Raw genomic sequence first — 72,089 nt, 5'->3', positions numbered from 1 at the left:
TTATTAAAAAGGCTCATTTCAGCAACTTAGGCTTATTAAATAGCCTTATTTCAGCAACGTAGACTTATTAAATAGGCTTATTCAGCAACTTAGGCATATTAAATAGCCTTATTAAATAGGCATATTTTAGCAACTTAGGCTTATTAAATAGGCTTATTTCAGCAAATTAGACTTATTAAAAAGCCTTATTTCAGCAACTTAGGCTTATTAAATATGCTTATTTCAGCAACTTAGGCGTATTAAATAGCATTATTAAATAGGTTTATTTCTGCAACTTAGACTTATTAAATAGACTTATTAAATAGGCTTATTAAATAGGCTTATTAAATAGGCTTATTAAATAGGCTTATTAAATAGACTTATTAAATAGCCTCATTGAATAGGCTTATTTTAGCAACTTAGGCTTATTAAATAGGCTTATTTCAGCAACTTAGACTTATTAAATAGCCTTATTTCAGCAACTTAGGCTTATTAAATATGCTCATTTCAGCAACTTAAGCTTATTAAATAGCCTTATTTTAGCAACTTAGACTTATTAAATAGGCTTATTTCAGCAACTTACGCTGATTAAATAGGCTCATTTCAGCAACTTAGACTTATTAAATAGCCTTATTTCAGCAAATTAGACTTATTAAATAGGCTTATTTCAGCAACTTATGCTTATTAAATATACTTATTTCAGCAACTTAGGCTTATTAAATAGGCTTATTTCAGCAACTTAGACTTATTAAATAGCCTTATTTCAGCAACTTAGGCTTATTAGATAGGCTTATCTCAGCAACTTAGGCTTATTAAATAGCGTTATTTCAGCAACTTAGACTTATTAAATAGGCTTATTTCAGCAACTTACGCTGATTAAATAGGCTCATTTCAGCAACTTAGACTTATTAAATAGGCTTATTAAATAGGCTTATTTCAGCAACTTAGGCTTATTAAATAGGCTTATTCAGCAACTTAGGCTTATTAAATAGGCTCATTAAATACTTATTAAATAGGCTCATTAAACAGGCTTATTAAATAGACTTATTAAATAGGCTCAATAAATAGGCTTATTAAATAGGCTCATTAAATATGCTTAATAAATAGGCTTATCAACTAGGCTCATTAAATAGGCTCATTAAATAGGCTTATTAAATAGACTTATTAAATAGGCTTATTAAATAGGCTTATTAAATAGGCTTAATAAATAGGCTTATTAAATAGGCTCAATAAATAGGCTTATTAAATAGGCTCATTAAATACTTATTAAATAGGCGTATTAAATAGACTTATTAAATAGACTTATTAAATAGGCATATTAAATAGGCTTATTAAATAGGCTTATTAAATAGGCTTATTAAATAGACTTATTAAATAGCCTCATTAATTAGACTTATTTTAGCAACTTAGGCTTATTAAATAGGCTTATTTCAGCAACTTAGACTTATTAAATAGCCTTATTTCAGCAACTTAGGCTTATTAAAAAAGCTCATTTCAGCAACTTAGGCTTATTAAATAGCCTTATTTCAGCAACTTAGACTTATTAAATAGGCTTATTCAGCAACTTAGGCTTATCAAATAGCCTTATTAAATAGACTTATTTTAGTAACTTAGGCTTATTAAATAGGCTTATTTCAGCAACTTAGACTTATTAAAAAGCCTTATTTCAGCAACTTAGTCTTATGAAATAGGCTTATTTCAGCAACTTAGGCTTATTAAACAGCCTTATTAAATAGGCTTATTTCAGCAACTTGGGCTTAATAAATAGGCTTATTTCAGCAACGTAGACTTATTAAATAGGCTTTTTAAATAGGCTTATTAAATAGACTTATTAAATAGGCGTATGAAATGGGCTCAATAAATAGGCTTATTAAATAGGCTCAATAAATAGGCTTATTAAATAGGCTCAATAAATAGGCTCATTAAATAGGCTCAATAAATAGGCTTATTAAATAGGCGCATTAAATACTTATTAAATAGGCTTATTAATTAGACTTATTAAATAGACTTATTAAATAGGCTTATTAAATAGACTTATTAAATAGGCTTATTAAAAAGGCTTATTAAATAGACTTATTAAATAGGCTCATTAAATACTTATTAAATAGGTTTATTAAATAGGCGTATTAAATAGGCTCATTAAATAGGATTATAAAATAGGCTTATTAAATAGGCTTATTAAATAAACTTATTAAATAGCCTCATTAAATAGGCTTATTTTAGCAACTTAGGCTTATTAAATAGGCTTAATTCAGCAACTTATGCTTATTAAATAGCCTTATTATATAGGCTTATTTCAGCAACTTAGGCTTATTAAATAAGCTTATTTCAGCAACTTAGACTTATTAAATAGGCCTATTAAATAGGCTTATTAAATAGACTTATTAAATAGGCTGATTAAATACTTATTAAATAGGCTTATTAAATAGGCTTATTAAATAGGCTTATTAAATAGGCTTATTAAATAGGCTTATTAAATAGGCTCAATAAATAGGCTTACTAAATAGGCTCAATAAATAGGCTTATTAAATAGGTTCAATAAATAGGCTTATTAAATAGGCTCAATAAATAGGCTTATTAAATAGGCTCATTGAATACTTATTAAATAGGCTTATTAAATAGACTTATTAAATAGACTTATTAAATAGGCTTATTAAATAGACGTTATTAAATAGGCTTATTAATAAGGCTTATTAAATAGAATTAATAAATAGGCTCATTAAATACTTATTAAATAGGTTTATTAAATAGGCGTATTAAATAGGCTTATTAAATAGGCGTATTAAATAGGCTTATTAAATAGGCTTATTAAATGGACTTATTAAATAGCCTCATTAAATAGGCTTATTTTAGCAACTTAGGCTTATTAAATAGGTTTATTTCAGCAACTTAGACTTATTAAATAGGCTTATTAAATAGGCTTATTAAATAGACTTATTAAATAGCCTCATTAAATAGACTTATTTTAGCAACTTAGGCTTATTAAATAGGCTTATTTCAGCAACTTAGACTTATTAAATAGCCTTATTTCAGCAACTTAGGCTTATTAAAAAAGCTCATTTCAGCAACTTAGGCTTATTAAATAGCCTTATTTCAGCAACTTAGACTTATTAAATAGGCTTATTCAGCAACTTAGGCTTATCAAATAGCCTTATTAAATAGACTTATTTTAGTAACTTAGGCTTATTAAATAGGCTTATTTCAGCAACTAGTTTTAGTTGACTTAATTTAATCACAAGCCCTCTGATGTTGACATGTAGAACACCAACACCTTTCCTGCCAGAAAAATCTACAGAATTATACGGGCTCTTTTCATTTGGGCCAGGATGAAGCTCAATACCACCCAGGAATAAGAAAAGTAGAATTAACAGTTTGCATAAGTATTTTCTGTGAAAGGATGAAGAGCGGCGAACCTTGGACGAATAGCAGCAGCTCGCAGATGGTGTTATTTTTAAGAGCAGAATGAAGTTTGGAAGGAGTGCTGGTGAAGTAATGGGACAAAGATAGGGTTTAAAAGGATACAATGATGGAGTGTAGAAGTGTTTATGAGCTGTTTCATTTGCAGGTGTAGTGGCAAATCGAGCAACAAGTATTGACGCAAAATAACGAGGGTAGCCGTTTGTAGAGTTGAGTGTGGCACTAGATATGGCCGGGATGGACAGCAGTAGGACACACAGCAGGAGAATTGCCATCTCTAAAATATCCGGGGTATACACAGATTTACACACAAGTGGAATAGAAAAATATATATACTTGTAGGCCGCGCGTGAGAAAAACGTCTTGCCGCACTCGTCACACATGCACGGCTTCTCGCCCATGTGCTAGGGTTTAACAGCGCCCACCCCCCTCTCCCAGACAGCAGATTCTTGGCTGTTGTGGGCTCGGCTGAACCGCTTGCACCGCCTCCTTTCCCCGCCGCAGGATGGTACTCGAGCTAGCCCTTCTTGAGCTCAGCCCACGACTGCAATGTCGTTTCTTGGCCTGCTCCACGTGAATGAGTTAGCTGCGGGGTTTGCCACGGTGTGACACATCAGCTGAGCGTCAGCACGCTCCAGGTACCACTGTCAGCGGCAGGTGGGTAGGCCTCCCAGCAGGTGGGTAGGCCTCCCAGCGGCAGGTGGGTAGGTCTCCCAGCAGGTAGGTAGACCTCCCAGCAGGTGGGTAGGGCTCTCCAGCGGCAGGTGGGTAGGCCTCCCAGCGGCAGGTGGGTAGGTCTCCCAGCGGTAGGTGGGTAGGCCTCCCAGCAGGTGGGTAGGCCTCCCAGCGGTAGGTGGGTAGGCCTCCCAGCAGGTGGGTAGGTCTCCCAGCGGCAGGTAGGTAGGCCTCCCAGCGGCAGGTGGGTAGGCCTCCCAGCGGCAGGTGGGTAGGCCTCTCCAGCAGGTGGGTAGGCCTCCCAGCGGCAGGTGGGTAGGCCTCTCCGGGGCACAGTGTGGTGAGCAGTGTGTGTGAACAGTGTGTGTGAACAGTGTGGTGAGCAGTGTGTGTGAACAGTGTGTGTGAACAGAGTGGTGAGCGTTTGTGGTGAGTGTGGTGAGTGTGTGGTGTGGTGAGTGTGTGGTGAGTGTAGTGTGGTGTTTGTGAGTGTGGTGTGTGTGTGGTGAGTGTGTGGTGAGCGTTTGTCGTGAGAGTGTGGTGTGTGTGGTGTGTGTTTGTGATGAATGTGGTGTGTGTGTGTGGTGAGTGTGGTGTGTGGTGTGTGTGTGGTGAGTGTGGTGTGTGTGGTGAGCGTGGTGAGCGTGGTGAGTGTGGTGAGCGTGTGTGTGGTGAGTGTGGTGGTGGTGTGTGGTAGTGGTGGTGTGGGGTGTGGTGGTTTGGGGTGTGGGGTGTAGGGGAGGTGGTGTGGTGTGGTGGTGTGGGGTGTAGGGGAGGTGGTGTGGTGGGGTGTGGTGGTGTGGTAGTGGTGGTGGTGTGGGGTGTGGTGGTGTGGGATGTGGTGGTGGTGTGGTGGTGATGGTGTGGTGGGGTGTGGTGGTGGTGGTGGTGTGGGGTGTGGTGGTGGTGGTAGTGGTGTGGGGTGTGGTGGTGGTGGTGGTGTGGTGGGGTGTGGGGTGTGGTAGTGGTGGTGGTGGTGTGGTGGTGGTGGTGTGGGGTGTGGTGGTGGTGGTGGTGTGGGGTATGGTGGTGTGGTGGTGGTGTGGGGTGTGGTAGTGGTGGTGTGGTGGTGTGGGGTGTGGTGGTGGTGGTGGTGTGGGGTGTGGTGGTGGTGTGGGGTGTGGTGGTGGTGGTGTGGGGTGTGGTGGTGGTGGTGTGGTGGTGGTGGTGTGCAGTGTATGGGTGGTGGTGTTCTTTGTGTTTGAGCGGGGAATGTTTTCTCGTGCCAGGACGTACTTCTGTGGACCGCCGTTCGCTTCGTTGGGATTTCGATTAGACGATTCTGGTGTTTTGGTTGTGGTGGTGGTGAGTTTGAATGGTTTTAAGATCGCTAACTTGGTTGAACACAGGCACATAGTGTAGAATTGTTGTTGGTAGATTGTTGAATGTGCGTAAAGTGTGTTTTGGTGTTACCTCGGGATACTCATAATGAATGGTCATTCAGTCCATGCTTATTTAATCCATTTAGAATGCAGTTAGACTGCAATAGTTATGTTGCATCATGGATATGTTGGTTAATATCTGATTCGGAAAGTGACTGATGGATACAGCAGACTCGGCCAAATTTGTGGATTCACCGCGAATTCTCAGATTTTGACGTGAATTAGCAACTCGTTGATTTTCGCCTCCTCGGCCAAAATGTGTAAATCTAACAACAGTGAAACCAACATTGGCGTTCTTGAAAATCCACGTGGCCGCCCCTACAGTGGAGCAATTGCATTTGTTTTACTGATTGTCCGTGTCGGGCGGTGGTGGTGGTGGTGGAGGGTTACGACACATTAACAATAACGCGAACTAACCCCCAAAAACATTAACGAATAATGCTGCTCGCGAAAAGCCTACGCGTTACACGAGTTGCATTTGTTTACAATGTGTGGGCAGAGTTTGATGCCGGTGGGGCGTGGCTCTGCTATCCACGTCGTGGGCCTGGTCTTCTGCGGCGTTCAGCAGGAATTGTCATCACCGATTTGGTCGTTTAGTGCTACACGTTTTAGTTTTTTCGTTTGCAAACTCGAGCGAACTCTGCAGAGACCCCGAGTTGGATTTCCTTGCTCACGGCCCAAAAACCGGTGTGACAATTATACTCTTTGGTTCTATTCGGTAAAAGTCACGTAGGTAAAAAAAGAAAAACAACAAAAAATCTAGAAGTGTGACAATTATCTGAACCGGTCGTGGGCCTCCCCGAGATCGACTCCGCCTAAAAGTAGTACCTTGTGTGACCTGTAAAACATCACTGCTGGGGAGACAAAGGGGTGCCGGGCGTGGTTTCTGGCCACCCACCCCCCTCGTGTGCCACAGTGCCGGTAACCTTCGCAGGTGCTGCTGCTCGCCACTAACAGCGCTTGCCCCCGACAGCCTGTTCGAGGCTACACGGGGGATCTTTGTCTTTGGCGGCGACGGCGCAGGAGGTGCGCGCAGGAGGCCGAACGGCGTCCGGAGGAGCGAGGAGACGCGACCCGCGGAGAGCTTCCATGGAGAGAGGCGGGAGCGGGGCGAGAGAGAGAGGGGGCCAAGGAACGGGGCGAGGGAGGCCTGAGGGAGAGCATCGAAGGGGGGCGGACGAACGGCAGCGAGGGACCGGGGCTCGCTTCGAGGGGCACAGGAACTTGGCGGAACCGGGGAGCGGGAGGGGAAGAGGGGAGAGAGAGACGGGGCGGCAGGAGTCGAGGGGCGGAGACGTGGCGAGCGGGAGGCAGCGAGACCTGACGGCGTGGGGGACGCAGCGAGAGAGAGAGAGAGAGAGATCGCCATCAGAGGAATTTCATGCAACGATTTTTAAGGGAGAGGTTAGGGGCGCACAGTTCGGAAGGAGCGAGAGAGACGATGGGGCTGGAAGAGTCGAGGGGCAAAGACGTGGCGAGAGAGAGGCAAAGAGATGGGGAGGCGAGGGCACAGCAGGAAGAGAGAGAGAGACATCAGAGGGCGCCTCACCTTCAGCGACTTGTAAGCGAGAGGTTAGGGGGGTTCAGTTGGGAAGGAGGGAGAGAGACGGGGGGACAGGGAGGGAGAGAGACGGGGGGGCAGGGAGGGAGAGAGATGGGGGGCAGGGAGGGAGAGAGATGGGGGGGCAGGGAGGGAGAGAGCGAGGTGTGGAGGGGGGCTTCGATCTACGACCCTTGAGGGAGAGTTTACCCCAAGTGGGTGAAGAGAGAGGGGGGAAGGGAGACAGTAAGTAGTGGGAGAGTAGCGTGGGGGCGTGGGGAGCAGGATGGAAGAGAAATGATTATCTGAACCTGTCCTGGGTCTCCCCTATGTCGATTCAGCCTCAAATGAGTACCTGGTGCAATGTTTAAACATCATCACTGGGGAGACAAAGGCGGACGGGCGTGGTGTTGGCCACCCACCCCCTCGTGTGCCACAGTGCCGGCCTTCATAGGTGCTCGCTGACAGCGCTTGCCCCGACAGTCTGTGTAGGTTCCGTGGTGGGGGGGGGGGGGGTCTTTGTCTTTGTTACCGTATTATTAAAATTTTCTGAAGTAAAGCTTTTGATCAGAAGCAACCTGGCCACAAATGACAGCTTAACGAAGTGACCCATCGTAACGTGAAACTTTATGGCAGCCAGATAGTCTGAAAGCGTGACGTTGATCTAGAATTCGGAGGGAGGAAAAACAGAGAACCCAGATAAAAATCCACGCAATGACGGGGAGAGAGACAGGCGAACTCCGAATGTGCAGCAGGCGTTTTGGAACAAACTCACGACCTCCTCTATAACCAGGTGAAGTAGTCCACGTCTTTTCAGACACCGTTGTGTCATTTACGTTTTTAATTTCTCAGCGTTTCCGTTCCTTCATTCTCGCGAGTCACGTACGGTTGCGTTGGAACGTTCGCCAGCCGTTGATTGCGCTACGTAACACAATCTTTCTTGTTTCCTGGATCGTCGGTGTTACTGCCTAATCGCTTATGCCTAAAAAGTTTACAAATATATACGAAGGTGACATCGTCACAGCGGAGACGCGCTTCGCCGCTCCTGACGCCGTTGTCCGACTTGACCACCCGAGTGTGACATTGTGGCCGTTGCCCTGCGTCTACATCAGCAGCCGTGCGGCAAGAACAAGCACGTGACACGTGGACACGCTGCACGATGGCCACTCCAGCAAGGTCTTTATCAGGGTAGATGTAATTTTTTTGTGGGTAATCGACAAATCAACTGAAATTAAAATATATCAGTGGTCTGAAGATAGCGACAACAGCAATTGTAAATCCGCTGCCAGCAGCGGACATTGGAAGATTTGCGGACATTGGAAGATTTGCGGATAATATGCCGACGGTTTCTAGCTTACGCAGTGCTGTTGTTAGACAGCACAACTCGCATTTGGGTGGGTTAAAAGTTAAAATCCTTGGTCAGGAATGAAGTCAGCTCATGGTCTCTCTGGTGATTGATAACGCGTCACTTTCTTAGCCAGGTCACTCGCGGTTATGCTCCATATAATCCAATCCTGGCCATATGAATGTGGAATGTCCACCTGTAACTCAGATCCACCAACAAAGTTGAGCACCAACCCAATTTTGATTTAAAGCTTTCGTGACTGCAGTGATTCATATTCTTGGTTCTTTCGGTAAAGTCACGTTGAAGGGAAACAATAAAATAATAAAATATATATAAACAATAAAATTATCATGACGTTTCGACTGTAACACAAACAGTCATCATCAGGTGTGAAAAAATCAACGGCAAGATGATGATTTACAAACACAGACACAATTTCAACCGAGAGGATGGTTTCAAATTAAGCAACCATTGGAAAGATGTTCCAAATCGAACTAAACATTAAACTAATTTCAATGGTACAGTATATTTTTCGAGTAGTGGTACCCCAAACTTTCGCAGCTCTTATAAATTCCCATTTTCACACCATCAATAGGTAAACTCCCCCTCCCCCCTTTCCCCCCCCACGCCAAACTGCAAGTCCACTGGCACGTACACCACCTCTTTCCTAAAATCAACCAATCAAATGCTAATTTTTATGCTAATTTCTTTGTCAGAACACCTTGTTTGCTCGCACACAGGTCCGATGTCTGAGCGTGGTTGTGTTTCGCTAAATTCTCCTGTTTGATGAGTACTAGGTGCCTCGGTGAATGTATATACTCTAACTTTAACATAGCTATTTCTGTGACCAGTTACTAGCTAATCACTCAGCTATTTCAATGCTAAATTCGATGCTAATTCCTTTGTCAAGGTGCTTGGTCTTCTTTATCTTCTCACACAGCTTAAAGGTCGTGATCTAAGCGTGGCTTCTTCCACTCCAGCGCTGTCCTCCAGACAGGCTCGTCCCTTCACCTGATGAAGGCCGCTTGTGTTGTGGCCGAAACGTCGTGATTTTTTGTTATTTTATTTTCACCTACGTGACTTTACCCAATAGAACCAAAGAGTATGGACTGTGTTACAGTTGAAACGTCGTGAGAATTGTTTTATATATTTTATTATTTTATTGTTTCCCTTCAACGTGGCTTTACCGAAAGAACCAAGAATATCAGCAACCCAATGTCAATGTCGAGCAGGGGGACACTTGCTTACATTTCAGATGACTGAGTTTCACTCTGGTGTTACGTGTTTAGTGTCGGCCGTACGTTCATGCACAGGGTAATTGTGCAAACACATGGGGAAGTACTGTGCTCATTTTACATTAAAACACAACTGGAAACAGCAGATTAATGCTCACCTGGGACAGCTTTTTTAGATGGACCAGAATAAAAATATTTACGTAAAAAGGTAGATGTGAGCAAGTTGGAGTTTAGAACGCTGAACTTGAAAATTCAACACTTAGGCTTTCGTGACCAATATCCATAAGTTTTTTTTATATATACGGAAACAGGAGGATTTCTCCATAGCTCTGGCTGCTGCTGCCTGATGAGGCTGGCTGTAATTACTGGCAAAACATCACAGTACTCGAATTGTAAATGTTGTGTGGGGGTTTATTATCCAACACACAACCAACCGGTGTGCTGAATTGGCATGAATTCTAGATTTGAAGCTTTCGTGACTGCAAGGATCCATACTCTTTGGTTCTATTCGGTAAAGTCACGTAGGTAAAAAAATAAAACGTCGTGATTTTTGTTTAATGTTTTACCTACGTGACTTTACCGAATAGAACCAAAGAGTATGAATTGGCATGCTTTGTTTACATGACAAACCTTGCTGATTGGCTGTGTTGCGAGGTGGTGGTGGATGTAACGACACATTTACGTGAGCTAACCCAAAAAAAAAACCTCATGGCTGATAAATAAAGGTAACATAGCAACGTGGCCTGAAGACTAAAATGTTGAATTGGTGCGTACTGCCTGCTGTGATATACGGTTTAGAGACACAGCCATCAACCGACAATAAAACTGAACGAAAACTGGAAATAACGTAAATAGGCTTGTCGAGACGCACATTTGGAAATTGCGCCGAGAGACAGGAAGAAGAACACGTGGATCAGAAAACAAGCAGGTTGATGAAAACATTCAAAAGTGAGCGGGCTTGGGCAGGACACATCACTGGAAGGGTTTCATGACCAACATTCAAGGACACTCGATGGAGTGGAAGCCAAGAAACGAGATGCCTCCGAGTGGAGCCGAAGTGATGAAATCATTCGTAATAAAGGTGATGAAATCACTTTAACATAGCTACTTCTGTGACCAGTCACAAGCTAATCCCTCAACTGTTTCAATGCTAAATTCTCCTGTTTGATAAGTAAACCCCTTTGTCAAGGTGCCTCACTTCTCTCAACCGGCTTCAAAGACGCTGCGAATCTCAGCAGTGTTCATTGTAGCTCTGTCGTCCAGACAGGTTTGTTCCTTTCACCTGAAGAAGGCCACTTGTGTTGTGGCCGAAACGTCGTGAGAATTTTATTATTTTATTCTCATTCTACGTGACTTTACCGAAAGAACCAAAGAAGGTGATGAAATCAGCTCACGTGCTGTGGGTTGATCGTTGCATCGGCACAATCGTGAGAAGTGGCGGCGGTGGCGGTGGCTTGAGGCCTTCATCCAGCAGTGAATTTGATCGTTGATTTATTTATGATGTTTAAATTTAATCGCAGGCCAATCTTACGCGTAACGGGGTCACCCCCGTTGGAGCCTTTCAGCTGCGGCCGGTGTAAGTCGTGAACTGCCTCCACCTTCGGCGAAGACCGCAGAGAATTTATCATGAAACTCTGGCATCACTCTGGGGAAGCTGCGTATACGCCGCTACGCTCAACTGATTATATTTTAAATCACTAAGCAACTGGAAAGTATGTCAATTGTACGTGTGGTATAAGCCGCGCTTTGCATATTCACAGTGTGGTGCCTGTAATTTATGGAAACATTTTCTGTTTGTAAAAAGGGCTTAAGGCCATCCTCTTAAAACGCCTAACTTGGCGATCTTGGTATTGTGGATATCGGGAGGTGATTCGCCCTGAACTGCCCGTTTTAAATAGCGTTGTGCTTGTGCCCGTATGTATGCCGGCCTAAAAAAAGAAAAAATTCACCTGACAGGTGTCCTGTTGAAGAATTTACCCGTCGTACAACAGCAGTATCCTGCCTTGCTAAATGCAGAAAATGTGTTACATAATAATAACAAGCCTTCGCCGTGCACATGGGCGGTTCAGGGCAACTCACCTCCAGATGTCCACAATACCACGATCGCCAAGTTAGGCGTTTTAAGAGGATGGCCTTAAGCTCTTTTTTTTTATCCGAACCGGGACCTGGGGAATGCACAGGTTCCCGGTTCGGATAATAATAATGTTTTATTTTATGTTATTTTATTTTTTACCTACGTGACTTTACCGAATATAACCAAAGAGTATGGATCCTTGCAGTCACGAAAGCTTCAAATCTAGAATAAAAAAATTATAATATTCACTGGCATTGGCCGCGAGCGGGAATCGAACTCGGGTTGGCAGGTTCGTAGCGCAGCGCGCTGACGGCTACACCACCGCTCCCCTTCGCCAGGAGCACGGCGACGTCACTGCCCCCCCCCAACCACAGCCGCACAATCAACAACAACCGCACAACAACAACCGCACAATCAACAACAACGCTCGTGAATGCCTCGGCGGGGCGCGTTGTGGCGGCGCCCTCTTTGCGAGGTTTTCTAAGATCGGTTTCACACGACGGCTGTCTCCCCACAAATAATCTGTCTCATCGTGCCGCAGGGCCCAGGTGCCGCTAGCGCGCGACGTTCACCGCGGCCGTTTGAATTTGGGTTCTCGTGCGTGCGATTGGATTCGGGTGAATTAATGTTCAACGCTTTGTTTTATATCTCTCTCTCTCGTAATGTTGAGCGTAGGCGATCAAACCAGCCTGCAACCACAGCCACCTGGGGTGTGTTGTATATATAGGTGTTATGAAAATTGATGAAAATAATGAAAATTAAATGAAATTTGATATTTGCATAATTTATCCGAAATTATGTTAATCGGTGTAATTATGCGCATAAATTATGCTGATTCGAGAGATAATCGTATTAATTTATGCGAGTGGGCGTGGTTATGATAATGCAAGTCGTTATGGATTATCAGGTCGAGCCTCGGTGACGAGGATTGTGTTATGAATTGGAATAACGCAATTAATCGTATGCAGTGACGCAGGCGTTGTGAACGTGAATGAGAGAGAGTCGATTCGACTCTGCTCTTTAATTCCGTATTATCGATAAGGATATGATTACTCTCGATTGAACATTATGAATTATGTGTGTTAGGGATTATGTGTGGTGATAGTGTGCTTATGATAGGTCCCCAGGATTCAGATCTCATACGCAGAACAATATTATGCAGAATTTCAGGAAGAATCACACACAAACCTTCTGCTTTAATCAATTTTATTTCTAGCTAACTTTAATTTTTGGATAATATAAAAACTCAATCTCGGGATTTTGGAATTTCAACACAGCGTGAACATGATACCATCACGATTGCGTTGTTTCACCTCGATAGCGGCACCTGTGGTTAATTCCCGACGCGTAACGCAATCGATCGGTTGTTGAGAGAGAGATCAAAAACATGCGAACTATTCTATCAAACCTTAACTTTATAATATGCAAACTTGTATGCTTGAATTGTTACACAACACGGCACTTGGTCTTTGATTCGTATCCAATCCTTAATACATTCTGATATGCGAAGTTATTATGCTTGAAATCGTCAGCAAAGTACCACGTTGATGTTCGTTCATTGATTCATAACGATTATGAATTTAAAGCGTTCGACTGAAATACTTCTAATTGCCTTATCAACACCACTCGATGGCCGCAATGCTTCGTTACTTGAATTGTCACACAACACAGCATTCGGTCATTGATCATGCGCGGCCCTTAATGCAATTATTGTCACGTTGTTAACAATAGGATGACTGATTATTATGCAACGCTACTCGTTGAAAGGGCACTCCAACCAGTATTATTCTTGGAGTTACAAATATGCATTTGAATTCGTTATTTCATTCGTGGATACCAGCAAGATTATGTAGAAAGAAAAATATTAACGAACGACTCAAGTATTTCTAATCGACTTCTCAACGCAACTCAATGGGTGGCGATGTTTCCTTTTGAGATCCTTATCTCGGGCAAATCTTTTAATTAATTGTGGCCAGACCCTTGACAGGGAACCGGTTGAACCCGCTCTTCACCCCCGCGAGCGGCGCTCCGTGGTGAGGTGCCAAGAATTAATCCTTGTTAATGGGTCAGTTGGTAATTTTTGCGGTTAGAAGTACAGCCCCAGCACAATATTACAGAGGAAAATTATGAACACTCTTAAAAACGATAAATTATTCACTCGGTCGTTGCGATGTTTCCACAATCACGGATAATTCAATGGCTTGAGGTTTTAGGCTTTGTTAATGACCCGTGTGTGTGTTGAATGGTATGAGTGGTGAAAGAGTAGGCCAATGTTCGGAATCGATTCTTTGCGTCAAGCAGACGTCTGGTTTGTCGTGTAGTGGGGGGCAGTGTATCATACGTATCAGTTGATTCTTCTTTCAGTAGTTGGTTCGGACTCGACGGACGTTGGTGAACGAGTAGATACGTTGTTGTAGCTGAGATGACCGTCTGGTAGACGGCGTTAGAAGCACGCCCGCAGCGGCGCGGTTGTACGCGGACGGTAGGTAATGCGCGCAGTGCGTCTGCGAGCAGCAGGCACGCTGGTGCTCCGTCGTCGGCGGTTGTAGATTGCAGGCTCACGATTCGCTCGTGGTGGCGCTGGCCGCTAACAGCGGCAGCGGGTTGCCAATCGGCGACACTCGCCGATTCGGCGAGTTGTAGAGGCGTCTCCGGCGTCGGTGATGGCTGGTCTTCTGCTGAGATGAGTTGAGCGGGTCTTCTGCTGAGATGAGTAGAGATGAGTCTTCTTCTGTTGAGCTGAGTTGAGATGAGTCTTCTTCTGTTGAGCTGAGTTGAGATGAGTCTTCTTCTGTTGAGCTGCCCCCGAGGGCTGATGAGTTGATTTCAATGCTGAAACGGCTCCTTTTTATGCCAAAAATCTCTCTCCTTCTCGGCTCCCCCTCACGAGGCGGAGCTATCTTTGATCTGATCGTATGTCGGTAGGGGGGTTCGTGTGTCGGTGGTGGGGGGGGTTCGTGTGTCAGTGTGTATGTTTGTGTGTGTGTCATTTATGACACGGTTCTGTTCGGGTCTTTCCTCAAGCCATAAACATCAAGACAACAGACGCCTCGATTCATCTTGGTGGCGTCTGGTTGTCTACTCCATCCACCCAGAGAGAGGGGCGGGTTCCCCCCCCCCCCCTTTTTCGTACACGTTTTCGACGCACAAAGAAATGGTTAAGATTTTTTTTAAGTTTAACATTTCACATCACAGTTGATATCTTATCATACACAGTTATGATCCTGCTTGTGATTCATAGTATTTGATTTCTTTTCAAGTGAAGATGCTCTTCTGAGCGTATGCATTTTATCACGTGCTGCAGGGAAAGACAAAGGTGGCCGGGATCTTCCCATCTCTCTATACTTTGCAAATATCATTTCGACTCCACATTCTACCAGCCTAATCCACCCCGTTACCTTGGCTCTTACTTAGTTTATTAATTTTCGTCACTTTGTGTGTTTATAAATGTGTGACAGTTTAACTTAAAGCTCGCTCACTCTTTTGCTGCCCGTGTGCAGGGTGGGGTGGGGGCTACTACTAAGTTCCGTGTGTGGCAGATGGTCCCCGCGATAACGATCTGTTTGCCCTAGCGTGAAATTCCTCTCTCGCGCTCTTCGAGAGAGACAAAGGTGGTCGGGAGCACCTCTTTATACTTTCGACTTATATTTCTCAAATACCATTTGGTCCCATGTTTGCCAAGACTCGTGTTTGTAACTACGTCCTCCCGACACCTCTCGGTTTTACCGAGGTTCGAATTGTTATGATGGAATTATTAAAAAGAAAAATAATTATCATCCTAAGTTTAAGAGGTCCGTTTCTTGATTGTTGGAATCCATATCCCTTGGTTCTGTAAGGTTCTATAATGGAATGTCGTGTAAGGTTAACACGTTATTATTAATATTATATTGCAATTTTCTTTAAAACTTTCTTTGCCTGGTTGCCGTGTGTGGGGTGGGGTGTGTCTCCTCATCAAACCCGGCTGGCTTTTCCAGATGGCCCCTTGTGATAAGGTGTAATTCCTGCTTCTCCGCGCTGTGAGAGAGACAAAGGTGGTCGGGGTTGCTTGGGATATTGTTTAAACTCTTTCGCAAGTTTGCCCGTTGTCTCATTCCTTCTCGATAACCTTTGATGTGACTCGGTATTCCTGCTCCAAGCTTTCAGTAAAAGTATTAAAGGTGAAAATCATTTGATAGCGAATTAATCATTGGATAATAATTCACTGATGTGTCTGGTGGCCTGTTCTTAATTGGAGTGAGCGTTAGGATCGCTAATTTTATCTTATTCTTGTTGTTGCCTCTTAATTTTTTTGTTGTTTTACTGGCAAATAAGGAAAAGAATATGTATACGATTTACCCTGTTGGCATCTCCGTGTCTAGTCTCTTGGTGTTCTGACCTCGGAGGGACCTTTCCTAAGGGGCCCATCAAACTCTTGTTCATCTGGAGATTTTTGCCGATAGCTGTTACATCCTCGCCTTGAGAGTTTTATTATTTCTTTATATATATGGCCTGTTTATGACCGACATCTGGTTTTTCGTGTTTCTGGCTTACGGGTTTGATTCATTAAAAAATATATATTGTTTGTCACGAAAGAAAGGAAAAAGAAATCTAGGTGTATGCATCCGTAAATATTCTTATGGATATTAATTGTGGAAAAAGGGCCGTATACAACAGGTGGTTTACTCTCCCCCCCCCCCGGTTGTTGCAGCCTTTCCAGAATCCCTGCCTAAATTAAAACGTCGAGTTTAAATTTCGATTTAAAGCTTTCGTGACTGCAAGGATTCATCTTCTTTGGTTCTTTCGGTAAAGTCACGTAGAATGAGAATAAAATAATAAAATAACACAAAAAATTCTCACGACGTTTCGGCCACAACGCAAGCGGCCGTCTTCAGGTGAAAGGTACAGACCTGTCGGGACAACAGAGCTTCAATGTCTGTCGTCCCGACAGTTCTGTACCTTTCACCTGAAGACGGCCGCTTGCGTTGTGGCCGAAACGTCGTGAGAATTTTATTGTGTTATTTTGTTGTCGAGTTTGCATGCTAAGATTGGTCCACACACCAAGTTCCTACAGGGACGTCTCTCTCTTTAATGTGGAACACCGGAATGGAGTGAAATCACAGCTGACGCATCTGAAGGCATTCCTGTATTCCCCCGGGGAACGTTTCACCCCACACGTACGTGTGTGTGTATACACGTCTCTTAATAAAATGAGTGCAAACCTGCAAGGGCGTATATTTATATAATTACGTGTAAGTTGAAATTGATTTTTGTTGTTGCCACGGACAATGTATGCCATTTGAGACTCTGATGCAGCCGGACGTCATCAGTAAATGTCAAAGCAGCCAGACGAACTTCCCTCAACACGAGCAGCAGAGGGATTGTCAACACCGCTGGCGTTTCCCTTCGTACCCCAACTCCCATCGCTCGCGTCTTTTATTTTTACGCACAATTAAAGAGTCATTGCCCGAAACGCCGCCGACTGCATACACGTTTAAACATTTTGATTTAAAGCTTTCGTGACTGCAGTGATTCATATTCTTAGCTCTTTCGGTAAAGTCACGTAGAAGGGAAACAATAAAATAATAAAATATATATAAAATAATATATCTTCTTTGGTTATTTCGGTAAAGTCACGTAGTACGAGAATAAAATAATAAATTTATAAAATTTAATAATACAATAAAATTGCCATATATTTTATTATTTTGTTTCCCTTCAACGTGACTTTACCGAAAGAGCTAAGAATATAAATGTTTAAACATTCTTAAGGCCACGGTGTTGTTAAACGTTTTGCTGTTGTGGGTAATTATAACCGTCATCAGGTTGCGAGTTTGACATTTTAAATGTTTATTGCCGCATGAGCCGAGTGGAGCGGTGGCGCAGTGGTTAGCACACCGCCCGGGTTCGATTCCCCGCTCACGGCGGCGCGCATCAGTGGTAATATTCGAACCGGTCCTGGACCTGCCCACCCACCCCTCCCTCCCCACACTTCACCAGCCCCCACTGGCCAGAGTGGTCAAATATGGTGAATCACCCCCCCACCACCACCATCACCACCATCACGACCGACAACAACGGCGTGCGGAAGGGGTGAAGTGACCGTGACCATCATCCAGCAGTGGGTCAATCAAGGACTGACTTCAATCTTTATTTAAAGATTTCGTGACTGCAGGAATCCATATGTAGTAGGTAGAAAATAAAAAAAATATATTTTATTTTATACCTACGTATAAGGTATATACCTACGTATAAAATAAAATGTTCATTCCGTAAAGTCACGTAGTAGGTATAAAATAAAAAAATATATTTTATTTTATACCTACGTATAAAATAAAATGTTCTTTCGGTAAAGTCACGTGGCTTTTCCGAAAGAACCAAAGCGTAAGGACTGACTTGGTCCTTACATTACGGAACACGTGACAAGCCACAGCAATGAGCATCACCCCCCCTGTCCCCCCCACCCCACACACACTTCCGCTCATATACGTCACTTCCGCCCACGCCCCTCACTTTCACTTCCTGCCCACGCCCGTCACTTTCTGCCCACGCCTCACTTCCGCCCATTTACGTCACTTCCGCCCACGCCCGTCACTTTCACTTCCTGCCCACACCTCACTTCCTGCCCACGCCTCACTTCCGCCCACACCTCACTTCCTGCCCACGCCTCACTTCCTGCCCACGCCTCACTTCCTGCCCACGCCCGTCACTTCCGCCCACGCCCCTTGGCTCTGCTGTTCGGTGGCTGAGCACGTGGGTGGGGTGCGGGTGGTGGTGGGGAGTTTCCCACAAGTCGACGAGAAGCGAGCGAGTGGCGAGCGGCACATCCGAAGGGCGACTCCACTCACAGTCGCCCGGGGCTCCGCACCGCCTCCACGCCCCCCGAGGTAAGAGACGGGACGCGGCGAGGATGGAGCGGTGGGGACGCCCGCGCCGTTCCTGGCCGTGCCCCCCGGTGGTCGACTCGGCCTCGAGTGAGCTCCTCGTCGGGTGCGGCCCTGGCGCTTGGTCCGCCCTCCCACCTCGTGCAACCTTTCCCCGGCCTTCGCGGCCCTGCTCGCCGGCAGCGCTTTGCCCCCGGCGGTCTTGCCGGAGGCTACCCGTGGGATCTTTGTCTTTGGGTACATCGAGCGTGACCTGAGACAGTGGGGGCCGAAGTTTGACTCCCTGCCGCGGTGAACGCGACGAGCGGAGAGAGCCTCGTGGCGTGTACACAAATCGATTAAAAAGCACCATATTCTTAGTTTTTTCGGTAAAGTCACGTTGAAGAGAAACAACAAAATAAAATAACAAAATATATATATTTTCTCTTCAACGTGACTTTACCGAAAAAACTAAGAATATGAATTACTGCAGTCACGAAAGCTTTAAATCAAAATTTAAAAAGCACCAGTCGGAATTTCGATTTAAAGCTTTCGTGACTGCAAGGATTCATCTTCTTTGGTTCTTTCGGTAAAGTCACCAACACGTAGAATGAGAATAAAAATAATAAATTGATTAAATAAAATAACACAATAAAATTCTCACGACGTTTCGGCCACAACACAAGCCGTTTCAATGCTAAATCCTATGCTAATTCCTTTGTCAAGGCGCTCTGTTTCTTCTCACACAGCTTAAAGGTCGCGGTCTGAGCTTGGCTTTGTTCACTCCAGCGCTGTCCTCCAGACAGTCTCGTCCCTTCACCTGATGAAGGCCACTTGTGTTGTGGCCAAAACGTCGTGAGAATTTTATTGTGTTATTTTATTTTATCAATTTATTATTTTATTCTCATTCTACGTGGTGACTTTACACAATACCTCCAGTCAAAATGTAAACAAAAAACATACTATGATAATATATAATGCATTGACCTTGAAACTGGTTGGTCCACACCAAGGGACGGCTTTCTTTCTAAGGGACAATGCCACATATATTATCATAGTATGTTTTTTGTTTGCATTTTGGCTGCAGGTATTGTGGTTAATGCAGTAGACATGATTCCTTGTTAAAAGGTTTCAGTTTTGTTGCCAGAAAAAAAGGGGAAAAACCCTATTATTATTACAAATCGTGCGATTGATAAAGAGTTGGAGCCGTGATTGGAATACGTGATTGTAGCGTTTCGCCAAGGCGAAATGCCAAAGTCGCTCGCGACACTGCCCCAGGCTTGGGGCTTGAGTCCCCTGCTGATGTCTCTCTGTGCGGCAGGATGTGGCGATCCACTCGGCATACAACCTCGCACTCCCCACCAAACATTCCCCGTATCCCTCCCCCCACCTCGATGTCCCAAGATCCCCGTCCTCTCATCCACCCCCCCCACCACCACCACCACGATCCGATTGTGTCGAGAAGATTCCAGAAGAATGGATTATTTAATAAAGAATTAAAGCTTTCGTGACTGCATAAATTAGTTGCTGTTTTTTTCGGTAAAGTCACGTATGTAGGAATACCATAACGTTATATTAAAATAAATCAATCACGACGTAAAGGTAACTTCCCTGTAGAAGTGTGTTAATAAAGAATTAAAGCTTCTGTGACTGCATAAATTACTCATTGGTTTTTTCGGTAAAGTCACGTATGTAGGAATACCATAACGTTATATTAAAACAAATAAATCACGACGTTTCCTCCTGCCCCGTCCTTTCTCTCTGGCCCCTCCCCCCACCTTCACTTCTTATTTAAGGCTTCCGTTTCATCCGACCTCACTTCTCTGTCCGTCCTTGCCTCTTGGTGTCTCTCTATTTCTGACTTGTACCTCGTATTTGTTCACTCTGTCTATGCTGGTATGTTCAATCCAGAGGTTGAACACGAAATTTAACACTCTTCTGAAATTCGTGGTCCGCCAGGTAAGTGTCTGTGTTGTTGACCTGACTGGTTGTGTATCACGTAATTTTCCTTAGGTTTGTTGAATTCTCGTCTCTCCTTGTTGTATTTGCCTCCGTGATTCGTTTCTTACGCCTGATGAGGATCGCTTGTGTTGCGGTCGAAACGTGATTGATTTGTTTTAATATAATGTTATGGTATTCCTACACACGTGACTTTACCGAAAAAACACAATGAGTAATGTATAATTTGTCTCATTGTTTTATCCCCGTTGTCTGTGAACTCGCGTTTGAACTCTGCGGTTTTCCCTTCGTCTCGTTGCGCCCCCGCGCGGTCCGTCTCTTTGCCGAACAACAATTGTGGTGATCGCATCGGTGCCCATCGAATGGTCGGCGATGATACCGCCCCCCCCGCCTTGCTGATCTCGATGCGGCGGTCATCGTTGTCGTCAGCCACGCGGTCATCGTTGTCGTCAGCCACGCTCGATCCTTGGCGGAGATGAAGACCCTCCCGCCAACCCACGGCCGTCTCTCACCGGTCGCTGGTGACGACGCACCAGCGATGTAACGCGACGCACGGCATCTCCCGCCCGCCTGTGCTTAAACACAAAACGTGCGCGCTCCTCCCGCACCCCCCCCCCCCTCGCAGATCGCATCGGGGCTACGCTAGCGATGACAATGATGACGACGATGACGACGACGATGTTGCTGCTGCTGCTGGTGGTGATGACGGGGGCGGCGGCGTCGGCAGACGTCTCGCCGATGCCTTCACCGTCCCAGCCGCCGTGCGGGCTGTGTCCCCCGGGCCACCACGTCTCGCTGCCGTGTTCCACCAAGGCCAGCGAGCAGCAGCAGCAACAGCTCCTCCTGGAGGACGCGTCCGACGTGGAGGCGCGTTGCACGCCGTGCCCGCCGCGCCACTACACGCAGTTCTGGAACTCCCTGGACCGGTGTCTCTACTGCGGCCCGCCGTGCAAGGAGGGCCAGCGGCTCGCAAAGGAGTGCAGCCCCACGCACGACCGCGTGTGCGAGTGCGAGCCGGGCACCTTCCTGATGCTGCCGCAGGAGTTCTGCGAGCGGCACAGCGGCTGTGCCGCCGGGCACGGCGTCGTCACCAAAGGCACGCGCGGGGTGGGGGGCGGGGCGGGGTGGGCGGGGAGGGGCTGGGCTACACCACGTGTGTCGTTGCCATTCGTCCGGCGATCGATTCGCCCGTGACCAAAGACGCCGCTCAATCGTTGCGTCCGATTTAATTAGTTGAATCGATAAGGGTTCGTTCCGCGTGGCCTCCCCCGTCAACAGATCCCTGCGGCGAAAAACGCATGAACGCCCAAACTCCCCGTTCATGCATTCTTCATTCATTGGCTAGAGGTTAAATCGTTCGCGCATTATTCCTGTTTGGCGCTGGAGATTGTTCCAATCTCCAGCGCCCATCGGGACAGAGCTCCTTCGCGCGCAGCGCGAGATTTCTACCCCACTCAGAAATCAATTGGTTCCTACTTTCACTCCTTTGATGATCATTCATTTGTAAACGTATTTACTGTGCCCCGCCGGCCAGTGCTCGTCAAGTCGGGGGGAATCTTATCTCCACTCTCCTATCTCCCAGTTATCTCCCAGCACCAATTTATGCCTATTCTTCTTCTTTCGTTCTTTCGGTAAAGTCACGTAGAAAGAGAATAAAATGATAAAATAACACAATAAAATTCTCACAACGTTTCGGCCACAACGCAAGTGGCCTTCAGGTGAAAGGAACAAACCTGTCGGGACGACAGAGCTACAATGAAGAAGGCCACTTGTGTAGTGGCCGAAGCGTCGTGAGAATTTTATTGTGTTATTTTATTATTTTATTCTCATTCTACGTGGTGACTTTACCGAAAGAACCAAAGAAGATGAATCCTTGCAGTCACGAAAGCTTTAAATCGAAATCTATGCCTATTCTCTTCTCATCTTTCTCTCTCTCTACGCATCTCTACATTTTGTCCCGCGTCTCTGCCCGCCCGTGCGCCCCCCCCCCCCGTCTCGCGTCTCCGTTGTTCCGCAGGATCCCCGCGCGAAGACACGCGCTGCGCCCCATGCCCTCGGGGATTCTTCTCCCCCGAGGCGTCGGCGGACGCCCCGTGCCGCCCACACACAAACTGCTCCGGCCCGGGCTCCATGGAGCTGCTGCCCGGGGCCTCCACGCACGACGCGCTCTGCTGGTCGGGCGCCCGCGTGGAGTCGCAAGCGTGGGGACGCGGGGCCGGCAGGTGACGCGTCGTTTTAGCGGCAACCGTAGATCGACGGCGTCAAATGTTGATTTAAAGCTTTCGTGACGGCAGTGGATTCATATTCTTGATTCTTTCGGTAAAGTCACCATGTAGAAGGGAAACAATAAAATAATAAAATATATATTAAACAATAAAATTCTCACGACGTTTCGACCGTAACGCAAGCGGTCATCATCAGGTGTGAAAAAACCAACGGTCGTGAGAATTGTATTGTTTTATATATATTTTATTACTTTATTGTTTCCCTTCAACGTGGTGACTTTACCGAAAGAACCAACAATATCAACGGCATCGTCGGAGGACCGCGCTACTGGCCTCGGAGGGCAGCCGGTGCGGATGCCGCACGTGCCCACTGGGGAGAGTGCTCCGGGCTGGACACGCGTTCGCAATCTGGTCCACGGTCACGTATTTATCCGTTTAAAAAGACTACTACAACCGCAGTACATTTTGGATGTGTGTGTGCGTGTACGTCTTTGAGAAATTGTAACGTAATTGTGAAGAGGTCGCCGGTGCATTCTCCACGTTGCAGGAATAGAAAACGATAGGAATGTTCGCCACTTGAACGAGACGCTAAATTCCACGCGATGGCGCGTGACCGACCGGTAGCACAGCGAGAGGTACGCTGACGCGGTCTCGCTGGCTACAGAAGCATTTTCTGAGTCCATACTCTTTGGTTCTATTCGGTAAAGTCACGTAGGTAAAAATAAAACAACAAAAATCACGACGTTTCGGCCACAACACAAGCGGCCTTCATCAGGTGAAGGGACCGGGCTGTCTCGAGGACAGCGCTGGAGTGAAACACAGCCACGCTCAGACCGCGGACCTTTAAGCTGAGTATGGATCCTTGCAGTCACGAAAGCTTTAAATCTAGAATGTTCTGAGTCGCCAACCCGGAACGGATCTCGGTTGCCTGACTGCAAGCTGGCACGACGCCCGCGCCTCCCAATTAGCGAACGAGCTGGCTACGTGCAGTGCGAAATAAGTACGGTGAAAAGTCCACCTTGCGAAAGGTGATCCCGGAACAACGCGCTTTACATCTCCTTCCCTTCCTTCCGCTGCAGAGCCTCCGTCGCCGCCGCCGCCTCGTCCGCCGCCCCGGCCAGAGGGCCCGTGCGACGCCGCGACCCTGCGGTTCGCGGGCGGCGTCCGCCGCCTGCCTCTGTCGTGCCTGGCCCACCGCGGCGCAGGGAAGGCCGCCCACGTCCGGGAGCTGCTGCTCGGCGCCATGGGCGACGCGGGGCGGCGGCGCGGGCGCGGGCGCGGGAAGCAGGGGGGGAGGAGGCTGGAGAAGCACGTGAAGCTGCTGCTGCTGCTCCGGGTTTGCGTGAGGAGACCGCCCCGCCGGGAGGAGGGTCGGTGAGGATGCACGGTTCGCCGTTGCGGAGAAAGACGTGGTCGAACAAGACGGGGGTGGGGGGGGGAAGGGCCTTTTAAATGGTCGTGTTGTAGTAGTCACGAACCGAGCGTGAGGGCTCAGAAACATTGATATAGCAACCATTTAAATCAATGTTTCAGCTGCCCAGCCGTGATTATATTGGGTTAAGTTCGGCGAGTTGACCGCGCAAAATTGCCATCTTAAAAGGTGATTTGTTCGAATAATTCTGGGTTTCAGAATTTAAAATGTTGGTTTGATCGCCATGCGCATAGGGAAGCCGTGGCTCCTGGTGGTAGTTCCGCGTGACATGCTGCTGTGGGCCGTTGGGCAAACTGCAGAAACATTTTTGGGAAAGAGATGACAGTTTTATATAAGCTGTAGCCGGAGTCTTTCAAGCCCGTCGATTGAAGCCCTCTAAATTATCCAATATAGAACACTCATCGCATTAATGAAATCGACTGTAGAGGGTTAAATAATTACACGATGAGTGGTGATGATGAGGTATGATTAATTAAATTACATTCCATAGCTTGTAACAGAGGACACACATTAAGGTTATCGCATGCCACAAACTGCTTTGGGGGCAACATAACAGTGACTAACTTTAATAAGCCCACATTATTAACAAACGCTTCCTCACGACTGAAACCTTTAATCGCTGAACATTTCAGACAATTTGCCCTGTTATAAGGTGCAGAAGAGTACGGCGTAGTTACGAACAGCGACCACCGTGACAGCTAAAATGTTACAAAAATCTCCGATTTGAAGAAGGTTCATCGATAAACACATTCTCCTGCGGAGGGAGCTGGTAGGAACGTTGGGTTGCTCGGTCAATGGCCAGGGTCAACGGCAGTGTGGTGTATTCCACAAATAGGTCCGACTGTGAGGGCGGGCACAAGCCGGCGTGAGTAGGTTAAACGTTGAGTTTTATAAGGGCACCACGGGGTGACCAGTCCCTCCCCACCCAGCCCCACCCCTCCCACCCCCCACCCAGCCCCTCCCCACCCTCCCCTCCTCACCCTCCCCACCCAGCCCCTCCCCTCCCATTTTTGGATGCACGACGGACGGACACAACAATAATCCCCTGTGGGCTGGTGGTGTAATAACCAGGAGGTTCCTGCCAGTACAAGCATGTGTTTTTCACGTGAAGAGAGAATGGAAATATATTTCAGCAGTATTCACAATCTCTCCTACAAGCAGGGCTCTCAACGTTTCCCTAGAATGCGTGCTGGCTTGGAGTTAGGAATTATTAGCAGAAGGCACTGCACCCAGAGAGTGTGAGATACACCCATCGTAAGAGTCCATGTTGTTGTGTAGGCCAATTAGTTTAAAGGGCAATGCATTACCGAAGGATATTTGTTTGAACAGTTTACCGCAAGTATGTGTGGTTAATGCAGACTGGATGCCTTGTAACAGGGGTCCGTTTCGTGTTTGAACATCTTAACACCTGCCGCCTTATTGCCAGTAAGGGTAAATCCTCCTTTTTGTATTATTCCATCGCTATGTTTATTGCTCCAAGTATCCTTACAATCAATCCAATGAGAGCTTTATACAAGAACAATAAGGATACACGAGGATATGATTTGTCAAAGTTCCCAGAAGAGTGTTGATGTGAACAAAAATAACAAAAAAAGATTTCGTTGGTGAGATTTCTAGAGAAACATTTCTGGAGCAGAGCGTAATGTACCTCTAAGTACTGGGGGACTGGTTAACGCAGTTCCTCCACATGTTTGTTGACAGCACAGTATTTTTATAGTTGCGTGTGCACGCGCGTCACATGACGTGTGCACGCATGACTTTTTTGGAATGTTCAATGTGTTTTTGTAATTGTCACGGATGGTTACGTGTCGACTGTTGAAACCTATGAATAAAAGTTGCACGAAATGTCCGCGCGTTCAAAATTCCTCGCCAATTCGGAGCGGATCCGAAATCCGCAAATACGTCGTCAGCTACGATCTGTCGTTTGCCGGCTGAATGCCTCCCTTCAATCGTGGCTGCGGTGGCAAAAAAGCCACCGAGCTTTTTCTGCCCGTGAGCTGTGATCTTACCGCCCCGTCTGCGTTCATCGGTTATCGCCCCCTTATCGCCGTGCCGCCCTGAACAAACTCAACAGAAGGCCTCCACGGTAATATTATATTGTCCTGAGAGGAGTTACGGTCGTCCTGAAGCCAACTCTACCAGAGCGAGAGAGAGAGAGGAGGCAGTGTGCGTAGAGTTGTGGTGGGCCCCCGAAAGTTCACCGCGACAAGTCAGGGGCCCCGATGCTGATGGGAAGATCGCCAGTTGGGGTAGACACGTGGCTGCGCCTCACCACGTGACCTCTTGACCCGCACGACTGAATCCGCATTCCTAAGGCTACGCGAGCACCCCGCACCCTTCCCGTGCGCTTACAAGAACAGAACCCACATCCCCCAGTAGCCCCCCCCCCCAGCCTTAACAGCATGTTAGGGCAAATACTAATAGGAATCCACTGGAGACAGAGCCGGATTAAGATTGTGTAAGCCCCCTGGGCTACAGGTACCGTGAGGCCCCCTGGTAAAAACTGTTGAAAAGGAAAACAAAGTTAAAGAAAAATAAAATGTTTTTTTTTTACAAGGCTAACAACGAATAAAATTCGGCATGCGCAACTGAAATCACTTTTCACTTCGTCTCTGGAGGCGCTTCAGCTGGACGAGGCCCCTGGGCTGCAGCCCCTGAAGCCCCCTGCCCCCACGCCCGAATCTGGCCCCGATGTTGGATGTTGGTGGATGAGTGAGCGAGTGAGGACGAGTGAGTGAGAGAGAGAGAGAGGGGAGTGTGAGTGAGGACGAGTGAGTGATGTAAGCGCTATCGGTTCATCCGGCGGTTGTTTATTTTAGCGTTTCGGCGGCAAACGTGCGACCGGGGCGACAAGCTCGTACGTGCGGAACGTTGCAAATTACGCGGCTGTGGAAACTTTAGCTGACGTGGAAATAAGTCGATAATCATTAACATTATGAGACCTCCTTTGCCAAAAACAAGATATAGGAATAGGTTTTACCCTTTTAACTGGCACAAAAACTGACACCTTTATTCAAGGCATCATGTTTGCAATGACCACAACACAAGCAGTCAAAATGCAAACAAAAAAGACAACTCTGATAATAATATGCACTGTCCTTGAATTTGATTGGTCCACACCCGAGACAGCTTTTCTTAGAGCCTAGTCTCCATTGGTGTTGGACCAGAAGACGCCAAAAGGCGTACAACTCAAAAACAGCGCACTATCAGAGTATTGAGGGCTCGGGGTGAGCATTAACATTATGAGACCTCCTTTGCCAGAAACAAGATATAGGAATAGGTTTTACCCTTTTAACTGGCACAAAAACTGACACCTTTATTCAAGGCATCATGTTTGCAATGCATTTCTGAAATGATCGTCTGATGATGAAAACTAATTCACTTACAACTGATTTAAAGCTTTCGTGACTGCAGTAATTCATATTCTTAGCTCTTTCGGTAAAGTCACGTTGAAAGGAAACAATAAAATAATAAATATATTATTGTTATATATTTTATTATTTTATTGTTTCCCTTCAACGTGACTTGACTGAAAGAGCTAAGAATATAATATTACTTAGAACTGTTTTTGTCCTTCCCCCCCCCCCGCTCCCGCATCTCCGACTAGCGCACGGTTGGCATCGTGCTCACGCGCACCTACGTGTACGCACCTGGCCGAGTCGGTGGGACACCCTTCACCAAACACACACTGCTGCATTCCGAGGTGGGTTGACCGCCGCTCCCCCCTCCCTCCCCGCGCTGTCACACGCCACGCGGGGAGGAGCCGCGTGCCGCGGCGGTCTCCGCCAGCACGGCCTGCAGCAGGCCGATGTAGCGAACCGTCGCACGCAGTGTCGCCGCCCGCGACGGCCGGAGGCGGTCCGGCGGCAGCAGGCGATGCAGGAGCAGGAACGCGCGGTTCAGGTTTCGCACCTGAGGGCACGGACACGCAGACGGACGGACGCGCGCGGACACGCCGTCAGTGCCGGGGATGGACGCCGCTTGGCCCTTGAGCGGCGGCGCTCGAGGGCCAAGCGGCGTCGAATTTAACTCGCTCCGCCACCCGTGGGCGAGGACTCGGTTCGACCAGACTTCAACCGTCTCGCGTCACCCCGTGCCGCGTTCCAACAACCGCATGGCAGGCCACGATAACGCAAAGTCATAGTAATAGGTTTTACCCTTTTAACTGGCACAAAAACTGACACCTTTATTCAAGGCATCATGTTTGCAATAACCACAACACAAGCAGTCAAAATGCAAACAAAAGAGACAACTCTGATAATAATATTATGCACTGTCCTTGAATTTGATTGGTCCACACGCGAGACGGCTTTTCTTAGAGCCTAGTCTCCACTGGTGTTGGACCAGATGACGCCAAAAGGCGTACAAGGGTAAAACCTATTACTATATCTTGTTACTGGCATAGGAGGTCTCATAATGTAAACGCGAAGTCACTCAAAAGCACGGGGAGAGAAACGGACGCATGGGAGGATGGGCATACGGACGGACGGATCCGAGTTTTAAGTTAAAAAATTATTTGTTTTACGCGGCGTCCTCGTCGCGGGCCATCTCTTCGCGCGACGATGAGCGACTTTACGTTTTACACCTCAGACGTTTGAAAGGGCACCCGCCAGCTCTCCCAGTGGCAGCTATCCTCGTGCTGCACCACGTGACGCCCGGCCTGCAAGTGGGGGCCAGTCGGGAGGAGACTGTTGCTGCTACGTGTGGTCCCAACTGATGTAGGTGCAGTGTCAATGTTTAAAACGTCACTCACATGGACCACGATGGGCTACTCTATTCACGTAATCGCTGGTGTGGCCTTCGAGATCCGAACTGAATCTGGAACGTGCCACCACTGGGCCATATCACCCCCCCTCCCCTCCCCCCCCAAGTTTTGTTTTAGTCTGAGTCAACCTAAGGGGATCGTGGCTTCTCACCCGGATCCTTTCGCGCACGTTCGCTTTGCTCTTCCGAGCTAACGCGGCAGCAGCCGCTGTCCTCGGGGAGGCGGAGGAGCTCCAGCGGGAGGAGCGCGAGGAGGTGGAGCAGACGGCGGTGGAGGAGGTGGAGCAGACGGCGGTGGAGGTGGTGGAGCAGACGGCGGTGGAGGTGGTGGAGCAGACGGCGGTGGAGGTGGTGGAGCAGACGGCGGTGGTGGAGCAGACGGCGGTGGAGGTGGTGGAGCAGACGACGGTGGAGGTGGTGGAGCAGACGGCGGTGGAGGTGGTGGAGCAGACGGCGGTGGAGGTGGTGGAGCAGACGGCGGTGGAGGTGGTGGAGGTGCTGGAGGTGCTGGAGGGACCCGTGAGAGTCCTGCAGAGCCCAGCTGGAATCTGAGACCCCTTGAGAACCACGCTGGACGACCCCCCTTGCAGCATCCGCTGCTGCTGTGGCTGCTGGTGGTGGTGGACCTGCTGCTGGTGGTGGACCTGCTGCTGCTGGTGGACCTGCTGCTGCTGGTGGTGGTGGACCTGCTGCTGGTGGTGGTGGTGGACCTGCTGCTGCTGGTGGTGGTGGACCTGCTGCTGCTGCTGCTGCTGGTGGTGGTGGTGGACCTGCTGCTGCTGCTGCTGTTGGGGGTAGTGGACCTGCTGCTGCTGGTGGTGGTGGTGGTGGACCTGCTGCTGCTGCTGGTGGTGGTAGTCGACCTGCTGCTGCTGCTGCTGGTGGAGGAGGACCTGCTGCTGCTGGTGGTAGTGGACCTGCTGCTGCTGGTGGTAGTGGTGCTGCAGGAGGACGATATCGACGAGACTTGGCTGGGAGTTGTCTCGCAGCTCGCCGCGCTGCACGGCAGAGAAGAGCTCCGGTGCCGGGGTGCGGAACAACCGGGGTGGCAGCGCCGGGGTGCCCCCCCGGTGGCCCGGTGCTCGGCGCTGCGGAAGGAGAAGCGCAGGGCGAGAGCGAGCGACCCCCTCTCGATGGGGGGGGGGGGGGTAAATTCGTTGGCCTGCTCTTCCACGCTGGCCAAGACGACTCGGGGAGAGGCGGCGGCCACCCCCACGCCTCGGCCCGCCGCACGCGACCTGCCCCGTTGGGCTTCGACTGCCGCACCACAGAGACCGCCACAGAGACCGCGAGTCTCGTGGCAAACAGCAAATACAACACAGCCAACACAATGAACACAGCACAGCGAACACAGCGAACACAACACAGCGAACACAGCCAACACAGTGAACACAGCACAGCGAACACAACACAGCCAACACAGCAAACACAGCGAACACAGTGAACACAACACAGCGAACACAGCACAGCCAACACAGCACAGCGAACACAGCACAGCCAACACAGCAAACACAGCAAACACAGCGAACACAACACAGCCAACACAGCACAACACAGCCAACACAGCGAACACAACACAGCCAACATAGCACAGCGAACACAGCGAACACAACACAGCCAAAACAGCACAACACAGCGAACACAGCCAACACAACACAGCGAACACAACACAGCGAACACAGCACAGCCAACACAACACAGCGAACACAGCACAGCCAACACAACACAGCCAACACAGCGAACACAGCACAGCGAACACAACACAGCGATCACAGCACAGCGAACACAGCACAGTGAACACAGCACAGCGAACACAGCACAGTGAACACAACACAGCGAACACAACACAGCCAACACAGCACAGCGAACACAACACAGCGAACACAGCACAGCGAACACAGCACAGTGAACACAACACAGCGAACACAACACAGCCAACACAGCACAGCGAACACAACACAGCCAACACAATACAGCGAACACAACACAGCGAACACAGCACAGCCAACACAGCGAACACAGCACAGCGAACACAGCACAGCCAACACAGCACAGCGAACACAACACAGCGAACACAACACAGCGAACACAACACAGCCAACACAGCACAGCGAACACAACACAGCCAACACAACACAGCGAACACAACACAGCCAACACAACACAGCGAACACAACACAGCCAACACAACACAGCGAACACAACACAGCCAACACAGCACAGCGAACAGCACAGCGAACACAGCACAGTGAACACAACACAGCGAACACAACACAGCCAACACAGCACAGCGAACACAATACAGCCAACACAACACAGCGAACACAACACAGCGAACACAGCACAGCCAACACAACACAGCGAACACAGCACAGCGAACACAACACAGCCAACACAGCACAGCCAACACAGCACAGCGAACACAACACAGCCAACACAACACAGCGAACACAACACAGCCAACACAACACAGCGAACACAACACAGCCAACACAACACAACACAGCGAACACAACACAGCCAACACAACACAGCGAACACAGCACAACCAACACAACACAGCGAACACAGCACAGCCAACACAACACAGCAAATACAACACAGCCCACACAACACAGCACAGCGAACACAACACAGCCAAGACAACACAGCGAACACAACACAGCCAACACAGCGAACACAGCACAGCGAACACAACACAGCGATCACAGCACAGCGAACACAGCACAGTGAACACAGCACAGCGAACACAGCACAGTGAACACAACACAGCGAACACAACACAGCCAACACAGCACAGCGAACACAACACAGCGAACACAGCACAGCGAACACAGCACAGTGAACACAACACAGCGAACACAACACAGCCAACACAGCACAGCGAACACAACACAGCCAACACAGCGAACACAACACAGCGAACACAGCACAGCCAACACAGCGAACACAGCACAGCGAACACAGCACAGCCAACACAGCACAGCGAACACAACACAGCGAACACAACACAGCGAACACAACACAGCCAACACAGCACAGCGAACACAACACAGCCAACACAACACAGCGAACACAACACAGCCAACACAACACAGCGAACACAACACAGCCAACACAACACAGCGAACACAACACAGCCAACACAGCACAGCGAACAGCACAGCGAACACAGCACAGTGAACACAACACAGCGAACACAACACAGCCAACACAGCACAGCGAACACAACACAGCCAACACAACACAGCGAACACAACACAGCGAACACAGCACAGCCAACACAACACAGCGAACACAGCACAGCGAACACAACACAGCCAACACAGCACAGCCAACACAGCACAGCGAACACAACACAGCCAACACAACACAGCGAACACAACACAGCCAACACAACACAGCGAACACAACACAGCCAACACAACACAACACAGCGAACACAACACAGCCAACACAACACAGCGAACACAGCACAACCAACACAACACAGCGAACACAGCACAGCCAACACAACACAGCAAATACAACACAGCCCACACAACACAGCACAGCGAACACAACACAGCGAACACAACACAGCCAACACAACACAGCCAACACAACACAGCCAACACAGCACAGCGAACACAACACAGCCAACACAACACAGCGAACACAGCACAGCGAACACAACACAGCCAACACAACACAGCGAACACAGCACAGCGAACACAACACAGCCAACACAGCACAGCGAACACAACACAGCCAACACAACACAGCGAATACAACACAGCCAACACAACACAGCACAGCGAACACAACACAGCCAACACAACACAGCGAACACAACACAGCCAACACAGCACAGCGAACACAACACAGCCAACATAACACAGCGAACACAACACAGCCAACACAACACAGCACAGCGAACACAACACAGCCAACACAGCACAGCCAACACAACACAGCCAACACAACACAGCGAACACAGCACAGCCAACACAACACAGCGAACACAGCACAGCGAACACAACACAGTGAACACAACACAGCGAACACAACACAGCAAACACAGTGAACACAACACAGCCAACACAACACAGCGAACACAACACAGCGAACACAGCACAGCCAACACAACACAGCGAACACAACACAGCCAACACAACACAGCGAACACAGCACAGCGTACACAGCACAGCCAACACAACACAGCCAACACAACACAGCGAACACAGCGAACACAACACAGCCAACACAACACAGCCAACACAACACAGCGAACACAGCGAACACAACACAGCCAACACAACACAGCCAACACAACACAGCGAACACAACACAGCCAACACAACACAGCCAAAACAGCACAGCCAACACAACACAGCCAACACAACACAGCCAACACAACACAGCCAACACAACACAGCGAACACAACACAGCGAACACAACACAGCGAACACAGCACAGCCAACACAACACAGCGAACACAGCACAGCCAACACCGCCCCTCACCGGCTGGCCAGGCCAGGGGTGCCCCGGGGGTCGACCCGGCTCCAAAGGCCCCGCGGGTCCCGGAGGCCACTGCCGGAGTCTCGCCGGGTCCGCGGAGGCCACGGGTCCCGGAGTGGTCACGGGGCCCCATGGGTCACGTGACCCCTGGGAGCCGGCGTGCAGCCGCTCCGTGGCGCAGGGGGCGACGGGGCTCTGTGGTGCATCAGAGACGTTCACAAGGCACTGTGGTGCATCAGAGGCGTTCACAAGGCACTGTGGTGCATCAGAGGCGTTCACAAGGCACTTTGGTGCATCAGAGGCGTTCACAAGGCACTGTAGTACATCAGAGGCGTTCACAAGGCACCGTGGCGCATCAGAGGCGTTCACAAGGCACGTCACGTGCATCAGAGGCGTTCACAAGGCACTGTGGTGCATCAGAGGCGTTCACAAGGCACCGTGGTGCATCAGAGGCGTTCACAATGCACGTCACGTGCATCAGAGGCGTTCACAAGGCACCGTGGTGCATCAGAGACGTTCACAAGGCACGTCACGTGCATCAGACGCGTTCACAAGGCACAGTGGCGCATCAGAGGCGTTCACAAGGCACGTGGTGCATCAGAGGCGTTCACAAGGCACTGTGGTGCATCAGAGGCGTTCACAAGGCACCGTGGTGCATTAGAGGCGTTCACAAGGTACTGTGGTGCATCAGAGGCGTTCACAAGGCACGGCACGTGCATCAGAGGCGTTCACAGGGCACGTGGTGCATCAGAGGCGTTCACAAGGCTCTGTGGTGCATCAGAGGCGTTCACAAAGCACTGTGGTGCATCAGAGGCGTTCACAAGGCACTGTGGTGCATCAGAGGCGTTCACAAGGCACTGTGGTGCATCAGAGGCGTTCACAAGGCACCGTGGTGCATCAGAGGCGTTCACAGGGCACGTCACGTGCATCAGAGGCGTTCACAAGGCACTGTGGTGCATCAGAGGCGTTCACAGGGCACGTGGCGCATCAGAGGCGTTCACAAGGCACTGTGGTGCATCAGAGGCGTTCACAAGGCACGTCACGTGATTTTGTTTCTGCTGAAGGTCAACTCGAGGTCAAAGTGATTTGCCGCTCAGGTGAGCGGCGGTGCTCATGTCCGGTTTCACAGCCCTGAGCCGATGGTGGAAATTCCATATTCCTCTGGCGGGGGCGATCCCTTTCAACTCCCCCCCCCCCCCCCCCTAACAAAGTGGTCGTTATTTTATCGACCCTGGCAGGACTGGAAAGGCGGCGGGAATTAATCTCCTGAAATGTCGGAGATAGGCGCACGCGAATGAAGATGCATACACACACACACGTGCATTCATTCGTTTGCACTACAGATCGGTGAAATAAATGTGCGGTCTTAATGAGGACCTACTGTGCAATGTGTGTTGACGTTCGCGACATCGCGGGGGGGGGGAGGGAGGGGGGGTGGCGAGGGAGCTCCGTTACCTGTGAGCGTTGTGGGATGGCACGGCCGTGCGAGGCGTTGCGCGCCGCCACGCAGCAGATCACCCCGGCCGGGGGTGCCGGCGGGGCGCGCCTGGTGCCTGCCTGGCTCACAGCGGCAGCAGCAGCAGCGCCAAGGGCTTTCACGCCATGCCACAACACCCCACTGCTACCACCACCACCACCGTCACTACCGCTACTACCATCGCCACCATCGCCACCATCAATATTACAACCAGCACTATCACTACCAACACCACCGTCAATACCACTACTACCATCGTCACCATTGCCACCATCAATATTACATCCAGCACTACCACTACCAACACCACCGTCACTACCACTACTACCATCACCACCATCGCCACCGTCAATATTACAACCAGCACTACCACTACCAACACCACCGTCACTACCACTACTACCATCACCACCATCGCCACCGTCAATATTACAACCAGCACTACCACTACCAGCACCACCGTCACTACCACTACTACCATCACCACCATTGCCACCATCAATATTACAACCAGCACTATCACTACCAACACCACCGTCAATACCACCACTACCATCACCACCATTGCCACCATCAATATTACAACCAGCACTACCACTACCAACACCACCATCAATACCACTACCATTGCCACCATCAATATTACAACCAGCACTACCAACAACACCGTCACTTCCACTACCATTGCCACCATCAATATTACAACCACCACTACCAACACCACCACCATCATCAATACCACTACTACCATCACCACCAATGTCATAACCACCACTGCCACCGTAATCAATACCACCACTGCCATCACCTCCGCCGGCACGTGGAATAAGCCGCCCTACCTGCGGCACACCTGCACAACTCGCAGCTCCTGGGTGGGGCTCACCGGACCGAGTCTCACCTGGAGGACTCGGGTCTACCCGCAGCGCACCCGTGCGGCGACTCGCACCTGGGCTGCCGACACTTGCGTGAGAGGCGCCCCGCGGATTGGCGTCCAACCGGGGCGCGCCAGACCGCGCCTCTGCGTCACCTCCGCTCCTCGCGCCCGCACGAGTCCCGGCGGCGTCTTCGCCGTCGCCCGCACCGCGACCCGCGAGCTCGCCGCCCGCCCGCCCGGCTTGCCAACCGGGCGAACGCGACTCCGGCTTCGGGCGGGGCGCTCGCCCGCCGCCCACGCCGGCGTCGACACCGGCCGCACGCCCGTCGCGAACCCCCAACGAGCGTGGCCCTTCTGAGAGCCTGGCTGGCACTCAGCCACGCCTGGCTGATACACAGACACACCTGGCTGGTACACAGACACACCTGGCTGGTACACAGACACACCTGGCTGGTACACAGACACACCTGACTGGTACACAGACACACCTGGCTGATACACAGACACACCTGGCTGGTACACAGACACACCTGGCTGGTACACAGACACACCTGGCTGGTACACAGACACACCTGGCTGATACACAGACACACCTGGCTGGCACTCAGCCACACCTGGCCGATACACAGACACACCTGGCTGGTACACAGACACACCTGGCTGGTACACAGACACACCTGGCTGATACACAGACACACCTGGCTGGTATTCACCCACACCTGGCTGGTACACAGACACACCTGGCTGGTACACAGACACACCTGGCTGGTACACAGACACACCTGGCTGATACACAGACACACCTGGCTGGTATTCACCCACACCTGGCTGGTACACAGACACACCTGGCTGGTACACAGACACACCTGGCTGGTACACAGACACACCTGGCTGATACACAGACACACCTGGCTGGTATTCACCCACACCTGGCTGGTACACAGACACACCTGGCTGGTACACAGACACACCTGGCTGGCACTCAGCCACGCCTGGCCGATACACAGACACACCTGGCTGGTACTCACCCACACCTGGCTGGTACACAGACACACCTGGCTGGTACACAGACACACCTGGCTGGTACACAGACACACCTGGCTGGCACTCACCCACACCTGGCTGGTACACAGACACACCTGGCTGATACACAGACACACCTGGCTGGTACACAGGCACACCTGGCTGTCACTCAGTCACACCTGGCTGGTACACAGACACACCTGGCTGATACACAGACACACCTGTCTGATACACACCTGGAGGTACGTGCAGGTAACCCTGCGATAGTGAGACTAGCCCGGTGCCGACACCACGTGACGCAGCGCCTGCGAGTGGCCACGTGGTGCTTGCGGCTGCGGCCTCTCCTCCTCCTCCTGCTAAGGAGTTCGAGTTGGGAAGAGTCTCGCTGGCAGCGCTGCACTGCATGGCGGTCATGACGCTGCTGCTGCTGCTGCCTCTGTTGCCGATGATGATGCTGTCAGATAGCGACAAGGGCAGTGATGATGATGCTGTCAGATAGCGACAAGGGCAGTGATGATGATGCTGTCAGATAGCGACAAGGGCAGTGATGATGATGCTGTCAGATAGCGACAAGGGCAGTGATGATGCTGCTGTCAGATAGCGACAAGGGCAGTGATGATGATGCTGTCAGATAGCGACAAGGGCAGTGATGATGCTGCTGTCAGATAGCGACAAGGGCAGTGATGATGATGCTGTCAGATAGCGACAAGGGCAGTGATGATGATGCTGCTGATGATGATGATTCAACTGATGATGCCACTTAATGCTATCGCAGCTGATGATGATGATGATGATTGACAAACATGATTATTATATTCTTTGGGTCTTTCGGTAAAGCCACGTAGATAGAAAAAAAATATAAAAATAATAACAATATCATATAGCGGGAGAGCTGCTGAGGCAGGAAACATAAAAGTGATTCTTGCAGTCATGACAGTTTTAAGTCATTAATATTATGGTCATCGCAAAACATCCTAACGGCTCGGCATTGTACGAAATGCATAACGTAACCCAAGAGCTACAGTATTATTACTACCACTACTGCTTAACGCGGTGTTTGTTGTTGCTGTTGTTGTTGAAATTAAGAATGGTCACATTCTCCAGAAAGTGCGTCTATGAATCTGGAGACTACGGTAGAGAACGCACAGAGTTGGGGGTCTGCCACGCGTCCACACCCCACCCCCCACTCGGCTATTTGTAGCTCGAATAACAAACGTCGTAAACTCGAGACAACAGACCGTGCTCCTGGCCAGGTGAAGCTTCACTTTGTGCCCCAACTCCTTACAAGATCACCACCACCACCAATGTCGAGTCCAGTGAACGATCATTAACAAGCCCTCCACAGCGCCGGTGGTAGCCACCGCTCCACACACGCACCGAGTGAACAATTCACTATTCACTAGGCTCACTCCTCCTTCAGCCTGCCCGCCTTGATTCATCAATCAGTGGGATTGCGACACTAATTTGCATAATTGATTGGCCGATGCCTTGACGGCCACGTGACGCTGGGAAGCCACGCGCGTGGATGTCAATGATTGCCAATCGGGTTAATGAGTTAATTGCGAGAGCACGTGACGTGGACGCGTGTTTACAAGGCCATATTGGCACTTAACTATTATATTCATCACTCGCACGAGTGGGTGGAGGTTTATACATTGTGTCCGTGTGTGTGTCTGTGTTTGTGTCTGTGTGTGTGTCTCTGTGTGTGTCTGTGTGTGTGTATCCATGTGTGTGTATCCGTGTGTGTGTCTGTGTGTGTGTCTGTGTGTGTGTGTGTGTCCGTGTGTGTCTATCTGTGTGTGTGTGTCTGTGTGTGTGTCTGTGTGTGTGTCCGTGTGTGTGTCTGTGTGTGTGTCTGTGTGTGTGTCTGTGTGTCCGTGTGTGTGTCTGTGTGTGTGTCTGTGTGTGTGTCCGTGTCTGTGTGTGTCCATGTGTGTCTATCTGTGTGTGTGTGTGTCAAAGTAGGGAGCGGTGGTGTAGTGGTTAGCGCTACGCTGCGCTACGAACCCGGCGACCCGAGTTCGAATCCCGCTCACGGCCAACACCAGTGACGATTATCTGAACCGGTCCCGGGCCTCCCCTAGGTCGACTCAGCCTCAAATGAGTAACTGGTGCGGTGTGTAAACATCGCCACGGGGGAGACAAAGGTGGTCGGGCGTGGTGCTGGACACCCACCCCCTCGTGTACTGTTCCAGCCTTTACAGGTGCTACTCGCTAGCAGCACTTGCCCCTACAGTCTGTTAAGGCTATATGGGGGATCTTTGTCTTTTTCTCTGTGTGTGGGTGTGTGGGTGGGTGTGTCTGTCTGTGTGGGTGTGTGTGTGGGTGTGTGTGTGTGGGTGTGTGGGTAGGTGTATGTGTGTGTGTGGGTGTCTGTGGGTGTGTGTGGATCGACACTTTGTGGTGCCGCCGCAGCGGAGCCGCTCCAGCGGAACCGCGCCCACTGCCGCGGCGCCATCACCTATGCCGCGGATTTCCCGCCACTCTCCCGGAGCCGGTGCCTTCTCAGACGTCCGCGTTTTGGCCCCTGCACAGTCGTGAGGCCGCTGCAGCAGGGCCGCTCTGCCGAGGTCGTGCCCACCGCCGCAAAGCCGCCACCGGGGGATGTCGACGCCGACGCTGCGCACCCTCACCACCCCCCCCCCCACACGAACGTACACACGCCCCACGTAGAGCCAGGAAGGGAGGTCACCCGGCTGATAGGTTTTTGTCCAGAAGTCCCTAGTGGGATCGAACTTCATGGTTTCCTGCGGGCGGGAAATTGGGCGATCTTCCCCCTGTAGCTGACATGCACTGCGGCGCCGCGACCTGATATTAAAGTTGCATGGTCGCGGCAAGGGCCATCGAACCACCGCGAGTGGAGCCTCACACACACACGCACGGGTCAGTGGACTGGTAGCGGGAGAACAGAGAGCGGACGTCGGTGAGATCACTGCGGCGACGTCACCTGAGCTGGGATCCGGGCATCGAAAGGGCGGGAGAATCCGAGCCCCTGATTGGACGGGAGGCCAAGGGTCGGAAAGAGCAAAAAATTCCTTTGTTGTAGGTAGGATAAAAGGAGGGGGGTTGGGGTAGCAGGGGGGTTCTTCTTGTTCAAGATCATCGCGGTCCCGGGAGCAGGAGAGTCAGCCATCCGAGACGTCCGTGAGACGTACTCCAGCATCAGCAGGCTCGCCGCCTCATTCCCTTACAGCGGTCAGTACATCGGGGAGAAGTAAGTACGAGCGAGAGAGGAGTAAGTTTAGGCGTTTTAAATCCAGGATAGAGAGCGGGGCGATCGGTAGGGGAAATCGACTCGAAGACCTCCGAGGGATAGATTAGCGTCCACTGACCATACCATCACAGGTAAATAAAATTCGCTAGTGGGGGGATAAAACTGTGTTGCGTGGTCTTTTGGCAGTGTGAAGTGGAGGGCAGTGTGCGCTGGGTGTCTACGTGTATGCGCGGCTGTGCACCTCGAGACGAAGCATGGGGTGCTTACGTGCCCGCACGATTGCTCACAATAGTGCTTAGCGATCGCGTACCTGGGTGGCTGGGCCGCGGTCACGCACCCGCACAAATGTCTGATCGCGAGGTAGCTAATTAAAGCGCCGAGCGCGCGTGTATTCGCGCGACTGTTTGAGCGGGACCTTTAACTCAGAGCCAAGCGAGCGTCCCCAATCAGCGGCGCACGCACGGCAGAAACCCCGCCCGCCCGTCCCCCAGCTCCAACCCCCTCGCGTGCGATTGGTTTGTTTACGGGCGGAGGGTAGGGGCGTGGTTGTTATTGTCGGCACACGTGGAGCGCGGGTGGGAGGGAAACACGCGCCGCGCCTGTTTGTTTACGGGCGGTACGGAGATTTACTGGCGAGCGCACTTACAGCCCCACCCCGCCGTTGCACAGTGTAGCGCATCGCAAGCACGAAGCGTACGAGCCGCTAATTAAACTACGCAAACGCGGTCGACATCCCAGGCAGAGGTACAGGGGGGCGAGAGGTTAGGGGTCGTTAGTCTGGACCTGACAGAGCAGCCGGGGGGTAGCGGTGTGAGTGGAACGGGGGAGTCGGTGGGCACCGGCCCCGACAATTCAGTGATGGCGGGGGACGGTAGCCCCCACATGTCTCTGACACGGCCATTATGAACCCACTGAGAGAGAGAGAGACACCCAGACCCAGGACTTGAACCTAGGGTGTCAGTGTCTCTGACACGGGCATTATGAACCCACTGAGAGAGACACCCAGACCCAGGGCTTGAACCCAGGGTCTCAGTGTCTCTGACACGGCCACTGTGAACCCCCTGAGAGAGAGACACCCAGACCCAGGGCTTGAATCCAGGGTCTCAGTGTCTCTGACACGGCCACTGTGAACCCCCTGAGAGAGAGACACCCAGACCTAGGGCTTGAACCCAGGGTGTCAGTGTCTCTGACACGGCCATTATGAACCCACTGAGAGAGAGAGACACCCAGACCCAGGGCTTGAACCCAGGGTGTCAGTGTCTCTGACACGTCCATTATTAACCCACTGTGAGACACCCAGACCCAGGGCTTGAACCCAGGGTGTCAGTGTCTCTGACACGGCCATTATGAACCCACTGAGAGAGACACCCAGACCCAGGGCTTGAACCCAGGGTCTCAGTGTCTCTGACACGGCCATTATGAACCCACTGAGAGAGAGAGACACCCAGACCCAGGGCTTGAACCCAGGGTCTCAGTGTCTCTGACACGGCCATTATGAACCCACTGAGAGAGAGAGACACCCAGGGCTTGAACCCAGGGTCCCAGTGTCTCTGACACGGCCATTATGAATCCACTGAGAGAGAGAGACACCCAGACCCAGGGCTTGAACCCAGGGTGCCAGGGTCTCAGTGTCTCTGATACGGCCATTATGAACCCACTGAGAGAGAGAGACACCCAGACCCAAGGCTTGAACCCAGGGTCTCAGTGTCTCTGACACGGCCATTATGAACTCACTGAGAGAGAGACACCCAGACCCAGGGCTTGAACCCAGGTTGTCAGTGTCTCTGACACGGCCATTTTGAACCCACTGAGAGAGAGACACCCAGACCCAGGGCTTGAACCCAGGGTGTCAGTGTCTCTGACACGGCCATTATGAACCCACTGAGAGAGAGAGAGACACCCAGACCCAGGGCTTGAACCCAGGGTGTCAGTGTCTCTGACACGGCCATTATGAACCCACTGACATGTATTTATTGGAGATGTTTACATCTCTCATCAATGAGCTCCCAAAGTGAAAACACCAAAAACTCCCTCACAACAACAACGCTTTTTATGGGTTTTGTTTTACTCATCCCAACACACACACGCCTGTCTCTGTGTGTGTGTCTGTCTGTATCGGTGTGTGTCTGTCTCTGCGTGTGTCTGTGTGTGTCTGTGTCTCTGCGTGTGTCTATGTGTCTGTCTGTGTCTGTTTCGGTGTGTGTCTGTATCGGTATGTGTCTGTGTCTCTGCGTGGGTCTGTGTGTCTATTGGTGTGTGCGTGTGTGTCTATGTGTCTCTGCGTGATTGTGTGTCTGTGTGTGTCTGTCTCGAGCGGAGCGCCGGGTGGCTAAAGCACAGCAAGTTAGCACAGTAGGGGGCACAGGTGGTGCACCAGCCAGTCATCTCAGTCAGTCGACCCGTGGTACCTGGGTCTGCCCCGTGACCTCCTGCCCGCGGGCGTTCGACACTTCACTTGGCCTCAAGGTGCACATGGCCTGGCACAAGGGTCATGGTGACGTCACCGCCACTTAGTGGCGAATGGCGGTTGTTGTTGTGTGTGACTGTGTGTGTGTGTCTGTATCGGTGTGTGTCTGTGTCTCTGCATGTATCTGTGTGTGTGTCTGTATCGGTGTGTGCGTGTGTGTCTATGTGCCTCTGCGTGTTTTTGTGTCTCTGCGTGCGTGTCTATGTGTGTCTGTCTCTACGTGTGTGTCTATGTGTCTCTGTGTGTGTCTGTGTGTCTGTCTCTGCGTGTGTGTCTATGTGGTTGCGTGTGTGTCTATGTCTCTACGTGTGTGTCTATGTGTCTCTGTGTGTGTCTATGTGTCTGCGTGTGTGTGTCTATGTGTCTGCGTGTGTGTTTATGTGTCTGCGGGTGTCTGCGTCTCTGCGTGTGTGTCTGCGTGTGTCTGTCTCTGCGTATGTGTGTCTGTCTCTGCGTGTGTATGTCTATGTGTCTCTGCGTGTGTGTCTGTCTCTGCGAGTGTGTGTCTATGTGTCTCTGTGTGTGTGTCTGTCTCTGCGTGTGTATGTCTGTGTCTCTGCATGTGTGTGTCTGTCTCTGCGCACGTGTGTGTCTGTGTCTGTGTGACTGCCAAGTTGTCCTTATTTTTGTTGCCTTCTGATACGCCCAGCAGAGAACCTCGCTGCACACACTCACCGTGCCGCACACAGACAAAGATCCCCCGTGTAGCCTTAACAGACTGTAGGGGCAAGTGCTGTTAACGAGCTCCTATAAGGCCGGCATGGTACACGAGGGGGTGGGTAGCCAGCACCACGCCCGGCGGCCTTTGTCTCCCTAGTGGCGATGTTTACATGCCGCACCAGGTATTCATTTGAGGCGGAGTCGACCTAGGGGAGGCCCTGGACCGGTTCAGAGAATCGTCACCGGTGTTGGATGTGAGTGGGAATCGAACTTGGGTCGCCAGGATCGTGGTGCAGCGTAGCGCTAACCGCTACCCTTCAGCTCTCCACACACGTCGTCGGTCACACACACAACCGCAGAGGAGGGCAAGAAGGATCCGAAGCGTGCGACACTCAGAACCACAAGTGGCAGAGGCTCGGCCGAGAGAGTGGAGAGAGAGAGTGGAGAGAGTGGAGAGAGAGAGAGTGGAGAGAGAGAGTGGAGAGAGACAGTGGAGAGAGAGAGTGGAGAGAGAGAGTGGAGAGAGAGTGGAGAAAGAGAGTGGGGAGAGAGAGAGTGGAGAGAGAGAGAGTGGAGAGAGAGAGAGTGGAGAGAGAGAGAGAGTGGAGAGAGAGAGTGGAGAGAGAGAGTGGAGAGAGACAGTGGAGAGAGAGAGTGGAGAGAGAGAGTGGAGAGAGAGTGGAGAAAGAGAGTGGGGAGAGAGAGAGTGGAGAGAGAGAGTGGAGAGAGAGAGAGTGGAGAGAGAGAGAGAGTGGAGAGAGAGAGTGGAGAGAGAGAGTGGAGAGAGAGTGGAGAGAGAGAGAGTGGAGAGAGAGAGTGGAGAGAGAGAGTGGAGAGAGAGTGGAGAGAGAGTGGAGAGAGAGTGGAGAGTGTGAGAGTGGAGAGAGAGAGAGTGGAGAGAGACTTTTCAGGACTTTATTTCCACTGAAACATTAACAGAAACATTACCGGAAAAAACACCTAAACTGAAAATCAATAAAACATCAAACTCTTAACAGCTGTATGTGTACTCTTTGGTTCTATTCGGTAAAGTCACCACGTAGGTAAAAAATAAAACAACAAAAATCACGACGTTTTCGGCCACAACACAAGTAGCCTTCTTCAGGCGAAGGAACAGAACTGAAATACAAATGGCACCGGGATAGAGGCCGTGGAAACGAGGCGGTGCACGAACATCTCCGTGTGCAGCAAAGTTGTTCAAGGGTTTTTCAATTTGATAAACAATCAAATGTTCTGACATCAGAATGCGATGTGAACAAAATATATTTTTCTCCCGTGCATTTTCAAAAACGAAATGGCGTCGACATGTCAAAAAACCTGAATGAGTTTTTTTTTTCTTCAAGGATTCTGTTGTCGATTTACATTAAAGTGTAATGACAGGGTGACACCTGCTGACATCACAGGGTGACACCTGCTGACATCACAGGGTGCCACCTGCTGACAGGGTGACACCTGCTGACATCACAGGGTGACACCTGCTGACATCACAGGGTGACACCTGTTGACATGACAGGGTGACACCTGCTGACATGACAGGGTGACACCTGCTGACATCACAGGGTGACACCTGGTGACATCACAGGGTGACACCTGCTGACATGACAGGGTGACACCTGCTGACATGACAGGGTGACACCTGCTGACATGACAGGGTGACACCTGGTGACATCACAGGGTGACACCCGCTGACATGACAGGGTGACACCTGCTGACATGACAGGGTGACACCTGCTGACATCACAGGGTGACACCTGCTGACATCACAGGGTGACACCTGCTGACATGACAGGGTGACACCCGCTGGCCTGGCAAGGGCTTCACGGGTACAGCCACAGAGGTAAGAACCAATCAGGGAAGGAGGCGCATCTGGGGCAAAGGCAACAGGTGGGGCTAGCCGAGTTACTCCGGTCACCTGCTCCAAGGTTCCACGAGAGGGCATGGCTGGAGGCGGGGCCTAGCCATGCCTCTGGCCACGCCCTCTTGTGTAACCTGCTGGAAGGTTCCACGAGAGGGCGTGGCCGGAGGCGGGGCCTAGCCACGCCTTCGGCCGCGCCCTCTCGTGTAACCTGCTGGAAGGTCACGCCTAGGGGTATATATGGGGGAGCAGACCCGGAGCTCGGGGCTCGTGCGTGGGGTCCCGGGTCCTGGCGTGTCGCCGTTCGCCGACATCTCTCTCCGTCGCCGTCACGCCGCCAGCCGGAATCGCGGCCAAGAAGAGCCGGCACAGTGACGAGACGTTAACGTGGAAAGTCATTTCGTGAGACGTGCGTAGCGAGCGAGGTAGCGGCGCGTGGTCTGGTGAGAAGGAGCGAACGAGGACACGTGCGGAGCGATGAGTCAAATGAGAGAGGCGCGACGTGAAGTCAGGGGTGGTCCCCCCCCCCCCACGAGGGAAAAAGGAAAGGGGGCGGATGGCTGAGTGGAGAGCGTGCGGTAACGTGAACGTGGAGAGTGAGTGGCCGGACAATTTGCTGTTTGAACGCCGCAATGGACGTGAGGTTCAGAGTGAACGCTAAGTGAGGGCTCGTGGGTAGAACATCGTCAGTGGTCTGACGAACGCCGCTGCAATGGACACATGCGCTACGGGTACATGTCGCTTTTGGGCAGGTACAGTACATGGCGACCACCTGCCGGGTCATGGGGAAGGAGCCGGGTTACGCCGAGAGGTCCTGGAAAAGGCGGCTGGGAGGCGGTGTCGCGGCAGAGGCTGGGCACATTCTCAGAGGATTCGCATCGCTGAGGATGTTGTAGGCGAGCTGACACGCCACCTCCCGTGCTCCCTCCTCGCTGGAGCTCAGAAATGCAGGGAAGATGCCGGCGCCTTCTCCCATCCCGGGAACCGAGACCTTATAGAGGAGGCCTACGGGTATCCCGGGCTCCGAGTAAGCGTGCAGCTCGAAGATTGGGTAGCTGATACCGGCGGTCCGGCACAGCATCCACAGCCGCACCTCCCACGACAGCATGGCCGCCTCCGGCAGCGCCTCGAGAGCAATGGGCATGGGCCGCAGGTGGAGAGGTACCCACCACAGCCGCGTCCGTGCCCCCCAGCCCTCAAACAGGCTGTGTGCGGCTTTGCCGGTGCCCGTGCACTCCGGCTCCGGCAGGTCTGGCACCGCCGCCTCCTTCTCCTCCTCGTGTTCCGTTGTCGCAGCCGCAGCCACCGTGTCCCACTCCGGGATGGCCCAGTCCACCTTGATGGTCCGGCCCCATAGCTGGAAGTTGATTCGGCGACAGACGCTCATCTTGACGTCCACCACGCCCTCCGTGGCACCGCTCATCGCCATCATCACCTCCGCTCGCTTCTTGTTCTTTGGCAGCCCCCCAATGAAGAGGCGGCGATTGTCCACGCTGATGCAGACTGCAATGCGGCGTCCGGGACGGATCGCTAATTTGTCGAGTTTCTTGACGGCATCCGTGGCTTGGGCGAGCGTCGCGTAGGTAGCGAACGCGTAGCCGCGGGTCTCTCCGCCGTGCCCCGTCACGAGGCGGAGCTGGTAGAGCTTCCCCACCGTCTCCAGCACGGGCACCAGCTCGTCCTCGTAGAGGTCGCGCGGGATCCTCCCCAGAAACACCTCGCAGCCACGGGCGGGAGGGGGCCCCTGCCAGTCGGGCGGCGGTCCGAACTTCCTCTGTCCGTTCTCCTGGACGACGCTGTACCCCGTGCGCAACATGCGGTCCAGCAAGACCTTCATACAGGCCATGCCGAGCACCGGTGGTTTGGCTGCTACGGTGGTGCTGGGGCGGCAGCTTGGGGCCCGGTGGAGCCCTTGACGCTTCGCGCGGTCGCCTCGTGCCGACAAAGCCACAGGGGGAATCAACTCCTGAAGAGCCAAATCCCCGGCAGGAACTCGCTCGGGCCCGAACCTACAGGGGATAGGAAGAGAGGGAGAGGGAGAGAGTGGAGACAGAGATGGATGGAGAGAGAGAGACGCGTTTAAGCAGAGCTACCTATATAAACTCATAATAAAGGTTTTTGGGTTAGATCGCGTTATTTATAAATGTGTCGTAACCCTTCACCACCCGACACGGCCAATCAGCAAAAAAAAGTGTCACGTTGACAAAAGACAAATAATTCACGTTAAAACCATCTTTTTGGTTTAGATATGTGGATGACACTTTGGTTGTCTGGCCACATGGTAAAGATACGCTTAATGATTTTCTAAATCATCTCAATGCACAAACCCCGGCCATCCAGTTCACCATGGAAATGGAGGTGAATAACACACTCCCATTCCTAGATATTTTGCTTGGACATGGCCTAAACGGTAAAATAACACACAGCGTTTACAGAAAGCAAACGCACACTGATGCCTATCTGAATGCAGATTCGCATCATCATCCAGCTCAGAAATCCTCTCTTATCAAGATGCTCATACATCGGGCTAAAACAGTGTCAGATGGTGAGAGTCTAGTGAGAGAGATCAAACACGTTAAAGACGCACTACGACAGAATGGCTACAATAATGCTCAAATTAACAGAGCACTGAATGCCAAATCACGGTCGCAAAGCAATACTGCTGAAAGCGATCAGATTGTTAAAACAATAAAAATTCCATATATCTCAGGAGTAACTGACAGATTAGCCCGTGTTTTGCAAAAGCAAAACATTACAGTAAGATTTGGTACAGTACACAAAATTCAAAAACTAGTATCTTGCACTAAAGACGCATTACCTAAATTATCAACAGAAGGTGTATATCGGATTAATTGTTTATGTGGCAGATGCTATATTGGACAGACGGGACGTAACATCAGTGTAAGACTAAAAAAACATCAGAGAGATATAAATTATCTCAAACACAACTGTCGGCAGTGGCAGAACATGCTTGTAAACAAGGACACTTAATTGATTTTGACAATGTTGCAGTGTTGTGTAAAACTAATTATTACTGGCAAAGACTAATTAGAGAATCCATTGAAATTGAGAGGAATAAGAATAACTTTAATCACTCTGACAGCTACAGGCTTAGTGCGGCCTGGAAGCGTATTATTAAATAATACACATTACATTTTGATTTAAAGCTTTCGTGACTGCAGTGATTCATGTTCTTGGCTCTTTCGGTGGAGTCACGTTGGGGGGGAAGCAATAAAATAATAGAATATCTATGTTTGTTGTTTTGTTGTTTCCCTTCAGCGTCACTTTGCCGAGGAAGCTAAGAACATGAATGCACATTACAATTCCTTATAGGGGAAACACAAACTAATTAACGGATTACTAACATAGCATATAATCACTAACACACATTACAACTAATTACTAATCTACCACTTATTACTAATCATTACCAATGACTGATTACTAATCGATTATATAATTACAATACCCCCCTCCGCCTCTAATCACTGCACCTGATATGAGTTAAGTGATGACGTCACCCTGCTGCTCTATATAAAACCGGGAGCAAGCGAGGGCTTTACCATTCTGGCGAATTGCCCGATGATGCTGGATGTATTTACCAGCGAAACGTCACAGTACTACTCAAACTGTAAATGTTGTGGATTCACTCTTCAACACACCGGTGGGCTAAAGTAGTGAATTATTTGTCTTTTGTCAACGTGACTTTTTTTGCTGATTGGCCGTGTCGGGTGGTGGAGGGTTACGACACATTTATAAATAACGCGATCTAACCCAAAAACCTTTATTATGAACTATTCATTCTAAATCATTGAGCAAATTCTAAACATTACGCTACAAATAATAGATCACGGAGTTTCGATGGCAACACAAGCAATCGTCATCAGGTGGGACAAGCACAGCTGCAATAAGAGGAATCTGCTGGAGTAGGCGCCTACTACTTCAGCAGTTTCTCTTGCTGTGGTTGTCCCACCTGATGACGATTGCTTGTGTTGTGATCTCAACGCCGTGACCTGTTATGTTTCTACCCACGAGGTGACTTTACCGAAAGAACTCAAGAGTGTGGAATCCTGCGGTCACGAAAGCTTCGAATCAAGATTACCTACAAACTACACAACTGAGATGACGCATCAATCATCGCCCCCTACTGACAGGCTCTTGTCCACATGCAGGACGGTGCAGGGCCACCACCTTGTGCCACACAGGGGCAGCTGCTACTTGGGGATGCTCTTCGAGTGTTTCAGACGAGGTACGACACAAAACTCCGAGTTGCCGAGGCGATAAAGCAAGCACCGTGTAAATGCAATAATAACATAGTGAATGCTTGGGGGCTTATTGTCTCTCGCTCCTGGTTAAAGATCTACCCAACAGACAGGTCCACAAAGACTGGCCGCTCTTACTCTGCAGGTTGAACCTAGGAGCTGAGTGTCCAACTTCACGTTCTTGTCATTAAAGGCCTGTGACAAAGGTGCATGTATTGGAGCGACATCATGTCAAGCTTACACATCTACCGGGTCTCCACTTGACTTTGTATTGTCTCGGAGGAAGTCCACCCACACCTCCACTTCCACAAACTGCTGGGAGTTGCCTCGCTCTGCCTCACAGTCAGAATTCTCCTCCTGCTTTACGTTGCCTCCATCGATGTGAAGGTCCCATTTTGGAGTTGAATCTTCATCTTCACATTTTACCTTCACTTCTTTGCTCTTCACCATCACTTCTTCAGATTTCACCATCACCTCTTCACATTTCACCTCGATACCTTTAAAAGTGTCCAAGCTGGGATTTTCTTCCGGTTCGTGTTTCATGAGGGGTGGGCACATTGCGGCACTTTGACTTTCACAAGCTGATTTCAGACTCCACTCCTTGTGGATCTTCTGATGCTTCTGTGTTCTCTGGTGTACTTGAAGATTTGATGAATGTGCAAATACCTTCCCGCACACACTGCACTTGAAGGGTTTCTCTCCCGTGTGTACTCTGGTGTGTTTTAAGAGCAGATGACTGTGAAAATGCCTTCCCACACACACTGCACATGAAGGGTTTCTCTCCCGTGTGTGTTCTCTGGTGTGATTTAAGACCAGATGACTGTGAAAATGCCTTCCCACACACACTGCACTTGAAGGGTTTCTCTCCCGTGTGTGTTCTCTGGTGTGTTTTAAGAGCAAATGAATCTGAAAATGCCTTCCCACATACACTGCACTTGAAGGGTTTCTCTCCCATGTGTGTTCTGTGGTGTTTTTTAAGAGTAGATTAATCTGAAAATGTCTTCCCACACACACTGCACCTGAAGGGTTTCTCTCCCGTGTGTGTTCTCTGGTGTTTTTTAAGAGCAGATGAATCAGAAAATGTCTTCCCACACACACTGCACAAGAAGGATTTCTCTCCCGTGTGTGTTCTCTGGTGTGTTTTAAGAGCAGATGACCGTGAAAATGCCTTCCCACACACACTGCACTTGAAGGGTTTCTCTCCCATGTGTGTTCTCTGGTGTGTTTTAAGAATAGATAAATCTGGAAATGCCTTCCCACACACACTGCACATGAAGGGTTTCTCTCCCGTGTGTGTTCTCTGGTGTGTTTTAAGAGCAAATGAATCTGAAAATGTCTTCACACACATACTGCACTTGAAGGGTTTCTCTCCCGTGTGTGTTCTCTGGTGTTTTTTAAGAGTCGATGAATCTGAAAATGCCTTGTCACACACAGTGCACTTGAAGGGTTTCTCTCCTGTGCGAGTTCTCTGGTGCCGTGTCAAATTTCCAGTCCGATCCGTGCTGTATGCATGCTGGTCGCATTGTTGACTTGTCCTACCGAGCTGCGCTGAGTGCATTTGCTCCATCAGACCAATTCTGCGGAGGAAGCGTCAGAGGAAGCGTCAGCTGCAGACAGAAAAAAATAATATCCACACCATTTACACGTCAGTATCGAGGCACAGAGGAATGCATATAGTCACATGTGACTTACACGTCTATACTTATTCATATATTCAGGATGTAGTAAAAACGTTTCCCAAATTCATCACAGGGCTGTTATGGCACACAATGAGAGGGCAAATGGTTATAAACATGCCTGGAAGCCCTCGTATCTTCAAAATGAATGTTCACCCAAAACTCCGAGCACACAATTTCAGCTGTCTGGCTACAAAATGAATATTTATGAGAGCTAAATTCAGCTGACATAGCAGAGGGTGTTGAAAACAATACTATTTCTGTAGTGCAGAAATTCATAAATTAACGTTCAATCGCAACTTAGAGGTGTGAATCCAGGCTCAGATGTCCTTAAATGCTGGGATGAACAGTTCCGACTTCAGCTGCATGTGTGTGCTGTGTTAACTTCCTGTTTACATTCATATAAAGAGTTCCAGAGGAAAACAAAAGTAAACAATTGTCATGATATAACCTCCGTGTTCAACAGAGTTAATAGACGTTACTGCAAACACAAACTGTACACTGTCACTGAGTAAACAGGCGGTGACGTGTCTAGAATCATGCCTGGCCACCTTCATCTGCTCGGCATGAATGCTTTCTCACTCCACCAAGTAATTAATTGAGGATCAACGAACATAGCCGTGGCTAACTGGAGTTTGCGTGTCTCTCTCCGTGGTGAGATGTTAACTACCTCACCTGGTATACAGGAAGTCATGGGTTCGATCCCAACCGTGACGCCTGCTGTATATTTGGAGTTTGCGCGTCTCTCCGTATAGCGTCTTTGACCGATAGACATTGACACACGTATTCTTGTTTCTTTCGGTAAAGTTACGTAGATAAAAAATAACAATAACAGATAATACAATTACATTAAATAAAGGCCACTTGTGTTGCGATCAAAACGACGTGAGTTGTTTTGCTTTAGTTACAATTTATTTTTTATTTATTTTCATTGTTATTTTTATTAATTTTCTATCTACATGACTTTACCGAAAAAACCAAGAATAATAATTCCTGCAGTCACCAAAGTTTTAAGTCAAAACATTCACACACGTTGACAAAGCCTCACCTTGTGTTGTTGTGGGCAGGTCGCTTCTGATAACAAGAGCGGTATAGCAGCTCAAGCGGGCTTGGCCTGCTAACAAAAAAACGAAAATAAAAACTGCGTGAATATTTACAATAAAACAAAGTTACAAAGTGGCGAGCCGGGTGAAGACAAATTAAACTTAAGCGAGATAATTAAAGCGAACGCAATCAGGTGAGGGCAGGAGGCAAGGCCCCGCGTGGCTAGGCCCCGCGTTGTAAAGTTCCAACCTGGACATCGATTCCCATGCTCGCTGCTACTCAACTGACATCCCTACGAGAGAGAGGCTCTACCTTGGTAAACAACAACAACCACCACAACGATGAGAATTTCTCACCTCGGATTTCAGTGCAAGCGCGGATCGGCAGCCTCCTGTTACCTCGCGACGTCACACGGGTAAGCAGGTAACATGACGTCACTGCCGGGATAAGAGACACGCCCCTCCCACAAAGAGCGGCTCTGTAACTGAATAAATTATGTTAATGAGCCCGGGCCATACGTCGAGGAATGGGGTGTGGCTGCTGAACCTGTCGCAATAAACACTCGACGGCTTCAACGGATACATTATGTTAATGAACCGCCAGTCACTGGGCGTACCTTTGCCCAAATAAGGATTGCCACTGGATTGATATCGGCAGTGACCCAAGCGGAGGTGACGTCACGATCAAGAGCACTGTGGACGGGGTTGGGGGAGTGTGAATACCTTGGTGACATGACGTCACTAGCGAGATACACCTCCCGCTGGCACTTTATGCCGATGAGGTCATGCTGAGTGGTGACGTCACAGAGCGGGGATGGAGTCTAAGTTGATTTAGCTTCATTTTCCATTGCCCCCTCCCTTGGGTGTGTGAACTCAGCAACAACGTGGACATTATTGCGTATGCAGTGTGTGTGTACACTGTGTGTACACACACACTGTGTGTACACACACACTGTATACAAACACACAGTGTGTGTGTGTACACACTCTGTGTGCGTACACGTGCACACACAGTGTGTGTACATGTACACAGTGTGTGTACATGTACACACACTGTGTGTGTGTAGTGGGGGGCAAAGGCGATGCATCGGCCAGTCATCTGAGTCAGTCGACCCATGGCATCTTATAATCAATTATTTTTTTTAATGTATTATTTTTATTTGTTATTTGTATTTTTTCATTTTTTTATCTTTTATTTTGTTTATTTTTTGTTTTCTATCTACGTGACTTTGCCGAAAGAACCAGGAATATGGTAGCGCATTCTTTATTTGTTGCAGAGATTCAAAGTTCAAATCCGACAGGCACACCTGGCAACCCCAGTAACATTCACCACATTATGCGCTGTTCTGCTTCACGGCGGATGTAAAACAGAGTATTGTGTCACTCACAACGCACAGATCATTGCATGTTGGTGTCACGGTCAAAATTGTGGTAATTCCAAAACATTATCCGGAAACTCCACAACGTAGATGACGTGTCAATGATCGCCCCCTACCGACAGACTCATGCCACGTGCAGGCCGGTGGAGGGCCACCTTGTGCCACACAGGGGCAGCTGCCACTTAGGGGCGCCCTTCGATTGTTTGAGATGAGATTCGATACGAAACACCAAGTTGCTGAGGCAATTAGGCAAGTGACTTATGAGTGCAAATATGTTGTGTATAACGTAGTGAATGCTTGGGAGCTTAATTGTCTCTCGCTCCTGCTCACAGATTTACCCAGCCCACAGATCTTACATATGAAAAGCTAATGGTCAGTGAGGTCAGCAGCACTGTAGGTTCTGGTGTCAAGGACATGGGCCTGCATTCGCTGGTCCACTGCTATATAGTCCAGCGGATGTTCTTGCTTGGACCCGGCGTGAATCCATGATGTTGTCTGGATGCACAGATGCCAGAACAGCGTGTTGGCAATGACAAGCCCACAGGCTGCACAGAAGTCTAACAGCCTCCTACCATTGTTATTGAGTTGATCTGGCCCATGCCTTCCAATCGCTCCAGACCAGGTGCCAGCATCATGACCAACTCGGGCATTGAAGTCACCCAACAGGATGACTCTATCCCGAGGGGCCACTTTTAGCTAACACCTGTCACAGGAGGTTATAGAAGGAATCTGAATCCACGGGCTTGCCTGCATCCCTCCACTGATGTTCATCTTCGGTGGGGGCGTAAGCAGCCACCACCACCACCATTCTCTGCCTCCTGTTGATGGGGAGGCGAGCCCAAAGTAGCCTGGGGCTTACAGCTTCCCACACCTCGCCGCCACCTTCCCACGCCGCCTTCATTCTTTTATTCAGAATAAGAGCCACTCCTTGTTGTTTGGCAGTCTCCTGCCCCGAGTGGAGGACTCTGCACCCTCATGAGGAACCCCAAGGGTAAGGATTCAGGCATTGCTCCTCACAATGTTATCGTCTGGCATCACAACCACCAGCAACACACCTGTATTTGAATTGCAAGTAACTTTAAAGAACACAACGCAACCCAAACAACCGTTCGTTTGAAAAACATATCCTAAAGAATCGTCACTGGGTGTTGGCTGTGAGCGAGAATCAAACTCGGGTCGTCATGTTTGTAGAGCAGCGCACTAACCGCTAGACTACCGCCACACACGTTACACACGGTACACACACACACAGTGTACACACACACACACAGTACACACACACACGCATGGTACACACACACACGCATGGTACACACACATGCACAGTACACACGCACACGCACAGTACACACACACACGCACGGTACACACACATGCACAGTACACACGCACAGTATACACACGCACAGTACACACACACGGTACACACGCACACGCACAGTACACACACACACACACACGCACAGTACACACGCACAGTACACACGCACAGTACACACACACGCACGGTACATGCACGGTACACACACACAGTACACACGCACAGTACACACACACGCACAGTACAAACACACACGGTACACACACACACACAGTACACGACACACACGCACGGCACGCCCACACTCCTTCAGTCACGTGACTAAGGTTGACGCGCCGCCCCATCTAACGAGGTGACCTCTTGGCTCTCTCGTCTCGCCTCGACACGTAGATTAATTTCTTACTCTTACCTAGAAACGTCATTGTCTGTCTGTCTGTCTCTGTGGACGCAACTTGCGAGGAATTTAACTCACACACTGTGGGGTTTACGTTTCAAATAAAGTGCCCAGATACCATGCGACAAGCCCCGTGGTGAGCCAGTGCTATTCCTATTTCCAATCAGTCAGCTTGAAAGTAGTTAAATTAACAATTTATTACCAATCTCCATATATATCAAAGGCAAAGTTGTGAATGTGTGCGTCTGTTCAAAATGTTTAGCGTACTTCCCGACACGCACCAAGCTTTAAATTTGCCATGTGGGTAATTTCCAGACTGTACACCGTGCAAACATTATAAAAATAGACTTTTGTATATTTTTGGGGGGGGGCACGCAATAATGGATATGCATGAAAACACCACGATACATAGGACTTACTTTGATTAGAATCTTGGAATTGATTGTGTACATGTTGAAATTGTTAAATGAGCATTTTGAGCACACTGCTGTTTTAATAAATGTTCATGATTCTGAGAATATAACTAATTCTGAGCATCATAATGACCATATTGGAATTGTCATCATGAATGGGGGTACAATGATTTTTTATAACAATAGGAATGCGGTTTTGAGCATGACTATTGATATTTCGGACTCATTTATGACAATAGATTCACGATTAAATTGCGATTTTGTTTAGCTCATCAATCAGGATACTGTTAATAATGCGCATGCCCATAAATTGTTGAAATGACTAGAAATGCAAGTTGTGTATACTCTCCAACCCCATTCCTCTACCTACCCATTCCCTTGACGGGCTCCGTGCCCACTTAAACCCATGACGATGGCGGTGATGATTCCACCTCTCGCTGTAACAATCAAAGCACCTCCAACTTCTGAATGCAAAGGTGCTGGTTGGTGTAACGCCAAAACACATCGTCAACGCCGCTCCCAAGCCCGCCCTACGTTAATTCAATCGTTAGAATCAACAAAATAAAAAGTTCCACAGAGGAAACTAAAATGACATTACGCAATCCCCAAAGTGGCACGCGGTAGGCTACACGACTCGGAGAACAACGTCAGACTTCAAGACTTGCATCGCCATCATCAGCATCATTCTTCCTCTCCACAAGTCATCGCACGTCAATATTCAACAAGCTGCACACACGTGCAAGTAACCTCTCGACCCGCCACCTGCACAGTTAACGCGATCAGACCCGGGGGTCAAATTAAAATTGTGTCTTTGGTGACGTATTGCAATCGGTGTAATTTTAATGATGTACGTACAGCAACTGCTGCAACTGCTGTACGTACATCGAATTATATCATTGACAACGGGGTCCGCTTTTGCGGTATCTGCGTGCGGTCTTATAATTATATAGATACGTAGTCAGTTCATTAGTATGGGGTTCCTCTATAAGGAATTGTAAAATGTATTACTTAATACGCTTCCAGGCCGCACTTAGCTTGTAGCAGTCAGAGCAGTTAAAATGACTGTACATGTGTAGGTATGAAATAAAATAAATTTAATTAAAAGAAAATAAATTTTAGTTATTAAAACATTTAACTTAACGTAGGTATAAAATAAATGTAATTTAAATAAAATAAATGTAATTTATTTTAAAAAATGTATTTAAATAAAATAAGATAATTTATAAAAAATGTAATTTAACGTAGGTATAAAATTAATTTAAATAAAATAATGTAATTTATTTTAAAAAATAAATTAAACGTAGGTATTAAATGAAATAAATGTAATTTAAATAAAATAAATTTAATTTATTAAAACATTTAATTTAACGTAGGTATAAGATAAAATAAATGTAAAAAGAATAATTTATAAAAAAAAATTACGTAGGTATAAAATAAATGTAATTAAAATAAATTTAATTTATAAAAAATTGATTTAACGTAGGTATAAAATAAAATTCATTGAAATAAATGTAATTAATACAAATTTTCAATTAAATTTTACGTAGGTATGAAATAAAATAAATTAAAATTTTTAATTTATTACAAAATTAAATTAAACGTAGATATAACAAAATAAATTTAATTTAAATTATAAAAAATATTCATTCATAAAAAAATACATAGGTATAAAATGAATTTTAATTTACTTCATTAAAATTTTAAATTAAATTTAACGTAGGTATAAAATAAAATGTAATTAAATTAAATAATAAATACATTTTATTTTCTACCTCCGTGACTTTACCGAAAGACGCAAAGAGTGTGGACCCACGTGACATCAAGGCTGTCCTAGTCTTAGTCTAGGCAAGGCCTCAGGGTGTACCGGGCCTTTCACAACAACCGCAGCCGCAGCAACAATGGTTCTCTTGAGAAAATGCTTTAAAAAAGTCAACGTAGCTTACCTTGACACTCGCGAACTTTAATGATTAAAATAATTAAAACAAAAACTAAACATTCACACGCACATGGGCGCGCGGCGTTCAGCGTGTAGGGCATTAAAAACGGTAGCGTCCTCCCGCGATCTTATTGGTCGCCGCGTGCCAAAGTGGGGAGGGGGGAGGGCCAGCGATCCGATTGGTCGAGAGGCAAACCTGGGCGCGTCTCCGGCGATGGTGCGCAGCGATTGGTCAACGGTTGTCCTATGCTAATTTTGGTATGCTAATTAATTTTAATATGTATGCTAATACAGTATATTTATTAATACTCATTAAGTTTAATGTTTATCCTAAATTAGTTAAAAATTTATGCTCGTTTAGTTAACATTCTATGATAGTATCGTTATATTTTTTTATGCTATGATTACAGCAGTACATACTAACCGTAGTGGTACATGCTATGATTACAGCAGGTATACTGACTGTGGTGGTACCTGATATGATTACAGCAGGTATAGTGACTGTGGTGGTACCTGCTATGATAGCAGGCATACTGACTAGTGGTACCTGCTATAATTACATCAGTGCATACTGACTGTGGTGGTACCTGCTATGATTACAGCAGGCATACTGACTGTGGTGGTACCTGCTAAGGTTACAGCAGTGCATACTGTGGTGGTACCTGCTATGATAACAGCAGGCATACTGACTAGTGGTACCTGCTATAATTACATCAGTGCATACTGTGGTGGTACCTGATTTCACTACAGCAGTGCATACTGACTGTGGTGGGTACCTGCTAAGGTTACAGCAGTGCATACTGTGGTGGTACCTGCTATGATAACAGCAGGCATACTGACTAGTGGTACCTGCTATAATTACATCAGTGCATGCTGTGGTGGTACCTGATTTCACTACAGCAGTGCATACTGACTGTGGTGGGTACCTGCTAAGGTTACAGCAGTGCATACTGCTTATATGCTTTATCACGTGTCGTGAATGTGATAGTTTCATCCCAGAAATGGTGCCCTTGACCGGCCCAGAGCAGACATTTCACTTTGCCTTAGAACCTGAGGTGGCACAGCATTAGCAATTCCAAGTTCTTTATGTGACCAATAGCAACGAATTATGTGGCAAGCATTTGAAATGAGTGGGTTATGACGTACTGTACTTCACTCTTATCGACCATTAACATAAGTCTGTGTTACTGGCGTTGTGCTGCCTTGGCCGGTACCAACTTCTTCTTTGACCACGTGGACCACGCGGATGAATGGTCTACGCGAGTCGAGCGACCGATGGAGAAGACCTATGGGGGCACGCGGCGGGAGACTCTCAGGCGAAATCGTGGAAGCCGCGTGACAGAAGCCACGAGTGGAGGATAGACGCATGCTGGCGAGACGTCGTCTTCAGTTTAATTTGTTTCACGTGTCAGGTGTAGAGTCCTGTGAGCCGTGCGGCCCTTGACTCGGGTGCAACCGCAACAAACAAAAACGTGAACATACTCATGTTGTGGGTCACTGTTGACGATGTGGGTCCCTTCTGACGAGGTGAGTGTCCATATTCATGTTGTGGGTCACTGTTGACGATCTGGGTCCCTACTGACGAGGTGAGTGTGCATATTCATGTTGTGGGTCACTGTTGACGATGTGGGTCCCTACTGACGAGGTGAGTGTCCATATTCATGTTGTGGGTCACTGTTGACGATGCGGGTCCTGATTGAAGATATGGGTCCGGATTAAAGAGGTGAGCGTCCCTTTTGATGTGGGTCTCTATTGACGCGGCGAGCATCCCTGTTGACGATGTTGGTCGCTGATGACGATCTGGGTCCGTGTTACCGATGTTAGCACTGAATTGGTCCTCGTCTAATATCATATATGTTCTACCATATGTATACTGTTGTATATGTAGGTGTTATGAAAATTGATGAAAATAATGAAAATTAAATGAAATTTGAAATTAGCATAATTTATCCGAAATTATGTTAATTAGTGTAATTATGTGCATAAATTATGCGGATTCAAGAGATAATCGTATTAATTTATGCGAGTGGGCGTGGTTAGGATAATGCAGGTCGTTATGGATTATCAGGTCGAGCCTCAGTGACGAGGATTGTGTTATGAATTGGAATAACGCAATTAATCGTATGCAGTGACGCATGCGTTGTGAGCGTGAATGAGAGAGAGTCGATTCGACTCTGCTCTTTAATTCCGTATTATCGATAAGAATACGATTACTCTCGATTGAACATTACGGATTATGTGTGTTATGGATCATGTGGTGATAGTGTGCTTATGATAGGTCCCCAGGATTCAGATCTCATACGCAGAACAATATTATGCAGAATTTCAGGAAGAATCACACACAAACCTTCTGCTTTAATCAATTTTATTTCTAGCTAACTTTAATTTTTGGATAATATGAAAACTCAATCTCGGGATTTTGGAATTTCAACACAGCGTGAACATGATACCATCACGATTGCGTTGTTTCACCTCGATAGCGGCACCTGTGGTTAATTCCCGACGCGTAACGCAATTGATCGGTTGTTGAGAGAGAGATTAAAAACATGCGAACTATTCTATCAAACCTTAACTTTATAATATGCAAACTCGTATGCTTGAATTGTTACACAACACGGCACTTGGTCTTTGATTCGTATCCAATCCTTAATACATCCTGATATGCGAAGCTATTATGCTTGAAATCGTCAGCACAGTACCACGTTGATGTTCGTTCATTGATTCATAATGATTATGCATTTAAAGCGTTCGACTGAAATACTTCGAATTGCCTTATCAACACCACTCGTTGGCCACAATGCTTCGTTACTTGAATTGTCAGACAAAACAGCATTCGGTCATTGATCATGCGCGGCCCTTAATGCAATTATTGTCACGTTGTTAACAATAGGATGACTGATTATTATGCAACGCTACTCGTTGACAGGGCACTCCAACCAGTATTATTCTTGGAGGCACAAATATGCGTTTGAATTCGTTATTTCATTCGTGGATACCGGCAAGATTATGCAGAAAGACAAATATTAACGAACGACTCAAGTATTCCTAATCAACTTCTCAACGCGACTCAATGGGTGGCGATGTTTCCTTTTGAGATCCTTATCTCGGGCCAATCTTTTAATTGATTGTGGCCAGACCCCTGGCAGGGAACCGGTTGAACCCGCTCTTCAACCCCGCGAGCGGCGCTCCGTGGTGAGGTGCCAAGAACGAATCCTTGTTAATGGGTCAGTTGGTAATTTATGCGGTTAGAAGTACAGCCCCAGCACAACATTACAGAGAAAATTATGAACACTCTTAAAAACGATAGATTATTCACTCGGTCGTTGCGATGTTTCCACAATCACGGATGGTTCAATGGCTTGAGGTTTTTAGGCTTTGTTAATGACCCGTGTGTGTGTGTGTTGAATGGTGTGAGTGGTGAAAGAGTAGGCCAATGTTCGGAATCGATTCTTTGCGTCAAGCAGACGTCTGGTTTGTGTGTAGTGGGGGGCAGTGTATCATACGTATCAGTTGATTCTTCTTTCAGTAGTTGGTTCGGACTCGACGGACGTTGGTGAACGAGTAGATGCGTTGTTGTAGCTGAGATGACCGTCTGGTAGACGGCGTTAGAAGCACGCCCGCAGCGGCACGCTGGTGCTCCGTCGTCGGCGGTTGTAGATTGCAGGCTCACGATTCGCTCGTGGTGGCGCTGGTGCTGGTTCTGGTGGCACGCTGGTGGCGCGCTGTTGGCACGCTCTGGTGCTGATGCTGGTGCTGATGGCACGCTGGTGGCGCGCGCTCCCTCTCCTTGAAGATGCGCGAACGCGCCCGTGCTGGTTCGCTGATAGCAGTTTCTCTCCACTGCTGGCTGAGCTGCTGCACGCTCTTGCTTGGCGTTGCTGGCCGCGCTCTTTCTCCTTGAAGATGCGCGAAAGCGCCCGTGCTGGTTCGCTGACAGCAGTTTCCTCCACTGCTGGATGAGCTACGCCGGCGCGCGCTCTTTCCGCTGCTGTAGTATCTGACGCTGCTGTAGTATCTGACGCTGCGCTCGCGAGCGACAGGTCAAGTTTTTCTTCTGCTGAGTTGAGTTGAGATGAGTCTTCTTCTGTTGAGCTGAGTTGAGATGAGTCTTCTTCTGTTGAGCTGCCCCCGAGGGCTGATGAGTTGATTTCAATGCTGAAACGGCTCCTTTTTATGCCAAAAATCTCTCCCCTTCTCGGCTCCCCCTCACGAGGTGGAGCTATCTTTGATCTGATCGTATGTCGGTGGGGGGGGTTCGTGTGTCGGTGGTGGGGGGGGGTTCGTGTGTCAGTGTGTATGTTTGTGTGTGTGTCATTTATGACATGGCCCTGTTCGGGTCTTTCCTCAAGCCATAAACATCAAGACAACAGACACCTCGATTCATCTTGGTGGCATCTGGTTGTCTAATCCCTCCACCCAGAGAGAGGGGCGGGTTCCCCCCCCCCCTTTTCCGTACGCGTTCCGACGCACAAAGAAATGGTTAAGATTTTTTTTTAAGTTTAACATTTCACATCACAGTTGGTATCTTATCATACACAGTTATGATCCTGCTTGTGATTCATAGTATTTGATTTATTTCCAAGTGAAGATGCTCTTCCGAGCGTATGCATTTTATCACGTGCTGCAGGGAAAGACAAAGGTGGCCGGGAGCACCTCTTTATACTTTTGACTTATATTTCTCAAATACCATTTGGTCCCATGTTCGCCAAGACTCGTGTTTGTAACTACGTCCTCCCGACACCTCTCGGTTTTACCGAGGTTCGAATTGTTATGATGGAATTATTAAAAAGAAAAATAATTATCATCCTGAGTTTAAGAGGTCCATTTCTTAATTGTTGGAATCCATATCCCTTGGTTCTGTAAGGTTCTATAATGGAATGTCGTGTAAGGTTAACACGTTGTTATTATTAATATTATTTTGCAATTTTCTTTAAAACTTTCTTTGCCTGGTTGCCGTGTGTGGGGTGGGTGTGTCTCCTCATCAAACCCGGCTGGCTTTTCCAGATGGCCCCTTGTGATAAGGTGTAATTCCTGCTTCTCCGCGCTGTGAGAGAGACAAATGTGGTCGGGGTTGCTTGGAATATTGTTTAAACTCTTTCGCAAGTTTGCTCGTTGTCTCATTCCTTCTCGATAACCTTTGATGTGACTCGGTATTCTTGCTCCCAGCTTTGTTTTAACAGTAAAAGTATTAAAGGTGAAAATCATTTGATAGCGAATTAATCATTGGATAATAATTCACTGATGTGTCTGGTGGCCTGTTCTTAATTGGAGTGAGCGTTAGGCTCGCTACTTTTATCTTATTCTTGTTGTTGCCTTTTAATTTTTTTGTTGTTGTTTTACTGGAAAATAAGGAAAAGAATATGTATACGATTTACCCTGTTGGCATCTGGTGTCTGCTCTCTTGGTATTCTGACCTCGGGGGGACCTTTCCTAAGGGGCCCATCAAACTCTTGTTCATCTGGAGATTTTCGCCGTTAGCTGTTACATCCTCGCCTCGAGAGTTTTATTATTTCTTTATTTCTTAATGGTCTGTTTATGACCGACATCTGGTTTTTCGTGTTTCTGGCTTACGGGTTTGATTCATTATTAAAAATATATATATTGTTTGTCACGAAAGAAAGGAAAAAGAAATCTAGGTGTATGCATCCGTAAATATTCTTACGGATATTAATTGTGGAAAAAGGGCCGTATACAACATTCCGCCCTTTTAAAAATGATCGGTGGTCTGCCACCGGTTATTTTTAATATTAAAGAAAAATGCCTTTTTCCACCATGAACCATCAAGTTTGTGATTTTTCCTTACAACGCGCGCGTACGTGTCACAACTTAGCATGATTATATTTGAATTAATAAGGGATTTTTTTTTGTCATAAGATAAGGAAGTATTCTACTGACTACATGTTATAGGGGAAGTTGTTGATTGAATTTTTTTTTTTTTTGGGGGGGGGGTTGTCAGGCCTTGACTCTACCTTTGTTCCTGGGCTCGAATGGTATGTGGCTTGTACCCGCGATTAGTCTCTTAAGTTCGGCATTCATTTTGGCCATATGGTATGCTAGGGTTAGGATAGCCATGGTTAATACGATCATTCCTGTTGCCCCTGTGATTCCCAGTCCCATCTGTTTATTCCTCTGATATCCGGCTTCTTCGGTTGCCCAAGTTAGGTCTGGTACGTTGATCTCTGACTCGCTGATGGCTAATTTCACTGTATGAAATTCCTTGCTGTTCAACAGGTTAGACAGAGTGCTGCTTATTTCAAACTTGTGGCTTCGGAGTGTGTTTACTACTTCTACTTCTGCTTGATGTAGGCTTTTGTCTAAATTATATAATACCTTGTCCCCTATGTGTACGAATGTTCCTCTTGGTACTGTGACCAGTGCGACGTGGCTTGGAATCGGCACTTTCATGGTTACGGAGTGTTGGTCCGTGGAAACGGTTGCCGTATCTAGAGGGGTGCTTACTAACCACTGAGCATCGGCTATCATGGCTACTGTTTCGGTTTTTTCTTTGGGTTTACTTAACTTGAACTTGCACGTTTCCCTAGAGCTTAGGTTTGACAGACCGCACATTATTTCTGCTGTATTGATTAGGAATGGCTCCCCTGGGCAGAGCCAGTGAACTTCTTTCATTATTTGGCACATGTTTATGTCAGGCACTAGGTACTTAAGGGGACCCTCTTCCTGGTAGGCCACCACTAAGGGGGTTTCCATCTTGGAGTAAATGTCATTATTCCATGTACCCACGTTCAATACTGTCCGCAATCGAAATACATTTCCGGGTTTAACCAGTGGTAAATTTAACAGGAATGCCAGCTGTCTGGTTTGGGGGTCTACATGTATGGGTGTGGCTGTACCCATGTTAAAGGCAATTTGTACTTGTGTTGGACTGATCGTTTCTGGGGATGCTGCTTGCAGCACATTCTTTATCAGTGTTGGAGTTACCAGATATGAAGGGATTTGTCCTTGGATAAGATCACTGATGCTGCCGCTGGTGCTACGCAACCAGTCTTGGATCAACCATTGAATTGGCTGTCGAGTACTCTCTTCTTCGTATAGGTCTTGGATTGCGAAACCCAATTCTTGAATTGTTAAGTTAATCATGGCGGAATGCAGGTTAACAAGAACTACGGTGTCTCTGAGGGTAGATCCCATTTCGATCAGATTATTTTGTTGGTGTTGGATTTGCCGACGGATTTGACGCATATCGAGCTGTAAATTCTCGACGCCTTGTGTGAGGTGTCCAATCTTCACGGCGTTGGATATGGATACTCCTAGTGTGATTAAGGAGCTAAGGCCGGAGAGTATTCCGAAGGCCCCTCCCATGCCGATCGATCTCTTGGGGCGTGTGGTGTTGGGAGTGGTGGGGGGAAGTATCATGGTTCTTTGTAATTGCTTCAGGATCGTTCCGATATTCAGTTCACTGTATCTTAGGAAGTCGTGGTACCAGATTAGGGTTGCTCTGGTAGCTGAGGGTGGTATCTTCCCGAAGTGTTTCTCTATTACTACGGCAGGTTCCAAGGAAACATAGACTTGTTGGGTTATTATTTTCGTTTCGGTCACTAGGAAGCCGGAAAAGTCTCTCAGCATCACCCCGGATTCTGGTCCTGGCTTGAGTAGATCTTGGCTGCCCTCTAGCTTGGCAAAGCAAGTCAGCAGGAGCGCGAGCAGGAGGGCTGCCATTCCCTGGAAAACATTTATACATTATCTTAGTGTCACATGCCCAATTTAGTTTAGCCCCCCCCCTTTTTGTCTCTTTATTCTTCCTCTTGTTCTCCCAGCACAGGGTACGGTTTGATTTGATTGATGTGTACCCACTTGTACTGCTGCTCTCTTCCTGTCTTTGTGATTTTTAGCTGATATACAACTGGGGACATTTTGTCAACAATCTCGTGTGGTCCTGTCCAGGAAGGGAGGAATTTCCTGCACTTCTGCTTTCTTTTTTCGTAATTGAGGTACAACACCTGGTCTCCGAGCTGGTATTCTGCGTGGCTGGCTTTTTGGTCATAGTATGCTTTGCTCCCCTGAGCCTCTGCTTGCAACTGGTCTCTGACCATAGCGAATGTGCTCTGTAGGTGACTGTTCAGTCCCGCTAGGTATTCAGTGGGCGTCATTGCCGTCGGGGTCTCGTCCTCCAGTGGGACATACAGCAGGTGCACTGGGAGGGTCATTAATCTCCCTGTCATGATCTCGAATGGTGTCCTGCCTGTAGCTCGGTTGGGTGTGGCTCGCATGGCCATCAATACTAGGGGTAGTTTCGTATCCCAGTCGCGTCCCGTGGTGGACACATATTTCTTTAGGAGGCTCACGATGGTCCTGTTGGCTCTTTCCACCTGTCCTGAGGATTGTGGATGGTAGGCGATGTGTAGTTGTCTTCTTACTCCCAACATCTTCCACACTTCTGTGATGACTTCGGCTGTGAAGTGGCTTCCTTTGTCTGAATCGATTGTTGACGGTAGGCCCCACCTACTGAATATTTGGTTGATCAGTAGGATAGCTGTCGTTTCCGCGGTGTTGTTGGGTGCTGGTAAACACTCTATCCATTTGGAGAATGCACAGGTCACAGTCAGCATGTATTTATTTCCTTTGGTTGATCGGTTGACAGGTCCTATCCAGTCGATTTGTAGGTTGGACCATGGATAGTCTGTTCCCCTCTTCTGTAGGGGTGCCCTATGCTGTGAGGTCGTTGGCTGGTACTTGCAACACACGAGGCAGTTGGACACATGTTCGTGTATGTCTTGACTCATTTTAGGCCAGTAGGCCACCTGCCGCAGCATCTGTCCTGTGTTCATCTCGCATCGGTGGCCGCTGCATGGTTCGTCGTGGGCATGTTGTAACATTATCTCTCGGTATTGTGAGGGGACTACCCATCTAGTTTTACCGTCTTTTTCGTTCGTATATACCAGTAGCCCTTTTCGTATTGAGAACCTTTTGATTTGGTTATGCATGATCTCGAGCTCTTTGTTGTCGTTCAGGTTGTCGGTAGTGATTGGTTTTCCTGTTGGATCCTGGATATGATCAGCCAGTGTTTTTAGGGTTTCGTCCTCTTGTTGCATTCTGACTAGATCTTCGGAAGGCTGTGCACTGTTCAATTGGGCTCTGACTCCAGCTTCTGCAGGGTTCTTCCCACTCCTGGTGATCAGTCTTATTACGGCAGGGTCTTGGTTCGTCGACTCTTGTTGTCCGTCTCTTTCGGTTTGGCTTTCTAGCTTCCACGGTGTGCCTTCCAGGCTTCCCGCTTTTGCGAGGGCGTCTGCCTGGTCATTTCCAGTTTTCTCTTGGCCAGGTATCTTGGAGTGCCCTTTGACCTTCTTCCAAAATATCTTCATATCTTTGTTCTGAACCATCGTATCTATGGCCTTGAACAGTTCTTGATGGTGAATTGGTTTATTTCTATGGTTCTTCATACCATTCTTTTTCCATATGGGCAAGTGGTGTAGGAAGCTGTGCTGTACGTAGTTGGAATCAGTACACACCACCATGGTCTGTATTTGGTTATTGGATGCCATTTGGACGGCGATGTGTACCCCGGCCAATTCTGCATACTGGTTGGACTTTGGTCCCAGTTGAAATCCCGCTTGAATCCCTGTGAGTGGGCCAGTTTCCCAAACGATTCCTGATCCGGCGTGGAGTTTGTTTTCCTTCATTTTGGAGCATCCATCGATGTACACCATTGGTAGGTCGGCGCATGTTTCCTTTTTGAAGGGCAGGTGCCTGTTGTCCTCCGGAGGTACCTTTGCGGCACATGCTTCTATGCTGTCTAGCGTGCAATCATGTAAGTCAGCCAGACCTTTGGCCATTGGACTTTTCTTGTTTTTTGCGTATTTTACTGTGATTGGTAGGCCTTGGAGTGTCAGTGCCCAATTGGCTATCCGGCTGCTGGTTACACGGCCCTCTCGAATCTTCTTACTATTGAGGTACGCCAAGGATTCATGATTCGTTTCTAGGATGATTTTCTCTCCGTTCAACAAGTTCCGAAAATGTTGTATAGCCCAGATGTTTCCGAATATTGCCTTCTCGCACTCAGAGAACTTTGTCTCTACCCCACGGAGGGCCTTGCTGGCATAGGCAATAATTCGTTTCCCTGCTTCCTGTATCTGGTATAGTACCGAGCTGATACTATGATCTGAGTATGCGGTCTCTAGGTAGTATTCTTTTCCTTTCTCTGGGTATGCCAGGCAGGATGCCCCTGTGATCTGTCGTTTTAATTCCTCCACTGCAGATTCCTGTTCTTGTCCCCATTCCCATGGTTCGTCTTTTTGAAGTAGTTTGACTAGGGGTCGAGCGATCCCTGCGTAGTCGTCCACGAACTGTCGAAGGTAGTTGCAGATCCCTAAGAAGCTCCGAAGGGTCGTGACTGTGGTGGGCGGTTTGAGCGCGTGGAGGGCTTCAAGTCTTTTCGTTTGGGGTAACATTCCTTCAGTGCCGATCTGGAACCCGAGGTAGTCCACCCTTTTACGTGCCCACTGTCCCTTTTGTATTGATATCTTTGCACCTGCTTCTTTTAACTGCTCGAGGGTATGCTGGAGGTTCTCGAGGTGTTCTTCCCATGAGGAGTCCTTGACCAGAATGTCGTCGACATAGACGATGGTGCCTCGCTCTTTTGCGTCACCCATTGCCTTGTGTAGGAATATGTTGAAGTCTGCAGGTGAATTTGAGTATCCAAATGGGCATCGGTTCCAAGTATACTGTATCCCGTTGAATGTGAAGGCCAACTTGTATTGATCTGCTTCTTTCACGGGCATGGTCCAGAAACCATTTGATAGGTCCATTGTGGTGAGTATTTTTGCGCCTTTTATATGGTTGAGACTTTGGTCGATTTCCGCCATGGGCCATCGAGATAGGGGAACCGTTTTGTTGAGTTGCCTATAGTCGATGGTGAGTCGCCACTTGCCAGTGGGTTTTAGCACAGGCCAAATTGGTGAGTTGTAGGTTGAATTGCATTCCCGAATTATATTCTTCTTGAGTAGGTTTCCCAAGGTTTCTTGGATTGATTCGTAGGCGGCTAGTGGAATCTTGTATTGTTTCACGTATACCGCTGGTGCTCCCTCCAGGGTGGGAATAGATACCACATGTAGGTCGGTTTTGCCGCAGTCATAGGAGTCTTCTGAGAACAGGAAGTGGTATTTCTGGAGCAGTTGTCGGAGCTCGTTTCGTTGAGTGTCATTTTCAAGGGCGTCTGCCGCTTCAATTTGTTGTTCAATTTGTTCTTCTATTGTAGGGACTCTTTTTCCTTGGTCTGGGTCTAAGGCTTCTGTGATTCCTGGTAGCTCAGTGGGTTGTTTCCCTTGCGTTATTATCGGTTGAATTGCCTTTGCTTCACTGGAGTGGAATATGCTCTTGATCTTGTGTTGTCCTTCAAAAGTCCCCTGTTCACCTATTTGACCACTAGTAGGCGGTATATACCCCACGAGGGGACAGTCCTTGGGAACTGCTGGTCGTAGGTCTGCTTCCTCAAGGTCCTTTCCCGGTTTATTTGTCAGCAGTTGAGTGGTTCGTATTCCTGCTGGACGCTTGGTTCTGTTCTTGGTTGTCTGTGATAGGTCGTTGAGTTCTGGTGTGGTTACTTGAATTCCCATAGAGTCTTCTGCGACTTCTTCCTCTTCTGGATCCCTATGCTGCTCCGGCATTGACTGTGCCCATATTTGTCGGGATTCAAGGTTCATAATGGGTTTAAGGCGATTCAGTAGTTCGATCCCAATGATCAGCTCTTTTCCTGGGTTCTGTACGACATATAATGGATGGCTCATGTTGACTTCGTTGAACTTGAGCTTCATCGTGACCTTGCCCAATGGTCGCATGTGGGTCCCTTCGCATCCAGAGTAGGTAAGCTTGCTTGGCATCATCTGCAGTGCTTCATTCTTCCTCTGGAGGGCAGTCTGGAGTTCGTTAAATAGGTCCCTGGATATCATTGATATTTCTGCTCCAGTATCACAAAGGCCCTGGCTGGTCAGTGTGTCTTGCAGTGTTACTTCCATGTGGACTCGCCCGACCGGTCCTGCGGGAATTAATTCTCCCAGATGGTACCCTTTGCCCTCTGGTATCACCTCGGCGACTGCTTTGGTGTTTCTTGAGTTTCCTATGTTTACTTGGTCTACTCTGGCGTTGGGTGTGCCCTCTTCCTGGGTGTGTTCTGTTGGTCTTCTTGTCTTTGGTGTTGGTATCGGAGTCTTCATACTCTCTTGGTGTCCTCTTTCCATCCGAATGTGGTGGGCGTATCGACTCCTGTTGGCTGACTGTGGTCTATGCTCGATTGCTAGTGGAGGCGGCAGTGGAAGACGATATGGTGTTTGATTCGGTGGGCGTCGGCCCCCGTGGTGTAGGTATGATTCATCACTCGCTCTTCCTCCTCCATAGTTCCAGGATCCGCCTCCTTCGGTATTCCATGGCTGTGTTGTCCGTGGATGCCAAGTCCCTCTTGCCTCGCTCCTCTCCCCACGTGGAGTGTTATTCAGCATGCCGTTGATGGGTGTTGATTGTAGTAGATTAGGCGCCCTCTCCAGGGGGGTTTCATGTCCATCCCGTATGGTGTTGTTATTATTTCTGGGACATTCGCTTCCCTCCAGATCAAGTCGTTCTTTATCTTTGGTGATGATGTGTGTTTTGGCTATGTTTGTGGTTCTTCGGCCGTTCACCCAGGCCGTGTGAGCCTTGCTTTCAATCTGGCGCAGGGAGGCAGTCTCGGGATCCAACATCATTCCTACTATCTTCATTATTTCAGGTCTTAGGGATTGGAAGAACATAACTTTTAATATTTTCCCTTCTTCTTGGGCGTTATCCACGTCGCCTGCGTAATACGCTCTCTTGAGGCGTAGGAGATAATCTCGTGGGTCCTCGTCTGCACGCTGAGTCATCAATTTTGCCGCATTCAATCCTTCAGACAGTGTGGAGTATTCCCCGAATCTCTTAACTACTACTCGGCTTAATTGCTTGAAATCGCTCCTGACCCTGTTGGGCAGGGAGGTTACCCATGGTCTGGCTGACTCATGCAAGCTTCTTGATAATAGACATGCTTTTTCTGCTGATTTACACAGACCCCGGATCTTAGCCTCCTGTCCTACTGTGGCTATGTGAGTGTGGATATCCCTGTTCTTGTTGTGTGGATCGAAGTAGGGAATTCTCACGAGCGCTTTATCCATTCGTTTGAGGGTTTTACTGTTAAAAGTGTGTTGTTCGTCGTCAGTGGTGTCTGTTCCTGAGGAGTGCTCACTCGAGCTGTCCCTGTCTTCGCTATCACTGCTGTCATGTTTCCCTTGCCTGTGCCGTGGTCTCCCTCTGTCCGAGGATTTGTATCTGTCCCGTGGCTTGTGTCCTTTGTTTTTCCTATGTGGGTCTGGTGAATCGTGCTTGTGGGTTGGTGTGTGTGATCTCCTTGAGCTGTGTCTATGTGGTGAGTGTCTTTGTCCTTGACCTTCATACCGTCTATCACGTGCGTGGTGTCTGCTGGGTGATATGCTGCGTTTACGTTGGTCTCGTATTTTGTGACTGTCAGGATTCCTGTGTCTGTCTTCTGTGGTGCGGGTTGTTTTGCGTTGGTGAGTTTTATGTGTTGCGCGTCTCTCTGGGGAGCTGTCCCTGGTACCCGTGTCATGTCGGTCATGTTTACGTGAGGTGCGTTCCTCTGGTGAGCCGTCTGTGTCTGACTGGTCACTTTTGCGTGCTGTGCGCCTCTCTGGAGAGCTGTGGGTTCTACGTCGGTCGGGCTTGTGTGGAATGTGTCTTCCTAGTGAGCTGTCTCTGTCCTCTGCATCATATCGGTCATTTTTGCGTAGCGTGCGTCTTTCTGGCGAATTGTCTCTGTGCCACTCATTCCGCCCTGGTTCCGCCCCTTTTGGTGCTATTCGTACTGCGTATCCTGGCAATTTTATTTTGGGTTTTTGTGTCTCTCTAATTTCGAGGTTGTCATCCGCATGTTTTTCCACTTTTATCACTGTTTCTCCTTCCTTCCTCTCGAATTGCAAGGGGGTCTCTCTGTCAAAATTGCTTTCTTTGGTGGTCATACTTTTTGGGGATTTTGGCCCTGGGCTACGTATGCGTGGCTCGGAGTATGGTAAACTACTACTCCCGTATGGGTTATGTGTATCAACGTCTGGGGGTTTCACTGGTGCAGCTAGCTCTGATCCTTTCTCTCCCACGAGGGCGCGCAGACGTTCTACCTCCCCCATCAGGGACAGTTTATCCTCTCTTTCCCTTTCAAATTTTTCCGCATTCCATGCCCTTTCCCTGTCTGTCTGTATGAGGAGGTGTGAGTCTAACCTTGCTATTTCCGCAATTTTTACATCACGTTCGGATTTGTTACATTTTATCACGTCCTTAAGAAGTTTTTTCCGATGTTCCTTAATGTCCTCGATATGTGTCCCCTCCATATGTCTCTCTGTTCTGCCTGCTCTTTAGCAGTCCGGCCAGTACGTTTTAACACAAGTTCACGATATTGTTTTTCCATAGATTCCATCTCCTCCGGGGAGGTCCCCTCTGAGTCAGTGGTATGCGTTGGGGTGTCAGCCTCCGAATGTTGCAGATCCAGTTCCATCTATCTTATGTGGTGTACTTGATAGACTTAAGAGTGTATCTTAATTCTGACATTTCATTTGTGGTGTGAGTTACTCTGGAAATTCCCTTTGGAGCACGTATAAACAATTGTATCACAGGATATGGTCAGTTTGACTCGAGCAAATAATCTTACTTCAATTGTCTTTGTTATACCCTGCTACTCTGGAATTTCCCTTCAGAGTGC

The 72,089-nt window shown here is 48.6% G+C and overlaps 3 protein-coding genes across 3 annotated transcripts; 1 reads left to right on the top strand and 2 right to left on the bottom strand.

Moving 5' to 3' along the window:
• Positions 1–18,246: 18,246 nt before the first annotated feature.
• On the top strand, positions 18,247–27,814 carry LOC142915631 (uncharacterized). The gene is made up of 5 exons (XM_076061352.1): positions 18,247–18,510; positions 21,071–21,541; positions 22,463–22,667; positions 23,750–24,044; positions 27,710–27,814. The coding sequence occupies exons 2-5, from the start codon at positions 21,094–21,096 to the stop codon at positions 27,812–27,814; spliced, it is 1,053 nt and encodes a 350-aa protein (XP_075917467.1). The 5' UTR covers positions 18,247–18,510; positions 21,071–21,093.
• Positions 27,708–35,649, bottom strand: LOC142915630 (uncharacterized). The gene is made up of 4 exons (XM_076061351.1): positions 35,638–35,649; positions 33,371–33,562; positions 29,019–29,954; positions 27,708–28,014 (listed from the first exon to the last, which is right to left on the bottom strand). The coding sequence occupies exons 1-4, from the start codon at positions 35,647–35,649 to the stop codon at positions 27,844–27,846; spliced, it is 1,311 nt and encodes a 436-aa protein (XP_075917466.1). The 3' UTR covers positions 27,708–27,843.
• Positions 35,650–44,859: 9,210 nt separating this feature from the next.
• LOC142915647 (uncharacterized) lies at positions 44,860–49,768 on the bottom strand. The gene is made up of 2 exons (XM_076061372.1): positions 49,338–49,768; positions 44,860–46,946 (listed from the first exon to the last, which is right to left on the bottom strand). The coding sequence occupies exon 2, from the start codon at positions 46,781–46,783 to the stop codon at positions 45,737–45,739; it is 1,047 nt and encodes a 348-aa protein (XP_075917487.1). The 5' UTR covers positions 46,784–46,946; positions 49,338–49,768; the 3' UTR covers positions 44,860–45,736.
• Between the last annotated feature and the right edge of the window lie 22,321 nt (positions 49,769–72,089).

Source organism: Petromyzon marinus, unplaced genomic scaffold, assembly GCF_048934315.1.
Source record: "Petromyzon marinus isolate PM22_M1 ecotype Great Lakes invasive population unplaced genomic scaffold, UKy_Petmar_22M1.pri1.0 PM_G_Scaffold_33, whole genome shotgun sequence".
Classification (NCBI taxonomy): Eukaryota; Metazoa; Chordata; class Hyperoartia; order Petromyzontiformes; family Petromyzontidae; genus Petromyzon; species Petromyzon marinus.
The sequence above is the reverse complement of the archived record's forward strand: the minus strand, read 5'-3'. Positions and strand labels throughout refer to the sequence as shown.

What these genes read in the sequence shown, in the direction of transcription:
- LOC142915631 (XM_076061352.1), top strand. Translation starts at nt 21,094, where the DNA reads ATGACAATGATGACGACGATGACGACGACGATGTTGCTGCTGCTGCTG. An exon ending in GCACGGCGTCGTCACCAAAG is followed by an intron (nt 21,542 to 22,462) that starts GCACGCGCGGGG and finishes GTTGTTCCGCAG; the next exon opens with GATCCCCGCGCGAAGACACG. An exon ending in CCCCGCCGGGAGGAGGGTCG is followed by an intron (nt 24,045 to 27,709) that starts GTGAGGATGCAC and finishes ATCTCCGACTAG; the next exon opens with CGCACGGTTGGCATCGTGCT.
- LOC142915630 (XM_076061351.1), bottom strand. An exon ending in ACCCCTGGCCTGGCCAGCCG is followed by an intron (nt 29,955 to 33,370) that starts GTGAGGGGCGGT and finishes CTCCTTCCGCAG; the next exon opens with CGCCGAGCACCGGGCCACCG. An exon ending in ACGTGCGCGAAAGGATCCGG is followed by an intron (nt 28,015 to 29,018) that starts GTGAGAAGCCAC and finishes CCGTGCCCTCAG; the next exon opens with GTGCGAAACCTGAACCGCGC.
- LOC142915647 (XM_076061372.1), bottom strand. Translation starts at nt 46,783, where the DNA reads ATGGCCTGTATGAAGGTCTTGCTGGACCGCATGTTGCGCACGGGGTAC.